Below are 72,089 nucleotides of genomic sequence, written 5' to 3'. Positions count from 1 at the left end.
CGTAGCAGACTTAACAAAAGGATAATGCTTTCTGGCATTTGAATAAATAAATCACTAACTCGCATTACATTTAGTGATTGTTAGTTCTTGCCAACTACAGAGACATAGCAAAAACAGATTTAGCAGAAGGTTTTTTTTTTTTTTTTTTTAAAGTTATTGCCCAACAATGGGAGTCATTTCTTCTAGCAAAGATCTAGTGCTTGAATCCCACAAACTTAAGTACTCAGTTTCAAAACCTGATAGCCTCTTCTGAATTCACAAAAAAATGGAAGGGAAAGACAATGCTTAATTTTATGTGTGTATGGGTGTATGAGTGTGTGTTCATTTACAAAATTCACTACTTTACCTTTCCTCAAAATTAAGGTGACTTAGACGAGTAACTGGGAACTGGGGGTTAGGGTATATCTGAGTAAAATGCTAATTTCACACAGATGTTCATTTGAAATCTCCTGATCTCAGTTTTTTTCTATCGTAGCCATAATATTCACTACTGTCTGAGAGATGCCTGAGTTTTTCAGTTCTATGTCTTTGCATTCTTTATCTTCCTCATTAAATGCCTTCATTTCCATATTCCCGGTTCCTACAAATCCATTCAATTTTCCTAACCGTGAGAGTTGGACTATTCATTTTCCAGCTAAGATAAAAGTCCTATAGCCCTTATGTTCTTTTGCCAGAGCAAGTCCCGTTTGGCACATTTGATCTCCAGGAAGTCAGATTCAGGAGCCATGAAAAGGCTATAATACTGCATGGAGAAATATTTGTCCACCTAGCTTATTCCCCTTCCTATTGTGGATTTCAGTCTTGTAATGGCTGTTTCATAGGTAGACATATGAGTGCATCTTACATACTTACCAATCTCCCTGGTCTTATGCAGCATGAAGTCTCCATGGCCCATAATCCTGCATGCCACACTCCTGTTATCCCATCAGGGTTCAACAGTGTCATAAACTTGAACACTTCAATCCTGCCAGGACAGGCTTGATTGCATTGGTCACTCACTGTTATCATGACATGGGTCATTGAGGGTAAATGCAAGGCTTGTTCCCTGTACACCACATTGCTATGTTCCTTGACATTATGTTTTATACGTGGTGGTATGACACTTCATCACACACTGCAGACAATTTAGAATCTTAATAACAAGCTATTATATTGCAGATTGCATTCATAAAGAATAATTTTGTTAGGAACTTTACTCTAAAGAGAATGGAAGCATAGAAAAAGACATCATTAGAAATTGCACATCAATGTTAAGAATGTTTAACCTAGAGTGTTTTATAGACACACCACAATACATGTTTTAGTCAATTGCACAACAAGCAACAATACCGTATTAAGATTAGTTAATGTTTTCTTTTTTTTCCTTAAACTTTTTTTAATGTAGGGCATAAGTAATTGAACCCATCTGTACTTGAAAGGTACAGACTACAGTATAATTGGAAAATGTAGCTGTTTATCCACATTATTAAGCCTGTCATGCCATATATTTTTTCATTTTATTTATTTGTTAACTGGTTAGCCCCACAAGACAAGCCCCCAGATTTACTTATCTTCTGTGCAGGACTAGCTTAGTCCTGCACGGCAGCGACCGTTTAGGAGCAGGATGGCAGCACACCATGCATATAAATGAGGTGCACTGCCTGAGCTCCTAGGCTTACATGGAGTGTGTAAGAGTGCAGGGACTGCATCTGAGAGTAGAGCTCTCAGAATACACACACCTCCACAATGTAGAACAGCAGAAAGGGGTATGCAGTGAGCGAGACTGCTCACAGGTGACCGCATATCCCCACCAACAGTCCCCCTTGTGTAAAATAGCAACAGCATATATAAATAAAATGAAGAAACCCTTTTATTTATTTTTAAAAATCTGATTAAAGCTAACCATAGGTGAGCAGGTGTACCCATCGCTTAGCCATGAGGCCAGAATGTCCAGTATATGTGCCCATATCTGCTACCTGTTCCTCTGGTAAGTCTGTGGGATGATCCCAGATGTGTAGCAAACAAACATGGAATGCAAGTGATTGCCCAAAATCATGAGAACACACCTGTCACTGTAGCAACCCCCAAAACTTTTAGGAGAGTAATATTTCAAGTATGTCCTATCCACACTCCCATGTTCTCAAGCTGTGGCCAGAGTGTGTACAGTAACAGAGTGAGATGTATGTGCATAATACTAATGTGTAATCCAGAACTTTGTGTGGCAACAGTCAGGTTGTGCTAACAAACATTGCTCCCACAGGTACATTGGATATGAACACTGTGCTGAGAAATACAGACCATTATAACCTGCAGTGGGACTGTTCACTCTGGTATTGTAGGGAATTGTGAGTGTTGCAGTTTCTCTGAATAATAAAGTATCACTGGTCACTGTCACCCACACTGTGCTACATAATATAACTGTGTAGGAAAGCATGTATATGTGTGTGTCAGGTCACTAAAGGTGGAAGAAGGCAATATTCTAGATATGTCCCGGTACAGCTGCATGTGGTCAACACAACACCAGAGTCTCTGCAGAAAGACTTGGATATAGCTATGTGCAAAACAACAACCTGGAATCCGAGAGTATGTGTAGAAACAGTTAGTGTTAACAAAAATTCCTTCCACAGGTATACTAGGTAAGTGGTGTATACTGCAGGTAAATCTGGTTCATGTGTAATGATGATGACAACCATAAAAATGACCAAACTAAGGCTGTAGGGTAGTGTAGTAAGACATGTAAGGTACAGATAACAGCACTGACTAGGAAAGGATTGTGGACTACAGGAATATACTAGTTGTTAATTGACATCTTTCTTTACCCCCCACCATATCTCCAACAATAATTAACATACCCACCCCAACTGTTATGTAATGGCTCTGATAATGACCATTTGTTTGATAAATATTTTCATGGCTCCCATGCATGTGCTATATTGAATAATTCCAACATTGATGGCATGGTGTCATCAATGTACCTGCATGCTGTTCTTATTACCACTGTGGTCCCATATATGCATGTGTTCCGTTTGCTATGCAAATGTTCCGTATCTGGTGTCTGAGTTAATGGGACTATCTATGCATGCTGTTATACCTAACCCTGGAATGTGCTGACTATTACTAACCCACAAATGATGATGTAATCTAAACACTATAGCATGCTTGGGAAGGCTGGTCCCAGCAGACCCACCTGTCCCACCTTAGCTGGTCATGGCACCGGGCACCAGCATGTCTGGGGCCAAAGTTGGGACCTCCCTGTCCGTTGGCCTTGCACCACCTTCTGATGGAACTGCATCAGGGGATGACGCTCGTCACCCCCTGGGAGTGGGCACGGACAGGCACCTGTCACCAGGTCAGGGTCGTGGTGTGTAGAGTGATCAATGAGCAGTTTGGTGATGTTCTAGGCAAGCTTGAAGGCCACTTGTCACAATTAGAGAGTCAGCCTGGCTCTGAGACTCAGCCCCCAGCACAGCCACCTTTGGTAACTGCCGATGGTTGGGGACCTTAGTCCCATTGTTGCCACTAGGGTGCTTGTGAGCTTCCGATATCCCAACACCCCTCTGCATCAAGGTCTTTACCCCCATGTGTCATATACTTCTCCTGTATGCGCCTTGTTTGCCTTGTCTGTTAACCTACCCAAAATACCTCCCCAAATATACCTACTACCCCTCCCCAACATCCCACTCTCACCTGAAAAAAAAAAAGGGCAATCTGTTCCCACAAAAAAATCTTGCCCCATACCTAGCTGTCCATTGCACACACGTGTCCACTAGATACACGTAATCTGGTCTAACTGGCATCACAACTTATTATTGTTCTCCAGATCTACCTCCAAATGCAGTGTATATGCACAGCTGTTGCTGTAGAAGAAATCGGCAGTTATGGACCTTTCCTACACCCTTCCTGTACATCCCTGGCTATTTTCCCTACTGTCTTTCCTTCTTTGTGCCCCTTTTTCACCTCTTTCCTATCAACCCCTTTGTCTTTTCTTTTAAAGAAATTAGCATGGGGGTAAGCAGCAGTAAGCACTTTTAGGCAGCAGTAAGCGGGTTTAAGCCTGTTTGCATGGGTGTAAGCAATGCCTACACAGGTTAAGCAATTTAGAAGTTAACTGACTATAAGACACTGTAACTGGAAGTTATCAGTGCTTACCTCTGTGCAAACCCACACAAACCCACTTACAACTGTTTTAAAGTGCCTTAATCACTCTGTATCCAACGACCCATGTTCTGCCCATCAACAAAATAAACAGCCTCTGTAAGGCATGAACCCAGGACACTGCACACCATAGATAACATGATTTACCACTAAGCCATGCCAGATATACAAAAATCTGAAGTTATCAGAAGCATATCATCCAGTCCAGTCATGCGGCAGTGCAGAGAATGCATTCCAACATTTAGATCTATGTGTGTGTGTAAATATATTAATATCTAAACAAATACAACATATCTATATATGTATGTATATATATATATATATATATATATATATATATATATATATATATATATATATTTAGAAATATATACATGTATATATAAATATATATGAACATATATACATGCAAATGCCTACATTGACACACACACACACACACACACACACACACACACATATATATATATATATATATATATCTACAACTATATGTCTACATATACACAGCAAGTTACATATATGCACGCAGATATATATCTATGTAGGTATGGATGGACATAGTTTTATATATATTTTATGTATATATACTGTTACATACACTGGCCTCTGGAGTGCATAAGGGCACACATGTATTGTGTAGGTGAAGCCCACACATATATGGCACCAGCCCCACCATATGTGTGGTGGATACAACAGCAGTGGCCTGATGGCAGCAATGGTAGTGTGATATACTCACAGCCCACTACAGAACAACCCCTGACAACATCTCAAATGTGCAACACATGGTATGTAGGTAGAGGACAGAGGCTGGAACACAGGCACATATGTGGAAAACTGTTGCCATACACTAAACAAGTTGCTGGTGTTGCAAGATAATCTGCAACACACCCTTAATCAGGGAATTGAGGTTAGAAACATACATGGATGCTGCCACGTACTGATAGCACTCAACACATACACTGTCAGTGAAATATCTGACAGAGGACCTGTGTGGTGGACAGACAAAACATGATAGGCACACCTCTGGCCAGCAAGCAGATAGGCCAATAGTTGAGAGCTATGCAGGCATACTGTATTCCAAGGTAAACTAGTATGTATACACACACCTTGTAACACCAGTACTATGCAAAGCATAACTTAACTTTACTCACACTCTGCCTGTAGTTCTGGAACCTCCTATAAATATGTAGCTGGCCTAAGTGTGCCGGTTCTTCTGTAAGAGGTATTGCATGGGTTGAGAGTGTTCTCTGGCTAATACTAGAGTTGCTAACTTTGTTTGCCTGGCCTTGTTGTCACGTGTATGGATATGGATCTGCACCCCAGCCTCTCGGCTATTTCCCAGCTGTTATCCCTGTACAGTGGACATTGTGATATATATTAGGGCCACCATATAAGAAATTTGCAAAACCAGCTTCACATTAGGCCCAGTTATTACACACTCACAACCACCTCTACACAGGATATGAGTTACACACACACACACACACACACACACACACACACACACACACACACACACACACACACACACACACACACACACACACATACACATACATCATATATGGGATTACAACTCCTACCTAACTCTTTTACTACACTACAGCAGTATGCAGTTAGAGTACAGGCCACAGAGATTACTGGGGTACTCCTTCCCCAAAGGTGTATTTCACATTGGATGACATCAGCAGGATGGACAAAGTAGGGCATTCAAATTGTAGTGAGTGTGGCTAGGCTAAAATGCGCTGCTCCCTACACAGACATTGAAACACACATATAACATCCAGAACTGCCATGGGTAGGAATAGAACCCCACCAGAGTTCTATATCACACTACAGCAGTACACAGTTAGGGCATGTGCTATGGAGATTACTGGGTTACATCCTTCCCAGAGGTGTATTTCTTGGTGGATGACATCAGCAGCCTTACCAAAGTATAGCATTCAAATTGTATGTAGGATGACTACCCTAAAAAGCTTTGCTCTATACACAGCCAGAGTCAGACAGACACACACACACACACACACACACACACACACACACACACACACACACACACACACACACAAGGACAAGCACACACATGCACACACACTCACACACACACACACACACACACACACACACACACACACACACACACACACACACACACTTGCTATGTCTGGGATCACAACTCCTACCTAACTAATTTATCATACTATAGCAGTAGACAGTTATAGGATGTACTACGGAGATTACTGGGCTACAATCTCCCCAGAGGTGTATTTCTAGGTGGATGACATCAGCAGCCTTGCCAATGTAGAGCATATGAATTGTATGGAGTGTGACTACCCTAAAAACATTGCTTTCTACAAAGAGTCAGACAGACACACACAAAAACACTGGGATTAGAACTCCTATCTAATTAATGCATCACACTACAGCAGTACACAGTTATGGCATGGGCTACCAAGATTACTGGGCTACATCCTTCCCAGAGGTGTATTTCTAGGTAGATGGCATCATCAACCTTATCAAAGTATAGCATTCAAATTGTATGTAGTGTGACTACCCTAAAAAGCATTGCTCTCTACACAGACAGAGTCAGACAGGCACATACACACTTACCAAGTCTGGGATTAGAACTTCTACCTAACTAATGTATCACACTACAGCAGCACACAGTTATGGTATGCAGTATGGAGATTACTGGACTATGATCTTTCCCAGTGATGTATTTCTAGGTGGATGACATCAGCAGCCTTACCACAGTAGAGCATTTCAATTGTAGGGAGTGTGACTATCCTAAAAAGCATTCCTTTCTGACACACACACATACAAAGACACACACACACACACACACACACACACACACACACACACACACACACACACACACACACACATACACATACACACACACACACACACACACACACACACACATACACACACACACACAGTTGTCAAGGCTGGGATTAGAACTCCTACCTAACTATTTTATCATACTACAGCAGTACACAGTTATGACACGTGCTACAGAGATTACTGAGCTACAAGTCTCCCAAAGGTGTACTTCACAGTGGATGACCTCATCAGGCTTGTCATAGTAGGGCTATGGGGAGGGCAGTGTGTATGCATGAGCCATAACCTATTCATCTAGAGGTTGACACATCACATGCGGGCACACACAGTGTCATATTTCACAGGTATGTGTATACAGCTGCTAGATGACTACTTCTTTGTACAGTCATGTTGCACAGCTAGCACATGCACCACATAGTCTTTAATGCTGACAGATACTGGTGGCTAGTATCTGCAGTGAGTGAAATCTGAACCTCATGTGGTTGGGGCCCTTTGGCTGTTTGCTTGGTGGGACAGGCCTGGATGGCTAGTTGTCACTGCCACCCTCTTCCACACATCTATGTATGTCTACCTTTGGCTTATTATAGTGTGTTGTCCTTAGATATATGTCTGTATTCCTATCCACTGTGTGTGCAAGGCATGAGTGGTGCATAGTGACGAGTGTCTGCACTAACAACTGCGACTGCCAGATATGTTTGGTCCACTGGTGTTTGCAAACATGGCTTTCATGTGTTTAAGTGTATGAGCATGCCCAGTATGACCTTTCAGTATGTTGTTGACTGACATTGCCGTCATTTCTCTAAGTGTGTGAGCATGCCAAGTATGCCCATCTGTATTTAATGTGTGGATCGAGTCCAGGTAGTGTGTACTGCAGTGCTGACCTTTGTGTTGCACACCGGACAGTAGCATGCTGTTTCTGCAGGGTATCCATCGAGAATTTGGCATTGACTGTTACTACATTTCTGCATAGCATGGGGGGGTTCACCTGACTATTTCTACATTTCTACACAGGACCAGGGGGCACACCTGACTGTTATTATGTTACTACGTAGGGTGGGAGACCCTGTCTATTTCTACATTTCAACACAGGATTGGGGGACACACCTCTCTGTTATTACATTACTACGTAGGATGGGGGGGCACACCTATCTATTTCTACATTTCTACACAGAATTGGGGGACACACCTGACTGTTATTACATTACTACAAAGGATGGGGGGGGGCACACCTGACACTTGTACACATTTGCTATGACTGTACTGGTATGTCAGGTATTCCATTTCATTATGTATTCTTACCTATCATGCTGACTAGAGGCATACCAGTGTACTACATATCATAGCTTTGGTTGCCCTACATCTTAGTGTCTGACTTCCCACCCTTTAGAACTAATGTCCCACTGCCTGACCTGCTGTAGTGTGTCTGTGTAGGCCTGGGAGGGGTAACCATAGCCATCATACAGGGGACATAGCACAGGCTCTGTTTGGGTTTGTCTACACCTGTCCTGCTGGCTGAGACTGTTGTTGGGTATGTGAACCATCCTGACTGGCCTGTGTAAGTCATATGGACACACATGTAGCCCAGTATATTTCCTGCAGTGGGTTTTTTCACCCTGTGTAGTACTGGCTACTGTGGTGACTTCAGTATGTGTTATGGATGTCATGGTGCCACTATGGGTGCCTACTTTCTGCTGCCATAACATTCAGCCACCCAATTCCCTTGCATGCTCACATCCATACCATAGATACAGGTAATGACACATTCTACTCCATCTGGCAATTGGTTGGTTGATTGACTTACCTTGAGGGTGTGCCAGAATTATGGATGGTGCTGGAGGGCTGCCTATGTCAGATGCACATAGTACACTCCTTATACATGGTTGGGCACAGGTAGTGTCATGTTTGGCATCCCTTTTACTGCATATGCGAGTCAGAGAGAGGTGCCATTCCCTGGGTCTCTACTGTGTCAGTGTATGTGCTATGCATTGTCTCTTTGCTGCAGCCTCAGCATACTGGGCACGCCTCCATCTGCCTACTGTGGCAGGCTCAGGTAGTTCCTCCTCCTCTGAGTCACTCTGTACCTGTGTAGGCCTTGGCAGTGGTGGGGGGCTGTGTGGCCTTGCCCCATGCTGTTCCTGTTGCAGCTGTTTCCGCAGGATCATATTGTGTAGCATGGCACATGCCATAACAATTTGGGTAGATGTAGCTGGTGAGTACTGCAAGGCTCCACCGGATGTGTCCAGACACTGGAACTGTGAACTGGGCATCCCAAACACATGCTCTATTATAAGTCTGGTCTGTGTGTGTGCCTCATTATGGCATTCTTGTTCAGGTGTGTGTGCATTTCTGATGGGTGTCATCAGCCACGGCTCCAGTGTGTAACCAGCATCCCCTACTAGGTGACCATAGAGGATGTCCCCATTGGCAAATCTCTGGTACAGCTGCGTCAGATGCCATATATGGGAATCCTGATAGCTTCCAAGGCAGCCAGCACACACATTCATTATAATGCACTGGGCATCACAGACAACCTGGCAGTTGATGGAGGCGATGCCTGATCACCGGGTGGTGCTTTGATGCATATGTGCATGCAGTCTATAGCACCCACTACCTCAGTGTATTCTGCTATTTGGTGGAAGAGACACATATTGCTGGCCAACACCTCACAGGTGTTGGGGACATAAACATGCTCACTGGCATGTGCTGACATGGCATCCAGGAACTGGTGGAATACTTTGTTTACTGATCCCCATGATATCCCTAATTGAGCTTTGGGAGGTACCTGTGGCTAGTATTCCTAGGCCTACACATACCTTGATATCCACTGGGATGGGTTCCCCTCAGTCAGCTTGGTGTGTCAGGTGTGGCCGGCACAGCTCAACAATTTGCTGTAGGAGGTCTCTGTTCACCCTATAGCACTCCACTATCTCCAGCTCATGTAGCCCCTGGTAGGATAACCTGGGTCTGTACACTCTTCTTCATCTCCTCACTGTAGGTTGATTGGAAACATTCACATCATCACCACCCTCAGCCTCTTGCAGATGTTGTTCTATGTTGCCTGCTGCAGCCCTTCTCATTTTGTAGGTTTGTTTGTTAAAATTTCCCTGCTTGTATACACCGGTGGTGTAGAGTGTAGGAAAAACCAGAGGGGAAGATCTTTGCATAGTTTATAGTAGTGTTCTGGGCTGGGCTAGTCTGCTGCCTGTGTAATTGGCTGATTCTGATACATTTCACCTGCCAGCTATGCTAGTTCTCCTTGATTACCTTCCTACTGCTGTTTTCCCTTTCCATTGCCTTCCTGTTTAAGCCCGGGGGCACGACATGCAAACGGAGTGCTCAAATGCGCACACTTTCTTTCTTTAAAACTCTGTGTACAGCACGCATACCCACTTAGGGAATGTAAAGAGCACTAGGCAGATTCAGACACACCCCCCCTAGCTTAGCTGTGCTAAGCTAGGAGCAAACCCAAGCCACAGGGCTCCAGTCCACTTACAGTTTGCCTGACACCCCCCATGATGTCACCTAACCCCTAGGCTTGCACTGAGATATTACTACTCTTACACTGTTGGGACCTGACTCACATACTGGGGAAAACTGGGATTCACTATCATTCCCCTCATTTGTATAGGATTGCCTGCTAATGCATAGTAACATGTCTCACACTGAGCCTCCCCCCTTAGCAACTGCTACTCACTGGCCATGTTGTCTTCTTCCTGCCATTGACTTGCATGGCAGAATACTGATTTTAGTTACAATGCTTAATTTAGGTTTGTTTTGTTATTTCCCCGATCCCGTTTGCATGCTGCTGCCCTACGCTTAAACAGCCGAGATCGGTTAAAAAAAATAAAAATTGATTTTTGTATTTTTTTCACTGTTTACAATGCCAATGGCCTTATACTTGGCCAATGGCATGCTTAATGCATGATATGCAGCCTTTATTTGGAGCTGTCACAGCTTCGTTTTGGATTTTGCAGAAATGTACTCGGTTACTAACTGAGTACATTTCTGAAGATTGCACTAGTCCTGCACAGCCAGTTGCAAGCTTCCTGGATTGCAAAATCACCTCATTTGCATAGATTTCTCCTGCAAATGGGTTGATTTGCATACAGGGGCTTAGTCCATGCAGGATTAGTGCAGGAGCACTCGTGCACGCCCCTGCAGGCTGTTCCTGGATTGCACGGCAGATATATTGCATGCTAGAGTTCCTGCACCAATCTTGCACACTGTGCAAGGTATAGAGAATCCAGGGGAAGATGTCTATTTTCAGTTGTGACTCAGAAGCACTAACGGAGTAAGTGATCAGAGACCCACTGTAGGCAAATAGCAGTAGAAGGATTAAATCATATATGCTTTCGACTACAAAAAGTAGCTCATTAAGGGCTCAGCGGCTTAATTCTCTATACTAACTAGCAGCCATATGTTAGTTACCATTTACCAAAATGGTATCCAAACATGCATATGGACAAAGTAAAACAATTATTCTTTACAACAGTGTATATTGCATTACCAGGCATGGCTATACCACTAGTTGCACTATTACTTTAAAGGTTATAGTAATCCTTAGTGTATATGAAGTGTCACCTGACACTGACAGTTATTCAGTATGCACTTAGTAAAGTTATTTGCAGGATATATTAATTCAGTGTCTGTCCTTCTTCATTTAAGATTTATCCTAATATTCACTCTTGATATACCTGTCCATGTATAACCCAGAAATATTCATTATGATCCCATCAACTGTCAAATGGATCATCATAAAAATCTTCTCCTTAGCTGATTTTCCAAATAAATTACATAAAACATTCTTAAATATCCTAAATAGCCTTGCACCACCTAAAAGGAATAGACTAAAAATAATGGAATTTGGCTATCAAAAAATTAGAATGGTAATGCAGAATAGAGAAAAGGAAGGGACAATGGCAAAAACATAAAACACCACAAGATCTCAAAACTTCAGAATGCTCCACAACTGTACTAGGAAGCAAATAAGTGAAGAGAAAAAATATATACTGTAACAACATTCAGAACAATTATAAACACACCCCTAAAATTCTTGTCAGCCATTAAAGAAATCTTACATCCTGGCCAAAAATTAAACCCAAACCACTCAACCTATAACTCCTCAGTCATAACTGCAATTGAATTTAACTCTAATTTCATAGATAGTATATCATCACTAAGGATTCCACACCGTCTAACTCCAAACCTGCCCAACAGCCACATGTCACCATATCCACTTTCACCTTCAAACCTATGCCCACATCCTATATAAAACCTCTCTTAAACAAACTCATTCCATACTCTATTAAAAGAGTATGGCCTTTCAAGTGAGTACCTTAAAATAGCAGCCACTAGTATTGCCTATCCTGTCTCAATCCTTTCATGTAGGTCACTCCAGGAATCTTACAGTCCCTGTCTCTGGAAAAAAAATCACACGTTATTCCTCTACACAAAGGAAGAAATTCAACAGATATCACTAACGTTAGACATATAGCAATCGTATCCCTCTCCAAAATACTTGAACAAAATCATTAAAAAAACAACTGCTGAACTATCTCCTGCAGGAAGAAATCTGATCGCCCAAACAACATGGCTTCTGTCCCTCATGTAGTAGTAACACTCCAATTCTAACCTTTATCGATACTGTCAATAAAGCTAGAGATAATGACAAACTAGTTTCTCTGTTATTTCTAGAATTGTCTAAAACCTTTGAGCAAATTTCTGCTTCAAATGTCCTCACTAGGTCTATATCTACCCACCTTTCTATGGTTCAAAAGCTACTTTTCCAATAGTTATCAGTCAGTGAAGTGACAGTCCACCCGTTATACCTTCCAGTCACCACTGGTGTAGCACAAGGCTCTATCCTTGGTCCTCTCCTCTTTAACATTCTCATGAATACCCTCCACACACCCACACAGCAGGCATCCCTAATACAATACACAGAGGACTCCACACTCATATGCACATCTGACAATCTGGCACGTCTCCAAAAAAGACTGAGGAAGCTTTAACAGCTACTGAAACATGGTTATGTGACTCACAACTAAAGCTCAACCCCTCTCAAAAACAAACTACTTTTTTTTCACCACATTGTTTTCTCATAAAAATAAAGTTTACAATCCCCTCTCTCAAAAATACAACCCTTAAAGTCACATGTCATAGCAAATTATTAGGGATGATAGTGGATGTTAATCTTAAATTCAAACTGCAGATCCAGAATTGCTTAACACTCACCAAACCTATGGATGATTTATAGACCCCAAAATTTTCTCACCAATATAACCAAAACTACACTTATCACTACTTACTGTTTCCCCTCCCAACTTTATGGTGGTCCCATCCTTATTAACCTCAAATCATAACAAACAGCAAAACTTGAACAATGTTATAATAAAGTGGCTATGTTTGCAGCAAATACCCCCTTTCAAATTCTGCCACTGTGTGTCTTTCAGCTTTTCCCGGTTAGGGGTCGCCACAGCGGAACTCCGGTCTGCTAATTATTGGCAGTTGATTTTTACGTACCGGCTTGTCAGGCCTGATGCACAACCTTCAACGAAGGTACGCCCATTCACGCATGTCTCCACACAGAAGATGCTCTAGCTGAGAATCGAACCGGACAGCGTCTTACTGTGAGGCGACAACGTGCCACTGTACAGCACTAAAATGCCTAAATTGGTTAGACTAACATATACACATTTTCTTACCACATATAAAATTATGCAGCATCTATCTGCTTCTCCAGCACTAAACATCATTCTACACAGGTTATGTTCCCACTCCTCTTTGACTACAAACCTATAAAATCTGCTGCTTGGTCTGTATTCATATCATAGTGCTAAAGCCTGGAACCACTTGTCTGTATCCATCAGGTCAATACCCTCCCTCCAGTCCTTTAAAATGATTCTGAAAAACTTTGCATGCCAAACTATAAACAAGTGCCTATTCATACCTAACACCTTCGTACTCACCCTTCTTTACTCATTTCCTTGCTTCAATCAATTTCTCTTCCAGACTATCTTTCTAAATATGCCATAACCCTGATTTTGCTCAAACAGCATATCACAATTGCTGTTTGTATTATACTAACTTAACTTTAATTTCTATGCAAAGTGGCTAAAATTTCTCTAAATTTGAAATTATTGTCATATAAGTTGTGTCTATTCCTATCCAATGTATTTACATTAGGTCTAATTTGGTATCATTATTTAAACTGTAGATATTTTTGCATTATTATTGACAGTTGTAAAATTGTCGTTCTTAAAATACTTCTGCAATACTTGGAGTTTTTCTCCATGGCCTCCACTGCAAATGGGCACCTACCCAGTCAGACTTTCCCAGTAATCAAATGTCAATAAATAAATAGATAAATCAATATAGTGCGAGATATCTTAAGCTATCAGAAGAAAAGACACTGAAAAAAATTCTTTCTGAGATACCTGCATCTTTCTGCCTGTTCAATATTCCTTCTTGACTTATGCTTAATGTTCTGAAGTGATTTATTGCATTTCCTGGCCTCTGATATAAAACATTTGTTAATGAAGATATTTTTGCACTTTTACTGTATAAACTTCCAAGTTTGAAGATAAGATACTTCAAGGAATTTAGAACAAGTTCTAAGTGTCATTAGACCCTCTCGACATTTTCTTGATGCATACATAATGCTATTTATCACAATGATTTTGTAATGGATATAACTGATATGCAGGATCTTTGTTTTCATCATTACTCAGTATACGGGAATAGAATGGTTTAAAAATATTATAGTTTTATCTAAACTTAGCCTGTTTTTTAATGGAAATGATTTTAACAAATAATATATTCCTATATGAAGGGGAACGTTTTAAACAAAATTTTGGGGTAGCAGTGGATGCCCTTTTTGCCCAAATTTTTTGCTAATTCAGTTATTTCATATCAGAAACAAACATTTTCATTTAAAAGCAAGTTTACGACTATTTTACATACAAATTTAAGATATTTGGACAATATACTTATCTTATGGTCAAGAGTTCAAGAATCATTTCAAGAATATTTTTTGTTATTTAGAATCAATAATTGATTTTTTGAAGTTTACATATGATTCTTAATTTGCAGAAACTTGTTGAGACATAACTATTATTCAAAACTCTGTGTTGAATCATCTGTTTATAGGAAACTCACATAAATAATGTATACATTCATAAGGTAACCATTTGAAATGCCAAGATGTGAAATTCTGGGTTCTAGCATGTGAAGACTTGTATATACTAAATCTGGCACTGATGTATCTCAGAATATTTTCCTTTTGTCTGACGTATAGTTATGAATAAGATTAGTACTCATTACTTTTCAGCTATGGTGCTGAATTTTTTTATTGGTACATTTTTGGAAGTAGGGTGCAGTTTGGTAACTTTTGTACATTTCTTTGTGTTACATGATTACTGGAAGTAAGGAGTTTAATTTTAGTTTAGTAGGAGTTGTATATTTAGTTAAGTGCTTATCATGTGGGACGTTTTATGTTGGTAAAACTATTAATTAATTGAAACAACAAATTGTCCCACATAATTATTCCATTAACAACATGATCTGGACAATACCCTAGTAAAATACAGCATGGTGTCCCGATTTTATTTTATTAATATTATTATTATTATTTTGGAATGAGTCCAACTTAATCCAGTGAGTGGGGACTGTAACAAGTTTTTTATGCCAGTAAATAGTTTGGCAGATAAAACTAGAAAATGATAAATCCCCAAATATGAATGCAAAAATAACAATTAATTCCAACATTTGTACTGATTTTTAAAGAATATTTATAAGTATATTTTAGCATGCATGATGCATTACATAATTAATCTATAAACTCACTTCTCCATCCAGGCTCAAAAACAAATCCCTGTCCCAACCCAAGTAAAACTGACCTTGAACTAGACTTTGAATTCAATTCTTTCTTCATCGAAACCATCTCTGCCCTCACAAAATCTTTTCCCAGCAATAACCTAGCTAACCCTCACCTTCCCCCTAAACCCACCAAACTACTTTCCAACTCTGTTCGGCCTTAAACCTGTCTCCACAACTCTCATAAAAAAACTCCTATTGAAACTCAAACCCTGCTCTAATGCACCCGGCAACATCCCCTCGTCCTATCTAAAACTTGCCGCAGATGGTATTGCTCTCCCAATCAGTATCATTATAAACAGATCAATAAAAGAGTCCTACGTCCCCAAACTCTGGCGCTCAGCCTTCATTCCCCCTCTCCATAAGGCAGAAAAAAATACCAGCATCGCAAACATCCACCCTATTGCCTTACTCTCCCCTATATCTAAAATCCTAGAAAAGTGCATCCACCTCCAACTTATGCCATTCCTGACACAAATTAACCTCCTCACACCAACTCAGCATGGTTTCCGCCCTGGCCACAGTACCATAACTGCCCTAATCTCTTTCTTAGATACTGTCAATCAAGTTTGAGATTCAGGGCAGCTAGTTTCCACTGTTCTTCTTGATCTGTCCAAGGCTTTTGACACTATCTCCCACAACCATCTTCTCTATCATCTCTCTAACCTTCTCATCTCACCTAATACTCTATTCTGGTTCTCCAGCTATCTATCAGACAGATCTCAGGCTGTCAAACGGAAGAACTCCACATCTTTCTTCTTACCAACCTCAAATGGTGCCCCACAGGGATCCATCCTCAGACCTATGCTATTCAACATCTTCATCAATAACTTTCACACTGCTATTCCTGACACCAAAATCATTCAATATGCGGATGACTCAACCCTAGTCTGCTCTGCCTCAAACCTCTCTGAATTCCTGTCTAAAACCCAAACTGCCTTCTCAAAAACTGAAAACTGGATGCACCAAAACCACCTCTCTCTTAATGCAAATAAATCCAAGATTCTTATATTCCCACCAACTAAGAAGCACTCCTTCAATAGAAACAACTTCAAAATCCTTAGCCAAACAAACACACCTATAGAAGTCATCCCCTCAGCTAAACTTCTCGGCATAATTGCTGATGAATACCTAAAGTTCAATATACATGTACAACAAAACATAAAAAACCCACCAAAAGCTAGATATGTTGTATAGGAACAATAACTTTCTCTCCAACACAACTAGGCATACCCTGGCCTCTACTTTTCTTCTTCCTTCCTTACTAGATGGTGCTCCTCTCCTAACCAACCTGTCTTCCTATACTACCTCAAATCCTTCCTTACTATATGGTGATCCTCTCCTAACCAACCGGTCTTCCTATACTACCTCAAATCCTTCCTTACTATATGGTGATCCTCTCCTAACCATCTTGACTTCCTCTACTACCTCAAATCCTTCCTTACTATATGGTGTCCATCTCCTAACCAACCTGCTTCTTCTACTACCTCAAATAATTCCTTACAATATGGTGCTCCTCTCCTAACCAATCTGTCTTCCTCTACTACCTCAAATCCTTCCCTACTATATGGTGCTCCTCTCCTAACCAACCTGTTTTCCCCACTATTTTAAATCCTTCCTTACTATATGGTGCTTCTCTCCTAACCAACCTGTCTTCCTCTACTACCTCAAATCCTTCCGTACTCTATGGTGTTCCTCTCCTAACCAACCTGTCCTCCTCTACTAACTCATATCCTTCCTTACTATATGATGCTCCTCTCCTAACCAACCTGTCTTCCTCTACTACCTCAAATCCTTCCTTACTATAAGGTGCTCTTTTCCTAATCAACCTGTCTTCCTCTACTACCTCAAATCCTTCCTTACTATATGGTGCTCCTCTCCTAACCAACATGCTTCCTCTACTACCTCAAATCCTTCCTTACTATATGGTGCTCCTCTCCTAAGCAACCTGTCTTCTTCTACTACCCAAAAACTAGAAAGCTGCTACAATAAAATCTCTAAATTTGCCTCCAAATCCAAAACTTCCACTCATGACTGCCTTACCCTACAAGCCCTGAACTGGCTAGAACTACCAAACTATCTAGATTACCTACAACTCTCTATAGCACACACACTCGTTTTTCAGCCTACAAAAGGCCCCGCTCTAACTAATATCTTTCCATGTTATATTCCCAATAGAGCCCTTAGATCTGAGCATCATAACTTAATTGCTATCCATAAACCTAAACATCCTGTTGGCCAACTATTCCTCTCCTATGCTCTTGGCAAAAAATGGAATTCCCTTCCTTCCTCACTAAGAACTACCCCAAACTCTGAAAATTTCAAGGTCCTTCTTTATAAACACCTTTCTAGCAAATGGAAATGCCCCTGCCTCCTCCCTACTTAATCCTTGATTACTTCAAGCATAAGAGTCTCCCCATACTGACACATAAGCCCTAAATTCCTCCTACACACATATTCGTACAGCTCTATCAAACTGCCATGCAATCTCCTGCAGCTTTATCCCGCTACGTAATTCTTCTACTCCTACAGCTATACTTGCTCAACAAAACTTGTAAATACTGTAAATATAGAGTACTCCTTTCTTCTCTAATACGTGCACATAAAGCACCTCCACTATATCTCAATTCCTGTAACTTCTCAATACATGTAAATATCTGTACAACCTTAACACTCAGTTTCAAAGAGTTACAAAGAATTACTGCTTACCTATGCAAATGTAAAAAGCTTAATCCTAATCAGTTCCATAAGAATTATAATCTGTACTGTCTTGTATTCCTTGTAATTGCATTTGTAAACTGTTTAATTCATTCTAAAACCTTGCTTGTGTTTCTTGTAAATCCTGTATGTAATCTGATTTATAGGTTCATAGGTTCATAGGTTTATACTAGGCTATCTGCCCTAAGGCATTTTACTGTACCCATTAGTTTGTTGTGCCTCTGTCCAGCAGTAACACAGAGATGATTCCTGGGTAAACCTCCCATCCACAGGTCAAGATTTCTCTTGAACAGAGCCAGCAAGGTGCTCTGCCTCACATGGACCGGATTTTATTCCACAGCATAGGTCTCTGAGGTGAAAATCTGTCCCTCCAGCATGTCCTATTTATATCCGTGCTAAGGTTTAATTCACTTGCTCTAGTGGTTTTGGTGGATTTGGATTTTTTGAGGTGGAGCATGTCCATTAATTTTCGGGTGGACATGGCCTTGTGTCAGGCATGTCACCACCTCTGAGCAGGCGGTATGCAACTGAATAGAGCTGGAGTTTCTTCAATCTGGCAGCATATGACGTGAGGAACTTTTCTTCCAATTGGGGTGTGATATACATCGGGGGTGGGGGTTGTGTACTATTGCATTGACATGATAATTGAAGAGGAAGAGTACAGGGGAACAATGACTCCTGGGATCTGTGAATGACTTGATGATCGGTGGGGCAATGTAGAAGGTCTTTCTAACCACTTTAGCAACATGAGTGTCAAAGAAAGGCCACTGTCAACCTGGGTCCCCCCTCCCTGATAACCTCTTCTGTGCTTAGTGGATTGCCACCTATATGGTAGCTTGGGGTTACCTTGTTTTTTGGCGTTTAACTTCAGGCCATGGCTCTGGCACCAGCTATCTGTTTCCGTGAGTCCTTGGATATCCGTGTCCGATGCACTTTCCACTATGGGTCCTCCCATGTTGGCCTGTACTTCTGAGAAGTAGATGCCGAACAATAGGGGCCAGGATCGAGCCCTGTGGGACACCACTTGTGACAGTCTGACATAGCGCCAGCAGCTCTAACCTTGTGGGTTCTGTCCTTAAGCCAGTTTGAAACCCATCTTGTGACATATGGGTTTACATTTAAGCTCTACAATACGGGGTATTGTGTGCAAGGTCAAGGTAGGCTGTATGCTTTCCCTCATCAATAGCCTTGGTGACTGTGAAGAAGTCGACCAAGTTCAAAAGGCATGATCTGCCTTAAACTGGGTCGGGTCCAATGTCTGCAAGTCCCTATATCTTTATGAACTCCATTATGATCCTCTCCATAGCTTTGCAGACTAGACTTAGGGTCACCACAGCACGATCCTGTGGTAAGGCTGAGATTAAACAGCTGCCTTATGTGCGGGTTTAATTCCTCATTTAGCGGGGACACCATCCGGTCCCATTGATGCTGTGTTTTAGCTTTAGAGAGCAGCTTTCACACGCGCATTTTGAGTTTCTGGGAGGCTACACTCCGCTGGGATAGTTATCTCCTTTAGTGAAGTTTGCACTGAACCTGTCTGCCAGTATGTTGGCAATGTCTGTGGATTCAGTGATTTTTGTATCATTTTGGACTAATTCTGAGCATATCTGGGAGATTCCACCCAGGTTCCTAACATAGCTGAAAAAGGCCTTATGATTGTCCTTTGAATCCATGGCAATTTTCTCTCAAAATTGGCCTTAGTTGATTTTATGAGTGCTCGTATTTTTTTTTTACTAATAATGATCAGGGGTGACTTCTTTTATGGATTTTGTTCTATCATGTAATAGCTTTCTCCTCTTATTGTAAAGTTTGTTAATGGCTGGGGTCCACCAGACTGGACGTTTGCCCTTTGTGGAAAGAGTCTTGGTTTTATTTGGGATTGCCTGATCCACGCAGTCCTGGAGGTGTTCATAGAAGGCATTTGTAAGGGCTTCTGCAGCTTGGGTTGTGGTTTCCACTGGCTCAGGGGCCTTGAAGGATACCACACCAGTCTTGAGTAGTGTGAAGTTTGCTTTAGAAGTTCTTCACTGTGGTCTTTTTGTTTGGGGTGGGCGGGGATGGATTTCCAGTGAGATTAGTTTATGATCAGATCTCACCAATGAGGGATATACTTCGGTGTGGAGCATTTTGTCCCCATGTTTGTGATAATGAGATCTAGTATATTTTCTCCTCTCGTGGGAACAGTGACTAGCTGTTCCATGGCATTTGAATTTATGAACTCCAGGAACCGTGGTTCCAGAAAGTTAGGACTTGAGTAATGTTCCCAGTCTATATTCGGGTAGTTGAAGTCACCCAATATGATGGTGTTTGGAGATACATTTATACCCTCCAGTGTCTTCAGGAAGGCTGTGTGGGGTTCCTGAGTTTGAGAGGGTGGCCTGTAGCATGCTACAATTTGTAGAGCAGTTTTGCCTATGGTTAGTTGCACCTGGATGGTTTCACCAACCTGGAGGTGTGGGTATCCTTTATGAATATGGATACACCCCCTCCTTTTGTAGTGTGGTCCAGGTTTTGGGGCCAGAACGCATGATATGAGGTAAAACCTAATAGTGCCGGGGTGCTCTCAGGAGCCTTGAACCAGCCAGACATCGATGTTCTCCATACTGAGAAGGGCCTCGCATTTTGAGATTTAGACTTCTGGCATTGAGCAGCATTACCCTCAGTTTCTTCCCATTTTTGTTTTCTAGGGTGGTAGGTTTAGAATTTGAGCCTTGCCTAAAAAGGCACTATGGGGGTGGCAAGAGCCTTAGCCAATATCCGAATCCCAGGGTGACAGGTGCAAGCCATCGCAGCGTGGCTTGTCTAGCATGTCATCCCAGGCAGACAGACACTGGATCCCCTTTGAATGACACCAGACATTAAGCCAATTGTTAAAGCTGATCATCTTGTCTCTATATTGTGGCATCATTCTTGGTGAAGGAAGGATACTGCTCAGGGTCAGGGTCATACCTGCCTGGGCTACATAATCAGAGAATACAAAGAGATAGAATTTAATGCATTCTCTGAGCTTTTCTCCCCGGGCCTCCACTGAAAATGGGTCATGCTGACCCAATGGACTTCCCTGGTAATCAAACTGGAATAAATAAATAAATAATCACATCATGCTTATTTTAGTTAAATAAGTGGCATGTTTTTTACTTACTGAGTTTGAGGCTGATTATACACGCTAATGACAACATCTCTTAACCTTTTATTACTATTAAACTCCATGGGAAAGAAATCTGTCAGTTCTTTTTTTATATATGATCATATTGGGTTGAAATCATGTTAGCTTCATCTTTACTTTGGGAACTTGCCTGAATTATTTCATTTAATGGTCTCCTGGTATAAAATGAAAAAGGTATATAATATTTATTTTGGTCACTTTGTTTGAAAGTGTTCTACTCTGACCCTGGCTTTCAGATGAAATAATCATCATCTTTTGTTTATTTATCATCTTTTATTTATTTGTTTTGTTTTGTTTTCTATGTGTATGAGTGTGTGTGTGTGTGTGTGTGTGTGTGTGTGTGTGTGTGTGTGTGTGTGTATGTGTGTGTGTGTGCATTTGTTAAGTTTGATAACTGGAGTAGTAGTCTGATCCTAATTTTCACAGCCTGGGGACATTATATTAATCAAGGCTACCGACATACAATAAGATATGTGCAGCCAAGAAAAACATACAAAATACAAAATTGGGCAAAATATTAGACAAGGTAATAAAGGTTCAATACGGTCATCATAATCAAGAAATCACTGAAATTTAAGAATAACATTAAATGGTGCAAATCAAAATAACGTTATGGAACTGAAGCAAGCATACTGTACACATAAAATGTAATATCTGCCATAATATTTACCGCATTGTAAAGTCTGAAAACATAGTGTTAAATAAGGTAGGAGCAGTGTTGCATATATAACATTGTGAGACAGTGTTTTGGAAGACTAAATGATGAAGAGGTCACCATGCACTGCAAAAACTCAGTTAGCTTAGTTCTAATATATGTAAAGAAGTAGCATACTCTAATGATATGTGGTACAGAATCATACAGTTTAGAGTCTAGAATGGAGTATAGGGGATCTTTAGGTGAAAGGTATTTTTTGATTTTTATAGGACTATAGCATTTTGTGCATCTGAGCACAGAGGACTTTACTAACAAGTCGGATGTCAGTTGGGGTAAAAAGTCTTTGTAGAGTACCTTGTAAAGCAACGTTAAGAAGAGGGTGTTTGCTTGTACAGAAAGCCAGTGTGCATACTTAAAACTTATATAATGATGCTGTTAAGAGTTAGAGAGTGGAATGAAATGACAGATTTTGATGGAAATGATTTACAATTCAGTGAGATCTTTCGAAGCATAAACAAAAAAGGACAAATCTTATTTTTGTTTAAGGAGAAGAAGGGATTTACCTATCACTGTTATACTTTCAGGAATTAGAAAATTGGTGTGTTTTTATAGATAAAAAGAGTTTGCTTAGCCTTTACTTTGATATTGTTAATAGGAATAGTCATATTTACCAAAGAATTAAGTTTCAGTCCAAGGCAAATGAAAATGTTCATGCATTCAATTGCATTTAAGAATAAGATTATTGCAGCCTCTTTCTACAAGGTAGGAAAGGGGCAATGTATTAGGGAAATGTTAAAAGATAAGTTACCAGTGGCATAGTCATGCTATGGCATACTTTAATGTACTATTGGAAGAAGCCATCACAACCTGCAGATCCATGATTTGGTAAGGAGCTGTCTTAGTTAATTAGAGTTAGAGTATAAGGTGGACAACATGACTGAGTGGCGACCTACATCAATACCGGAGCTAAGCCTCAGGTAATAAAACAACTACTGAACTTGTAATTTCTTGGTTTTTAAAACATAGATTGACTCTCCCTTATATCAAAATCCTTTAAACAGTAAAGTTGATATCAGATTTAGTGCATATATATATATATATATATATATATATATATATATATATATATATATATATATATACATACATACATTTTCCTACTTCCAGCAGTAGCATTCTAAAATGTGCATGCATTAACTTTCTTGTGTAGGTGCCATAGTATTCAAGAAAAAATACTGGATATTTGAACGGCAGAACCATTGAATATTTAGGGTCAAAGTACATAGTGTGCAAGACACTGGTGAGAGTTACATCACAGCTGCATATGACAACAGAATGTAGATCTGTCTTGCGTTACCTGTGCATTGTTCCTCAGCAGGTTGCTGACTGTAGCATCTCACTGCTTGTTCACTATCAGACTGTGCAGTGAGTGTACACTCCATTTCCACTGTATGAGTTTTGTTGCCTGCATGGCCAGAATTCTATTCCTTAAAGTTACATTATGCATAAAGTGCATAGTCCCTTCCGACTATACCATGTCTGTCGGTTACCTTCCTGCATCCAAGCTTGTCACTTGTCACTTTAACTCTTGCATGCCCATTGTTGTGTCCCTTTTTTTGTTAGCAATACGTGATTTGCAGTGTGTACCACTGTTTCTAAATCCAGCTTCTAAAATAATTATTATTGCCTTTTTTTGGCCATTAACACAGACTTCAGGCCATCCTGGTCCAAATAGCCAAGATAGTCACTACTTCCATCACTGTCAGTTCCATGGAATGTCCTGTTACAGGAGGGTCTGCTCACCAAAGGAGTACCTGCAGATGGAGACCTCTCTAAGCATGAACAGGCCAAATGGGGTTAGAGATCTGTTGGGACCTTTCCTCTCAAATTCCTAGTGTAAGAAATGCAGACAAAGCCTAAATTAATGGGGGAACAAAGGACAAAAAGATTGGGGAAGATTTTAAATATTACTCTTACAAACTTAGAAAGTAGGTAGAATAACAGGATTTGTACTAGTATGTATTTCTAAAAGATATGAAGTCTGGCTGTAATGTACATCATCGTTTAGTGATGTCAATCCTTACTGATTTGCCAGAAAACCACAATTTTTATGAGAAGCAGACAAAAAATGTGAAGCAAAATTTGGACAGTCTGTGAAAATCTGAATAGTTGAGAGGTATGGAAGGGCTGGAAGGAACTGTCCTACTAAGGCCTGCTATGTTTTTGCTTTTCACATCCTAAGACCCTTTCCTATATGCTTTTCAGGCAAGAGGGTCAATGAAGAGTACCTAGAACCTGGCCCCTGCCCCCTGGCTCTATAGGGGCAGCCACAATGTCTCTGTCCTTCCAATCACTCAATGCAGCTTCATCTTACCAAGTTCCAACCTCCACCAGTAGTCTAAAAGAGTGTGCTCCTCCTTCACTATAAAAGGCACACTCATCCTTGCCAGCAATGTGAAAACCAAAGCAACTAGCTCAGGTTGCATAGGTCATATTCAGAGTTTTAGCTCCTTATTCCAGTGGGCTGGCAACTGCTAAAATTAAATATCCTTGGACATAAAATGTGGGAAGAATAACATATTTTACTGGAATGTGCAGAGAAAATTTTCAGAACCCTGACTTCTTCATTCTTGATAATTTCCTGATTTTGAACAGAAAGTTTCTCTGTCACTGTCTCTATTATAATGTATTATTAGATCTTAGCATTTGAACCCAAATGATGCAGTAGTTAATCAAGTGTGGCTGTTTAAAACTCAGTGTACATTTTTCAAACTTAACTGCAATATTGATAGCTGTTCTGTAAACCACTATTCCATCTGTCTCTTTTAAGCAACCATCTTGTACATACACATACATATGTATAATGTGTGTGTGTGTGTGTGTGTGTGTGTGTGTGTGTGTGTGTGTGTGTGTGTGTGTGTGTGTGTGTGTGTGTGTGTGTGTGTGTGTGTGTGTGCATTTATATATATATATATATATATATATATATATATATATATATATATATATATATGATATATTGAATGGCATGATTTATTGAGAAATGCCTTGAATTCCCTTTACATGTTTGTCTCTGCTTTTATTATTTCACAGGACTACCAGTGAAATATTTACAATTAACACTCAGAAGAGAAGTTCTGTAAATATGCTATAATCATAATATTGGTATTCATGCATTTATTTAAACCACCAATCTAAACTTACAATACATTTTTGCCATCACTGCAGATATTTTAGATGCCGTTGAAATCTGTGGCATGGACTAGTATAAACCAGATCTGAGTGACTGAGCTAAAGAAAGAGTCCAGTTATGAGCAGACTTGGTCCATGTTCCTGCTGTATAGTCTTAGCTGCTATCATCTTTTTTTTCTAGAAGCACAGTAATAATTGAATGTGTTGTTTTGCAAGGTAATAATGAGGATCCTGCATGAGTATGATGGATACTGTTACACTACATTTTGTCACTAAAACTATAATCTGTCAGGAAGCATTGAGCTCGCCTGAGTTGCATTGCTTCCAGGACCATACCTCTCAACTACTTAGTGCAAGATATCTGGATGAAGCCTGACATAATGGGGGACAAAGGCCCTGAAATAGGAGCAGGTTTTAAATATTGCTCTTATAAACTCACAAAATTGAATGAATAACAGGACTTGTCTTAGCATTTATTATTCTGAAGGATATGAAGTCTGAAACTCAAATGTATGTCTCTATTTAGTGACTTCAATCCTCAGATCATCCCAATGATTCGTAAGAAACCACAGCTTTTATGAGGAACAGACCAAAAATATGAAACGAAAATCTGGACATTCTGTCAGTGTTGTGAGGCATTGACTTTGTGGCACTGGTGTATCACTATGTGTTTTGGTTTCAACAAAGCTCTATTAATCCCTTTTTGGAAATTAGAAGGAAGACATATCACAGAGCAGAAGATTACTAAAATATTTAGCAGCTTAGGCTGTGATGACTTCATAGCTTCAAATGCTATCTGTTTTCATGTGAGAATAGAAAATGACAACTGAGATGATATGAGAGTATGGAGGGAATAAACAAAGGAGACAGGTTTGATTGCTTTAATCTACAGATCTTTTTCTGCCACAGCAATTTATTTTTTCTGCTTTCTGACAGACATGGATGTTATTATTGTAAGAAAAGTATAAGCATAACTGTGTCTAGTTATCTACCAATCACAAATGACAAATATTAAAGTAAATTGCCTGAAATTGCTGATTCTTTCAAATGACTGCTAAGGTACAATGAAAAATATACTGACTGTTTTGTGTATGCTGAGCAGACTAAGGATGATGAATGTACACAGCTTGGGAGAATTGCAAACAGAGGCTCAGGCAGCCTGTTTTATTTTGTTTCAAGTCTTCTGTTACAAGTATAAAGTGAAGACTCCCAGATGACTATGCACTAGCCTTAATGACAAAACATTCTTTGCTAAGACTAGGACTAGTACTTGTTGTACCAGAAATTTCTACCACAGTGCTGATTTCAGTTGTTTTCCTGTAACAGATGAGTTGTGTTGTTTTATTCTACTGATGTTGCTTTCAAAATAACTGGAGTTTTCCACATTAAGGCAACTACTAATGTAAACTAGGTCACATGCTTTTATAAGTAACAGACTTTCATCTCTCTATTTTATAATGAATTTAGATAAAATTCCTAACTTATGCAGCAATGCAATAGTTGGAAAGAAATAGTCACTATAAGTAAGATAGGATGAAAGCCTTCATTTGTCAATGTTTTACTCTGGCTTAATTAAAGAGAACATAAACCTGAACAATGAATAAAGATTATTAAAGCAGTCCTGCTGCTAAGGACCTCATAAAAAGAAGTTATGAATTAGAGAGCTCTATTATCTGACTGGCAAAAAAAAAAAAAAAAAAAAAAAACAGAACACAATTATGTGGTACATAAGGCTTTGTACATTTTCACTGGTATTATAGGAATGAAAGCCATTGTTTTCTGAATTCTCATGGACAGAGGACTTTCTATGAACAAATACAGGGTAGCTGTAATCCACTTACTGGGAGACAGATACAGGGTGCTGCATTCACAAAGAGTGCAACATGAAATATATACATTTGTTATTCATTTTTATTGCCTGTGAATATGGACTATTAAAAGAGTACTGTCAATGTGTTATTGCATAGAATAACTTGGAATGGTTGTCACACACTGATACACACAAATACAAAAAAAAAATAATATATATATATATATATATATATATATATATATATATATATATATATATATATATATATATATATATATATATATATATATATATATATATATATATATATGTATAGATAGATATAGATATGGATAGATATATAGATATGTATATGTGATTATAAAATGGATGAATGCTGAGGAGTTTGTTCAAAGCATAAAAGATCAAACAAACACATTGGTGTTTACAATTAAGTGCTATTAAACTTATCAAAATCATCATATATACTTGATTTCTCAAGCTGTTGTAAGTTGCAAAGAAACAGGGCTACTGCCCTGTTGTGATATTTGAAAAAGATAAGTGTTGATTTTCAATTGTCTTCTGCACTTGTGTTTTAATACATATCTCTGTTATCTGTACAACTGTTTTTAATCTCCTTTTCATTGTGTGATAGAGTTGAGTATCTTTTACTGTTGAGCCCCTTTCAGTTTTCAGTGAAATCTTGTCTAGAGAGGGCTAGCTATTTTGTTTGTGAGAGAAAGGAATCAGACTGGTTTAATCTAGCTAAACACATTCCTGCAAAACAGTTTTTTTGATTTTATAATTGGCCTGGTTTCTGTCTCTCTCCCTTTAATAGCCAGTGTTTTAAATCAGATATACTTGTTTTCTCAAGCTGTTGTAAGCTGCAGAGAGACTGGCCTACTGCCCTGCTGTGATATTTGAAAAGATAAGTGTTTATTTTCAATTGTCTTCTGCACTTCTGTTTTAATACGTATCTCTGTAATCTGTACAACTGTTTTAATCTCCTTTTTCTTGTGTGATAGAGCTGAGTATCTTTTACTGTTTTGCCCCTTTCAGCCTGCAGTTAAATCTTGTTTAAAGAGGGCTAGCTGTTTTCCTTGTGAGAGAAAGTAATCAGACTGGTTTAATCTAGTTAAGGACATTCCTGCAAAACTGTTTTTTGATTGGATAATTGGGCTGGTTTCTATCTCTCTGCCTTTAATAGTTGGTGTTTTAAATTCATTATACTTGTTTGCTAAAGCTGTTGTAAGCTACAGATAGTCTGACCTACTGCCCTGCTGTGATCTTTGAAAATGATAAGGGTTTATTTTCAATTGTCTTCTGCACTTCTGTTTTAATACGTATCTCTGTAATCTGTGTAACTGTTTTTAATCTCCTCTTTGCTGTGTGATAGAGCTGAGTATCTTTTACTGCTGTGCCCCTTTCAGCTTGCAGTGAAATCTTGTCTAGGGAGGGCTAGCTGTTTTATTTGTGAGAGAAAGTAATCAAACTGGTCTAATCTAGCTAAAGACATTCCTGCAAAACCTTTTTTTTTTTGATTGGATAATTGGGCTGGATTCTGTTTCACTGCCTTTAATAGCCAGTGTTTTAAATCAAATATACTTGTTTTCTCAAGCTGTTGTAAGCTGCAGAGAGACTGGCCTACTGCCCTGCTGTGATATTTGAAAAAGATAAGTGTTTATTTTTAATTGTCTTTTGCATTTGTGTTTTAACACATATCTCTGTAATCTGTACAACTGTTTTTTCCTACCCACCCTCTCATTCATTGTCGTGGTTTTATACCTTTGTGGTTTTGAGTTGCCCGCCTCTGGTATAAGGTTGATACTGGACACCCCCAGTGACATTATATCAGCTCATTCTACTGTTTATAGTGAGAACTTAGCAAAGGCACACCCCTTTAGCTTTTGAACCTTAAATTATCTAATTTCTTCTGTCTCTTTACTTTCAGAAAAAACTGTTCCTCGTTCCACTTCATTTTGCTGTTTGCTATATTTATTACTGCTTGCTGGTAGCCTCACTAAATTGATGCCAGTATTCTACTGAATTGCTGCTTTATTAGTGCTATCTGTTACTGTTGTGATTTGTGAGTTATTGTTTCATAGCAATCTACTGATTAACTATATTTCATTGCTATCTACTGCATTTCATTTTGTTTGTTTGTGTCTTTCAGCTTTTTTCCGGTTAGGGGTCGCCACAGCGGAACTCCAGTCCGCTAATGATTGGCAGAAGATTTTTACGTACCGAGTTGCCAGCTCTGACGCACAACCTTCAATGAAAGAATGCCCATTCATGCATTTCTCCACACAGAAGACGCTCTAGCTGAGAATCGAACTGAACAGCGTCTTACTGTGAGGCGACAAAGCTACCGCAGCACCACCATTGCAGTTATGCTATCTACTGCATTTCATTACTGCTGTTTAACTGTATTTTTTTCATACTACTGCAAGTGCTAGTCTTTTAAGTTAACTGTTTTTCTGAAAAAAAATCCTGGGCTTGTTTTCTGTCTTTCCTGTTGCTAGAGTAGTACAGATACATTTTTGCTGTGTCCAGGACTGTTTTGTAAGATTCTGAGTTCCCCAGATCTTTCTGTGTTAGAGTGAAACCTTCAAGCTTATCAGTGGGAGTGATTAGCACAAGGTAGCTTATCTACATCAAGACTGGTGGTTTCTGGCTTTGAAATTGTAGTTTTATTGGCTGTTTGGGCAGTTTTTTCTATCTCCTTCAATTTTCTCATCTCTCTTGCACTTTAATTATCTTATTTACCAGCACTTTTACAGGTGTTTTGTAGCAATTATTGCAGCACACAAGTGCTATGAGCACTAGACATCCTATAAGGAAACAGTTCCAGTGCTTAGTAATGATGACCATCCCTACTGGCATGTCTAAAGGTTAGTTTCTTCTGCTTTCTCCTATTAACCTGGTGAACGTGGGCATTCTGAGTCAGTGTAGCAACCGCCTCATGTATACAGACAACCCTCTCCTCTTACCTCCCAACACTCAGACTTGTGAGAGATGCGACTATATCTCCAAATTGGAAGCCTGCACTCTCCAGCCAAGACCGGAATAGCTGGTAAAGAGGAGAAGGTCAACACCTGCACCACACCACATGGAACACATAGCCCTCCAGAGCACCCACCATCACAGCCCTCACATAAAAACGCAAACCACACACCCACCTTTGCAGAAGCTCTCAACAGAAATCTACCCAAACAGCGGAGACCTCTAAGCCAGAAATGCACTCGACCACCAGAACACAGCACAAACCACAAGACATATAACTCACCTACACAGTGTGTCCCACATCCTAAGCCCCTAAGGCAAAACAGCTTTCCCAATACAGTAATCGTAGGTGCCTTAATAGTGAGGCACACTGATGTCCCACTCACTAGGTTGAATAAGGAAAACTAACACTCAGCTATCAGGTGCCAGAATCCAACACATAACACACACACACTCAGGTCACCCCACAACAATTACAAGTATGACTCTATCATTGTCCATGTGGGTGTGAATGACCTGAGATGCACCTCCCTGGACTACATGAAAAGAGACATGGTAGAGCTCTCAGATTATGTGGCCCAGGCAGGTATGACCCTAGCTCTGAGCAGCATTTTACCATCGTCCAGAATGATACCACAGTACAAACAAAAAAATATTGATTTCAACAATTGGCTAAGTTTCTGGTGTCATTCTAAGGGGATCCAGTGTCTGTCTGCTTGGGATAACATGATTAATAGACCTCAATACTTTGCCAGAAATGGCCTGCATCTGTCACCCCTGGGATTCTGGGTACTGGCTAAGGCTCTTGCCATCCCTATAGTGCCTTTTTAGGTGGTGTTCCAAAGACCAAATTACCACCATAACAGCTATAAATAAATGCAATCTGAGGATCATGCTGCTCAATGCTAGAAGTCTAACTCTCAAGATGCACTTGCTCAAAGCACTCCTCAAAATGGAGAACATTGACATTTGTGCTGTAACCAAGACCTGGTTTAAAGCAACAGAAAGCACCCCTGTGCTACCAGGCTATAACTCATTCCACACCTTTCAGCCCCAGAACATGGACTGAAGCTCCAAAGGTAATGGTGTCTCCATATTCATAAAGGATATGCACACCTCCAGAGTAGTAGTCCAGCATAATGCATTTGAGATACTCCAGGTACAACTAACATTGGGTAAGACAGCGATTCAGATCATAGCCTACTATAGGTCCCCAACCATGTTCCAAGACTCTGACTCCACATTCCTAAGCACCGTGTAAACTATTAAAACCCAACCCAACACTCTTATCCTAGGCAATTTCAACTACCCCTCCATCAGCTGGGAAAACTACTTGGACTGGCCCAGTGCTTCCTGGAATTCATCAATTCCACTGCCCTGGACCAGCTCATTCTTACACCCACTAGAGGAAGCAACATCCTTGACCTGACTATTACTAACACGGGCAACTATTGCTCTACACCAGTAGTCAATTCCTCCCTGGTTAGATTCAACCACAAACTGATCACCATGAAAATCCACATCTCACCCACACCCCCCACAAACATATCCACCATGAAAAACTTCTCCAAAGCTGACTTTGGACTCCTAAAACAGAGATGGCTAACCTCATGGCACCCATGTCAATGGCAAATAGATGCATGACTGCCGAATCATACACCAATGAACTGGACGAACACGTACATAAATGCATAGAACTAGCCATACTCAACAGAACCAAGATGCTCTCCTCCAAAAAATGGAAGCCAGTCTGGTGGTCACCTGCCATTAATAAACTCTGCAACAGAAGGAAGAAACTGCTGCAGAAAAAGGTGAAGTCCCATGACTGGAAAAATGCATTTATTAGCCTCAACAAAAAGTTGAGATCTCTTATCAAAACCTCTAAAGCCAGCTATGAAGGAAGAATTGCAACAGACACTAAAAACAACCACAAAGCCTTCTATACTTATATCAAGGATCTCCATGGCAATCCTCAAATTTGCTCTGAGTTACTGCACAATGGGATCTCCTATACTGAGCCAACAGATATTGCCAACATACTGGCCGACTGTTTCAGTACTAACCTTACCTCTTTTTCCCCCATAAAAGACCAATCTCAATACCAGAAGAATGCCAGGAACCCAACATGACTGCAGCACAGGTTAAAGCTGCATTGTCTAAGGCCAAGAATACAGCTTCCATGGGACCCAACAATATCCCTGACTGTGTTCTACATGAATTAAAAAGTGAACTGGCACCACATCTGTCTGCTCTGTTCACTCACAGCCTCACCACAGGCTTTGTCCCTACCAAATGGTGCACTGCTACACTCATCCCTCTCCATAAAGGAGGAGAGACTACAGACCCTGAAAATTATCACCCCATTAGCCTGATGAGTCTGATATGTAAGGCTATGGAGCGCATCATCATGGACATAATTAACAAGGATATAGGGGATTTCCAAACTCTAGATCCCACACAATTTGGTTTTGTGAAAGGTAGTCATGCCTGCTCAACCTGGTTGACATCTTTGAGTCAGTCACCAGAGCAGTGGATGAAGGTAAGGCAGTTCATACAGCCTACCTTGTTCTGGTCAAAGCTTCTGATACCATTCCTCACTCAGGAATTATTGATAAACTCAGCAAACTAGGCATCAATCCCAATAACAATAGGCGGGTTGTAAATTGGCTCACAGATAGAACCCACAGTGTGAAAGTAGTGGACTCCAAGTCAGACTCCTGACCAGTCATGAGTAGAGTCCCACACGGATTGGTCCTGTGTCCTCTCCTATTTTTATCTACTTCTCAGAAGTCCAGGCCAACATGGAGGGACTCTGGCTGACCAAATTTGCAGACGACTGCAAGCTGCGAGCCACTATTAGGTCCCCAAGTGATGCAGGCATCCTACAGAAAGGCCTCACTGAGACCAGTGACTGGTGTCGAAACCATGGCCTTAAGCTTAGTGCCAAAACTGCGTAGTCATCCTCTTTGGGAAAAACTCAGTTCCCACTAATTACCATATCAATGGTAGCCCGGAGAACACTGAAGACATTATTAGAGATCTTGGGACACAGGTTGACAGCAACCTCTTGTTCGGCCACCACATTGCCACTGTGGTCAGAAAGTCCTTCTGTGTGGCACATCTCATTACCAAGGGTTTTGCATCCAGGAAGAAAGAGGTCATCATTTCTCTCTACTCTTCCCTCATTAGACCAATCATAGAATATAATGCCCCATTTGGCATGTACCTCACTAGACACCTGCAACAATTGGAGAGGCCACAAAAGTACCTCATGAAGAGGATCCTAAGCCTTAAACACATGTCCTACATGGACAGACTCAAAAACCTCCAGCTATTCTCTGTCTCATATCGTCTACTAAGAAGTGATTTCTGCTTGGCTTACAATGCCATGTTTGACCCAGCTGTGTTTGAAATGCTACATCTAAAGAAATCCCAAACCCTCCACACCACATGCTTTAGAGACTTCAACCTCATTACTACAATTAGCAGAACATGCTGGAGGGACAGGTTCATAACCAAGAGACTACCCATGCTCTGGATTAGACTTCCCATACATGTCAAGCAGAACACCTCACTAGCCCTCTTCAAGTGAAATCTTGATGAGTGAATGGGTAACAGAAAGTTCACCCCGGGGATCACTTCAATGGCTGTACTTGATAGAAGTACTGGGAACTAACGACGGGCGGCACAATGCCAGGGCACTTCTATGGGTTAGGCTTGTAAAGACCCCAGGGCTACTAGCCTAGTACACACCTATGAACCTATGAAAAGTAATAGCAAATGTAAACCAATAGGTTACATCTGAAATTATCAAAAGAAAAATAATAACTTTTATATGGGGGGGGGCTTTACCCCCCAACATGAAAGATTTGCCCCTACATCCTCAGAAATGAAACAAATAAACTTCAGATTTGCACAACCGTAATCAAAAGGAAAACCTCGTGAATTATGTAATAGTTGATCTACTGAAGTTCAACTGTACCATAATTCGACTGATGTTAACCATAGCATAAATGGATAAACTATACCAGTGACAAACATAACCACAATTTCAGCACCAGGCAAATGTATGCCCTAAAAAAAAAAGTACAGTTTTGTACCTACCATAAATGTAGATGTTCGAGGATCCACATTGCTGCAGTCATAACCTGTGGGTAGTCCGCTGTCCTCGGTCGGCCCAAATACCAAAGAATTAGGCTGGCGTCGGTCATGGCGCTCGGAGCTGACGTCAGAGCGTAGTAGTACTTAAGCGCATGACCGACGTCATATCCTCAGTCTTTCTTGCCCCAGATGTCAGAATACCTTAAAAAAGAAAATGCCCCAACAACCACAAAGGGGCAAATAACAATAAACCCCAAAGACACAAAAAACAACAATACCACCACAACAACAAAAACCCCAACAATAGAGGGGAAGGAGGGAGGGAAAATAGGACTGCAGCAATGTGGATCCTCGAACATCTACATTTATGGTAGGTACAAAACTGTACTATGTTCTTCGTCTCACATTGCTGCAGTCATAACCTGTGGGTAGAATCCCAAAGCAAAGGAAAAGGGGAGGCTGGCATACTAAAAAGCATTAGGGGCTGCTAACATGCCCTGTAAGACTGCAGTGGCAAACCCAGCCCTAGACTTGGAATAAAGAGGGAGATGGTAATGCTTGGTGAAAGTGTGAACTGAACTCCAAGTAGCTGCTTCCAAAATATCTTTAGTAGCTACACCCCTCAAAAAAGCAGTAGATGTAGCAGTAGCCCTAGTGGAATGAGGCCTGATCCCAGCAGGTACATTCTTCCCATGATGAGAATAACAAAAAGCAATACAGTTACCAATCCACTTAGAAACAGTCTGCTTTGAAACAGCTCTCCCTTGAGAACTCAAAGCAAAAGAAACAAATAACTGTTGAGTCTGTCTGAACTCCTTAGTTCTGCTCAAATAGTAATGTAAGTGTCTGTGGATATCCAACGAATGCAAGACTTTTTCCCCCTTATTTTGGGGATCAGCATAAAAAGTAGGCAAATGGATAGACTGGTTCAAAGCCACATTAGAAATCACTTTTGGCATAAAGGTAGGATTAGTACGCAAAGAAACTCTATCCTTATGGAATATCAGAAAAGGTTCAACTGCCATGAGGGCCTGCAATTCAGATACCCTCCTAGCAGAAGTGATAGCCAACAAAAAAGCAGTCTTCCAAGACAAAAACTTTAATTCAGACGTAGCTGCAGGTTCAAAAGGAGGCAAAGTAAGCTTTTCCAACACAAAATTGAGATCCCAGGAAGGAGTAGGAGCTCTACGTGGGGGTCTTATATTTTTTGCCCCTCTAAGAAATTGCTTAAACAAAGGGTGAGAAAATAAAGGAGGGTCACAATCATAGTGAGCAGAAATGACTGCAGCATGAACCTTCACAGAGGAAAATGACAAACCCTTGTCCAGTAATTCAGTAAGGTATTGTAGTGAGAAACTCAAATTAGGCACCGAAACATCAAAGCCCTTTGTTGTGCTCCAAAGAAAAAATCTCCTCCATTTATCAGCATAAACTTTTCTGGTGCTAGGCCGCCTAGCTTCCAATAGGACATCTAAAACTTGTTGAGGAAGCTGAGATCCCCCAGGCTCTAAAACAGAATTCGCCAGGCCGTTAGATGTAGGGACTGCACTCTGACATTGAGCAAATGACTGCTTGACTGGGACAACAAGTGAGGAAGTTGTGGCAAAGGCCAAGGAGGTTCCTGAATTAAACTCCTCAGCAGAGGATACCAGTGCTGACGAGGCCAATCTGGTGCTATTAGAATCATGCAAGGCTTGTCCCGTCTGACTTTCAAGAGCACCTTGGGAAGGAGAGGTAGAGGAGGAAAGGCATAGACATGAAGGTTGTTCCAGCTGAAAGATAGAGCATCCACTTTCCAAGCTTTTGGGTGAAACATCTTTGTGCAAAATTTTGGTAACTGGAAATTTAGAGGAGAAGCAAACAGATCTATGTCTGGAGTTCCACAAGTCATTGTCAACTGCTGGAATACCTGAGGATCCAATTTCCACTCGTGGGGGTCCACAATATGTCTGCTCAATACATCTGCTAGGGAGTTCTGTGCCCCTGGTAGGAACCGAGCTTGAAGAGTGACGTGCAAACTCAGAGCAGTCTCCCACAAAATCATTGCTTGCCTGCAAAGAGGGTAAGAATGGGTTCCCCCCTGCTTGTTGATGTACCACATGACTGTAGTGTTGTCTGTTTGAATCAACACCTGTCCTGGTTGAAGTAGGCCCTTGAAAGCCAACAGGGCAAACTGGACTGCTAACATCTCCTTCATGTTGATATGCAAATGGTGTAGTCTTGGAGGCCATGTGTCTTGAATCCATTTTCCATTGAAGTGTGCTCCCCAAGCCAGTTCTGAGGCATCCGTCGTTAAGATCTGACTCGCCTCTGGTCGGATCACAGAGAGTCCCTTGTTTAGGTGACATTCCTGTGCCCACCACAAGAATTCCTTCTGGATGCAAGGTATTATCTGAATGACAGTGTCCAAATCGTGGCAGTGTTGAGTCCATACTGTTTTGAGATACCATTGAAGCTTCCTCATATGCAGTTTGGCATTGGGAAGTACTAGAATGCAAGATGCCATGAACCCCAAGGCTTGTAGGACTGTCCTTGCAGTCAGCCTGGACAGTACTGATAATTGCTGGAAATATAGGTGTAGAGTTCTTTGTTTGTCCGGGGTCAGAAAAGCCATCTGAGTGGCTGTATTCAGCCTTACACCCAGAAAGCACATGTCCTGAGAGGGTACTAAACTGGACTTTATTTCGTTCACAGAATACCCTAGGCACCTTAAAACTGCCATTACATACTGCAGATGTTGAAGTAACTTGTCTTTGTCTTGAGCCAGAATCAAGCAATCGTCCAGATAAGGATAAATTTGAATTCCCCTCAGTCTGAAGAATGCTATTACAGGGGCCAGAACCTTTGTGAACACCCTGGGCGCAGTAGATAAGCCAAAGGGCAATGCAGAGAACTGATAATGAGAAGTACCAGCCCGGAATCGTAGAAATCTCCTGCAGCTGGGTCTGATAGGAATGTGAAGATAGGCCTCTTTGAGATCCAGAGTTACCATCCAGTGATCTTTGCCTAGTATAGGCAGAAGTTGCTGTAAAGTTAACATCTTGAACTTTGGAATGTCTAGATATGTATTGAGAATGGACAAATCCAGAATTGGCCTCCAAGTGTTTCCTTTCTTTGGTACTAGAAAAAGACGAGAATAAAACCCTAGGCCTACTTCTGACGGAGGTACCACCTGAATAGCTCCCATCTGTAAAAGCAAAGAGATTTGTTCCTGCGCCTCCAGCCTTTGCCGAGGAGGTACATCTGGCATGCCTTTGAAAGGAGGAAAAGTATGGAAATAAAACTTGTAGCCTCAATCTATTATGTCCAACACCCATTTGTCCTGGGTGACCAAATGCCAATTTTGTTTGAAAAGTGCCAACTTTCCCCCGAGAGGAGCTGCCAGACAAAAAGTGTCTGGCAGCTGAAAGTACAGGTCATTGGGTCTGTTTACGAAAAGGCTGACCCCTGCCCTCACCAGAAGACTGCACAGGAGAACTCCAAGTCCTAGGCCTGAAGGAACCCTGAGCTTGAGGCCTACCCCTACTACGTCTAGACCTGCCCCTAGACTGAAAATCTGAAGAAGGGTAGGACCATCCTCTTGCAGGCCAATTCCTGCTAAATTTAGGAGGCTGTACTTGCAAAAAATCCTTAACCGTCTGCATGGACTTAGCTTTTTCTTCCAATTTTTTCAAAAGTGACTCCACAGGAGAACCAAAAAGAACTTCAGATTGAAGAGGAGCATCCAAAATCCGAGCTTTCACATGCTCTGACAAACTTTGATCCTTAAGCCAGGCATGTCTACGAATAACTGATCCAGTAGCAGCCACCCTGGAAGAAGCCTGAAGAGCATCAAAGCCACACTGCAAGGAATGTTTACCAACTTGATCTGAAGCATGAACCAAGTCCTGCAATTCCTTACACTCTATACCCTCAGATAAAGCATCTACCTTAGATTTCAATTGACCTAACAGAAAGTTCTGATACTTCAGCATATGAAATTGGCAATTTAAAGCCCTCATAGCTAACATAGAAGAGGTGTACACTTTCTTTCCCCACCTATCCAAAGCTCTAGAATCTTTATCCAAAGGAACTGGATTCTTAACCACAGAAGCCTTGACACCCTTCGGCCCTTGAATAATAGTTTCCGGGTCAGCCCTAGGACTCTTATACAAATATTTATGTGCCTCTGGGACTCTGTAATACCTGTCTGGCTTGACAGGGGCAGGGGGTAAAGAATCAGGATTAAGTGAAGCTTCAGAAAAAACATCCTGAACAACATCTAAAACAGGGGGAATAGCCAAAGGTCTATGTTGTGGCAAAAACAAAAATTCCCTCAGCCTTTTATGAGAATCAGGAAAATCCTGACCTTCCCACTTGAAATGCTCCCTCATGGAATGCAAGGTTTCAGAGAAGGAAAAATCCACTGGAGGTGAAGCAGAAGGACAGGAATCCTCTGCATCCGAATCTGAAAAGGAAGGAGAATCCTGAATCTACTCAGCTGATGACTCAGAGTAATCTGAAGAATGCTCCATTCCCTCTAAATCTGTCTCCCCCCTAAGCCTCTTTTCAGGAGGGGGCATAGAACCCCTAATCAAAGTAATCAAATCTTCTGCCATTTTCAACATATGTTTTTTAGGAACAGAACCAGAAGAACTAGGGCTATGGCCCGTACCAACAGAACCAGGTTTAGCCTTAGCAGGGCCTTTGGTCACTGAGGTAGAAGACCTAGTAACCTTTGGTAAGGATGGAACTACAGATACTTGAGAAGCACCCTCGGCCTGGCCTACTTCCTGAGAGGCCAACTCCTGCAACAGTAATGGTTCCCCCTGGGATTCAGCCGAGACCTCGGCTGGATCCACAGATTCAACCGTGGATTCCATAGAACCGGCATCCGCAACGGACGACTCATCCGGTTTAGACCTTAAAGATTTATCTTTTCGCTTTCTAGTTGGCGCCGGAGGATCCGACGGCATGTTGTAGTTACACCACTTACCGAAAACAAGCCTAGCACAGTCTAATCTGCGTTTAATGGTGCATTTATTAAATCTAGCGCAAAAGCGACACCCGACTACGTCGTGCTCAGGCCCCAAGCAAGGAATACAAAGGGAATGGTAGTCCTTATGAGGTATCTGTTTCCCACAAGAAATACAATTATTAACTTTTTCTGACATCCGGATTAACTGAAGCAAGAAAAGACAAATATTTTTCCCCAACGGGGTACTCAGCCCAACTTGGTCTTCGGTCTGAAACTCGAAATTGAAAATTTCAGAATGCCGAACGGCACTTGCAAATGCTGCTTCTGCTTTGGACCACGCAGCAAGAAAGACTGAGGATATGACGTCGGTCATGCGCTTAAGTACTGCTACGCTCTGACGTCAGCTCCGAGCGCCATGACCGACGCCAGCCTAATTCTTTGGTATTCGGGCCGACCGAGGACAGCGGACTACCCACAGGTTATGACTGCAGCAATGTGAGACGAAGAACATCCTACATGTGTATATATATATATATATATATATATATATATATATATATATATATATATATATGTGTGTGTGTGTGTGTGTGTGTGTGTGTGTGTATGTATATCGTTTACTGTCAAAAGGTTAAATGAAAGATCATTTCCATTCAACACACTGAATATAAAAAATGAAAGTCAAACTGTAGAACAAGTCACAATGTTGAATCAGCTGAACGAATTCAGAAGATTCGACATTGTTGCCAAAACATTACATGACGTCCGTATAGGAGCTCAGGTAAAGGAAACTCCCATACCTAACATCATGTTTTTGCAGGAGGGCAAGCATCCCTGCACCCCCCACACTCCCTGATAAATAAATATTCCAACTCCGAGATCGCACTACAATGAGGAAAGGGATGAATTTCCCAAACTGCACTGTACTGCGATCTCTGTACAGTCCTTTGAGTTTATATTAGCAAATGCACAGTGCATTCGCTGATATAAACCTTTGAACACTGAGATGTTCAGCCAGATGGAAATTCAAACATCTGTGTTTTGAGTTTTCCATCTGCGGGCATCTCAACTCGAGATTCAGATTTTAAACCCATATATATATATATATATATATATATATATATATATATATATATATATATATAATTGTAATGTAGTCTGTCAAATACAGAGCTTATTACTTTAAATCAAAAGTCACTTTTGTCAGCTTTCACTAATTTCAAATTTTTATCTTTTACTGTGCTATGTTGGCAATGCTTGCATTGGGATTTCATTTAATGTGTAAGCTTTCAGAAATACCAAAACTTTAGCATTTTAATAGGAGTGTGTGTCTGCACGTGTTTGATGGTTATGGTGAGATTTAAGGGTAGAGAAAGGAATAGATTTATTGCTGTGTATGTTTGGGGATGGAGTGTGTGTGTGTGTGTGTGTGTGTGTGTGTGTGTGTGTGTGTGTGTGTGTGTGTGTGTGTGTGTGCGTGTGTGTGTTTGTGTTTTCAGGTTAATATTAGATTAAGGACTAGTTAAGGTGATGGCGTGAATGTTTTGTGTGGGTGATAGTGTATGTGCTGTAAGTGTATGCATTTGTATAACTATTAAGGAAAGAGGAGGTTGGAAAGGTAATGTGATGTGTAGGGTTGGGGTTCGAGGCACAGATGAGTAAGGTGATACGGGGAACATATTAACAGGCTACACATGATTTACAAATATATAATTCATTATGAACTATTAATATCCCTATTATGACATGATGCATGTACCACCAGTCTTACCCACAATATTTAAACAACTTCTAGAGTTACTGACCTCAAGGATATAAAAAAATAACGTCACCATTCTCAGAAATCTCAGTATTCAATGCAGAGGCCCTTTGTCAAAACCTTAAAACACACCCTCTGCCTTAAAAACCTGCACACCTCTTCAAATTCAGATCCATCACATCAATCCTACAGCATCAAATGCCCTGCTCAACCTACTACTTGCAGGTGTCTACTGCTGTCCTTCTCAGTTCAGTATCTGATCACCTCTCTTTCATTCCTTACTGATTACTTAAGAAAACAGAATCTCACCTGCACTCTCTAACTGCTGACAATTACCTCTCAACAGACAGAAAAGGAGAAGGCAAGAGGAAATGAGGGTATCCATCAACAAGATGGATAGGTTATATGGTAGAAGACCTGCAACATTCAGGTAAGACTATCAATACAGATAGGAGGGTGGCACAGCATCAAGAGAGATGGTGACAGGCGACTCTACTCCCTGACCCCATCGTAGTCCATTCTCTTACCTTTTTCCATACAGCCTTCCTTCTTGTGCAGAAAAATCTCTATACTATGAGAAAATGCAGAATAAAATGTCTAATGTAGCTTGACTAAACTGTAGTACTTCAAAACTATAACTTGGAATGTGTAAACAACCTCAGTCATAAGTTTTACTTTGTCTTTGTTAATCTTCATATTAAACACAAATATTACAACAGCAAAATCTAACTATTGCAGATCACAAAATTTTGGGAACCCAAAACAATATCAGTCAGAAATAAAAAGACTTATTTGGCATCAAATTCGGTATATACGTGACAAAATTTTACTCTCCCAGGACAACTTGTTTGGATTAAAACATAGTTCTAAATGCTTGTAGGAATACTTCTGTCCAACATAAGTTTTGCATCCCACAAAATTAACCCAACAAAAAAACAAACAAGATAACTCTCATCTGCATAATAATGCAGTATAATCTAGCTCTCCCTCTCTATGTTCATAACACATTCTCGTCTAGTTGATCAACAGCTTCAACCTAGATATCTAGAAAAAACAGTCTGTTGTCTTCTCTCAGACCCTGACTTATGCTTTCATTCTCACTTACCCTGTCAGCTGAGGTGGTACCCTCTGAATGGAAATCTGACACTATTATTTCTACACTTAAGCCCATATCCTAGCAAAACAGAGACACTACCATCCCATAGCAATAACCGTGTCTTTTTCCATTGTACTTAAAATGCTACTAAACAACCGATTTCCTCAACAAATTTCCTTTAGTATTATTAAATCTTATCATCAAGACGACATAGCTTCTTTCCTGGTTTCAATGTCTTTACTGTATTATCGATAATCACAGATAACAATGTACTCCAAAATGGACAAAAGCATATTTTTGGCACCATCTTTACAGACCTCAAGAAAACATTTGAATTCATTAACCATTTCCTCATTCTCTTACAAATGTAGGTATTGGCCAGAAGAGGATATCAGCTTGTTCTCTAATTAAATAAAGAATGTGAAACTTAAGGTGGAGGCAACCATGCATTGATGTAGAAGTGCTCAATAATGAATGAACATCGTTAACATTAAAAACGAAACACTTTAATGGTGTACACAGGTGAGCGCTTTCACGTTTGCTTCATCAGACTAAAAAACACCACACTACTAGCCACTCCTTATATAGTCTATGACTAATTAAAACATGGGAACCATGTTAAAATATAAAGGCAATGTGTATGGCAAATACACCAGGCAAATGAATGTACATAAATCTGACAAATGAAAACACACACAAATGCATGAACTTAAACATTTACTGAAAATTCTTGATATAAAATATATATTCTTAATTATACTAAATATATTCAAACAAAAAGCCCTTATAAATTATTTCATAAAAGGCCTATATGAATGCGATGATTCTATCATAGATATTATACATGACTACTTTCTGTGACAAAATTTTTTGAATAAAATCATGTTTCTAACATTGTAACCTATATAGTACAAATGTGAATTTTATATAATATATGATAAGCCAATTCACAATTAAAAGTAACTTTGCTAAAAGGAGCAACTCACACAAACTTATGATAACTAAAAAGGCAGACCCAAATATCAGTGTATAACAAATATGCAGGTGCAATAAAACACACTAGTAATGTGGTATAGGAATGCTATGTCTATACAACCCCAGGCATTGACCTCTGGAACACAGCAAATAGTTGTAAAGCAATCATGTCTTCTAAATTGACATGCAGACATCAATAAAATATGACAAACGAAACTTTGAATATAATTGTTACCTACATCATAGAGGTCTAGCTACGTGATTTTAATATGGGCTTGAGAGAAGCCCTCTCATTTAGCCCCCTACCCCTGTCAGCTCTATGTTTTGGTATCCAAGTGACTTCCCTTCCCTCCGGCCATTCCTAATTCTTCTTCTCTAATTACTTTAACTGATCACTTTCCTATGCAAAATTTGTACACACCACGTTTTTATGAACTATTTTTACTTACAGTATCCTGTAATAAACCATCCTTGATCCTACTGCTTTCTCACCACTTATCAACTTATTTCCATCTAACATAAACTACGTAACTAGTATGCTGGTAACAGTCAGTTTGATATTCTATCACTTAAAATATCTACAGTCACTTTTGCAACATGATTTCCTTACGTAAAATGGAAGAAGTTGGCCAAAATGCAAACTCAGAATTTAGCTCTGGCAAAACAAAACGATGCAGATCAGAGCTTTTGAATGACTGACTGGTAAAGGTATATTAAATATATCCAACCACAACGACAACTCCATTTGACAGGAATATAGTACATCTTTAGGTACTGAGCTAGAGTGTCCAGTGTCTTTTAATAGTTGCACAGAATGGATCTAAAATAAAGCTCTCTGGTAACATAAACTGTTACCATATCAGATATTTTACGACAAAAACAGTTCTCGTCCAGAAACTAAAATATTCCTTCCACTAATAGCTCTTGGCCAGTCATCCAACACCAATCTCCATTTACCTCTTCACTAAACTCTCAGACAGTAGAATTCATCACTGCAATCTCCTCACATAGTTCAGTGCACTCATCATCATCATCATCATCATCAAAACGTCATTCTTCTTTTTCTTTTTCGGTTCCTCTTCACATATTGCTGTCTCACATCTTCTTCATATCCACTTAGACTACTGTTAAATACCTCCTGAACATTTTACTCATTTTTTGCAGCAGCAGCAGATATTCTACCGTTGCATTGCACTACCCCCATTTGTCTTTGTACTACAGAGAGAATTAGTGCCTGCTATATGGATCTCTCTTCCAAAGAAGACAAATAACAAGCCCCATTCTAATCACAATCAGGTCCTCTATGCAGTCCTTTTGCTTTGATACCATCCAGTTTAAAATGCTATAACCACCAACCACATGAACTCTCTCATTTGGCTAAACTGCAAAATACCTACTTTAATTCTCTATAAGACCCATATATAACCCGGAGCTGTTGGACATGCTACACTTAAAGAAATCCTAATCTCTCAGTCCCACACTCTTCAGGGACCTAAACCTTGTCACCACAATAAACAGAACATGCTGGAGGGATAGATTCATGTCCCAGAGACTTCCCATACTCTGGAACAAACTACCCATTCATGTCAATCAAAGCTCCTCATTGGCCCTCTTTAAGAAAAATCTTGATGACTGGATGGGAAATAAAAAATTCACCCTGGGGATCACTTCTGTGGCACTGCTCGACAGGGGCACAGGAAAATATTTTTGTTGGGTAGCAAAAGCCAGGGAACCTTTTTGGCTAGGCTTATAAAGGCCCCAGGGCTAATAGCCTAGTACCTACCTATGAACTTATGAACCAATAAGTGCTGCTCATACTATAGAGCAAACTTTAAGCATTTGCTTTAGTCCATGTAAGTACTGCATATACTATTACACTGGCTGTCTATTGTGCTTCACATCTTAGATATGTACATATGTTTCAAGCTTTTTGCCATACAGGCTGACATCAAGGCAGAAAAGTCAACAGATAAGCTCAACAATCAAGTTAACAAATGTAAAATAAGGAAGTAACTATATCATGAGTTACAGTTTTGTTTTTAGTTTCTTGACAGTTTGTACTTCTTTGAAAACTATTTTCTGCCATGATTGCTTGAACCAGGTAGAGTAATTTTAATTTTGGCAAGACGATCTGTAGTAAGATTACAGCATGCAGCTTTTCTTTCTAACTATGATGAAGACAAAAAATCCATAAGTCTTTTTTCCTCCTATCTATACTGTTAATTTGCCTAACTTGCATAATTATCATTTCTAAACATTGTTCATACCATTGAAAAATGTTTAAACATCTGCTCTAACAAAACATAAGTATATTTCATATAAATATTTTCTTTCCGCACTCTTCAATTTTTGTATCCATTCAAGCCTATTTCAACCTATTTGTCATATACATCCAGGTCATGGCTGAAAAGGATCAACAAACCAGCCAATCCACCAAGCTAACATTGTAAAACAAACAAATAAATATTCATAATTTATAGCTTTATATTTAACTACTTCAAAATTTGGGAGTCAAACAATGATGCAAAACATTACCTCTGGCAAGACAATCTATAGTAAGAATATGCCAAGCTGCTTTTCTTTCAAATTAGAATGAAGACCCTGAATCCATAGTGATTTTTCTTTGTTTGTATACACTTAAACTGTCTCTAGTATTATCCTGTCGATTCAATAAGCTTCATGTAGGCTTCATGCAAAGCCTACATGGAGTTTACGTGTTTGCGTGATGAGCAGCAGTGCTAATCATGTATGTATGCCACACATCGTGCTTACGTGAGAACAAGTGGCAACAGTGTTGCTGGCCAGGAAACCATGCAGAGCAGCACAGATGCAGAAAGAACATGCATACACATTTGCCAAACCTGCTCTATGAGACTGTGCAGACAGCCACGATGAAAACTAGGGGTGAAAATACTGCAACAACTGCAAAGGTAACACATTATAGAAAAGTGTACTCAATGCAATGTACACTACAAGTACTTGCAGACTGAAATAACAGATGGTGGGGTGAACAGCAAGGGCAAATACAATGAAACGTAAGTACACTTGGCAGGGAAAGTGTGCTGATTATAATGGCCACAGACATGAATGATAGGAATGAAGAAAGAGGAAGAGGGCATGATAAATATGGCAATGTACCCAAGATAGGATAGGCCAATGTATATACATGTCAAAGATAAGTCAGTAGCATAGCATTAAGCACATATGTAGATAGCACTGTAAGTAATGCTATTTACTCCTCTTGCATGAGTATTTTTATATCATCATACATGATAGTTTATATGTGACTGTCACACAAGGTTACATGTCAATGGAGATGAATGGCTGTGATATAAACATCACTCTCATGCTCACTGGAGAGGATATTTATCAAGGATAGTATATGCAATGAGGGGCTTGTGCATGTTGTGAAGATCTACAAAATGACTTGCTTGAATATGACTGAGATGTCACCATATCTTACAACCAATCATGGAGACATGACAACAGGCAAATGGACAACTGATGAAAGAAGCAAGCACAATTAAAAACAATTTTATTTATTTGTTTGTGTGTTTGTATATTTATATATTCAGCATTTGTTAACTGGGTTAGTTCAGCTGAGCCAAGTGGCCCATTTTCAGTTGAGACCCAAGGAGAAAGCTCCAGTTTGCAGGAAAAAATGAAATTAATTATTTACATGAAAGTAGATGAACAAAGAGTACAAATGTTAGCATGCAGGACTGAAATATAAAGTAGAGAGAGTACATGTACAAATTATATGAACAAGGAGTGCAAGTGTTGACATTCAGTGTTGATATAGCAAGTACATAGATTATACATCCTGTGTAGAACAACAAGAAATAAATATTTACAACTTTTTGGTAAATCAGTTGAATAATGTGAGGAAGCAGAGAGTAAAGGCATATCTTTTTACCTGGTAGTATGATGACACTATAGAGATTTTTGGCAGATTGAATGACATTTGTTATGCACAGAGGGTGGGTATTATAAGGTTTAGATAATACATTTTGTTAGTATTAGAAAGGAGAGAATATGATAAGGTATTCCGAAAAAGTACAAGAGAGGTAGAAGAGAGATGGAATGGGAATGAAAAAATGAAGAGGGATTATGGCAGGGAAAGGCTCTAGAGTTAAGGAGGTAATGTTTGAGTTCACTTTTGAAGAGATTGGTGCTGTTAATGCTATGGATGTCAGGATGAAGCTTTTTCCAACCTTGGGACACCGAGTGTTTGTAGAGGAGTTTGCCAGTATTTTTATTTGGTTTATACATGGCTAGAAGGTTCTGGTCAGAGCTACAAAGGGAGATAGCTGGGCTATAAGGGGATACTATGGATGAAAGAGAGGGACAGGCCTGGGATTCATTTAGTATGGAGTGTGTGAGTTGCAGTTGGGAAAAAAGCAGGAGCTGGGGGAATTTGAGCCATTGGAGTTTTTTCAGGACAAGGCAATGATGAGATTCATATGGTTGGTCACAGGCAAATTTGGCTATATTGTTATAGGTTTCCTCAAATTTGGTTAGTAGGGATGTCTGGAGATGGGTAAGAATTGGGGATGTATAAGAAGGCATGGAAGGATGAAGGCTTGAGCTAAAGTGGCCTTGGAGTTGGGAGCTAGGAAGTTTTTATTTCTATAGAGAAGGCCCAATTTCTGGTTGTTTTTTTTTAAATACAGTGTTGTATATGGATGTCAAATTTTAGCTGGTCATCTATTATAGTGCCAAGTAGTTTGGTGTGTGGTTCTGCTTTGATAAGAGTGTTATCAAGAGAGGAGATGGCAATGGTAAGTTTGTGGTGGAAAAGAGTTTTAGGAAGGAATAATAGGAGCTTGGTCTTTTTGGGGTTAAGCATGAGTTGATGTTAGCCATTTTTCCACAGATGAGAAAGTGTTTTGGATAATGGAAAGAAGAATAGACATGTTGTCAGAGACAGAAATAAGAGTAGAGTAATTGGCGTATTGTATGAGAGTAGAGGTAGAGCATGAGGAGTAAAGTTTATTAGTAAAAATGTTGAATAGGAGGGGACCAAGGACAGAGGCTTGGAGGACACCAGTCTGTATATGTAGGAAAGGGGAACAGGTAGATTGTCATTACACAGACTGGAGCTAGTTAGAGAGATAACTGGAGAACCACTGAATGGTAGAGGGGGAGAGGTTAAGTTCAGTTAGTTTAGAAATTAGCTTGGTATGGGAGACAGTATCAAAACATTTAGAGAGGTCAAGGAAGAGTGAAGATACAAGAAGATTTTTGTCTCTTGCTTTGGTAATGGTTTGGATAAAAAATAGGAGGGCAGTGGCAGTGTTGGGATTAGGCCTGAAGCCATGTTAAGAAGGGGTCAGAAGGATTTCATCAGTTAGGTATTTCAGGATTTGGTTATGGATACATTTTTCAAGGATTTTGGAAAGTGGACAGAAAATGGCTATTGGTCTGTAGTTTGATTGGTTTGTGGAGTTACCTGCTTTGTAAAGTGGCATGGTGTAGAACAATTTCCAGTTGTTGGAGATGGTGGCTTCCTGAATAGATATGTTAACTAGAATTGACACATGATAGGCTATAGAGTGAGCTGCAAGTTTAATAAAAAGGAGAGGGAGGTTGGCTGTGGAGGGAGAGCACGTTTTTAATTTTAGTAGACGGGACTTTATGTAGAGAGTGGAGACTGGGTTAAGAGAGAAAGGGAGGGTGTTGTTAGTGACATGTATGGTATGAAAAAGGTTTAGCTTTGGCAGGTTTGGGTTAGTTTTTGAATTAATTCAGTAAAGTGGTTATTAAGTAAGGCTGCAATTTCTTGTGGAAGATTGTTAGGATAGGGAATGAGAGTGGTAGGTTTACAAGGGTGCATTATTTTATTGATAGAGTGCCAGAATTATTTTGGGTTAGACGTATGGGTGAATTTGGTATTGTAATAGATTTTTTTTTTCTTGTCTTTTTTTACTTGCTTTCAAAAGGTTTTGAAGTTCTTTATATTTTTGGAAAATTTGCGCAGATTTAGTTTTTAGCCATTGTTTCCAATAATTGTCTCTCGTTTTTATGAGAGTAAGGGTGTCTTTAGAGAGCCAAGGAGAGTAAGTTGCTTTGATCCTAACTTTTCTTAGGGGAGCTATACTGTCCAGGATATCAGGAAAAGTGGTATTAAAATGTAGAACTTCATAACTGAGGGGAAGGTACTTCAGGTGGATCCAGTTAATAGCAGCGAGCCTGTCATTAAATGATTCAGTATTAAATGAAGAGAGGTTGTGACAGTCTCTAATATGGTGGGACTTAAGTAATTGAGGGGAGTATCTTTCAACTCAAATAGGGAGGTTGTCACTTAGTGAGTTGGGTAGGGAACTGGGGTTATTATACATGGCAAGGTCAGAGGTAAGAATCCAGTCTAAGGTGGAGCAGTTTCAGTTTATGTTATTGTATTGAGTAGGACTTGAGAGAAGTTGGTGGAAGCAGTGGAGGTTAATATGTAGGGTAGGAAAGGTAGCAGAAAAGTTTTGCCAGTCTACATTAACGTCTCCAAGTAGTGTGGTTTCATAGTAGATATGTATTGAGATCCAATTTAGGATAGATTCAAAGACAGTAATGCTGTTTCCAGGTGGTGTGTGTGTGTGTGTGTGTGTGTGTGTATATATATATATATATATATATATATATATATATATATATATATATATACATACATACATATGGCAAGTTTTTTTTGGGAATTCAGGTGACATTTAAGAAGTAGTAGCTTGGCAGAGTGAAAGGTAGGCTGTGATATTGGAAGGGGGGGATAGGCTAAGGTGCTTGGAGTACATAACTGCAACTCCACCACCTTTTTTTGCAGCTCTATTTAGATGATAAATATTGTAGTGGGGGGTGTACAATTTCAGTATCAGAGATGTGTGGTTGTAACCAAGTTTCAGATAGTGTTAAGATAAGAGGGGAGTACAGCGTGATACAAGAGTGAAGTTCAGTAACTTTATTAGGTAGACTCTGCATGTTAATGGCATATATAGAGAGATGTTTGGTTGGGTAGGTATTAGTAGTAGATGTGGAGGAGAGGCCAGGATTGGGGTAAATTTTGCCACCTAGTAGCAGGGTATTTAAGAGTGGCTTTGGCTTTATGGGGTAAAAATAGAGTATGGATTGTATTTAGGTTTGAGGGATGTAGTTGAGAGAGTGAAAATTTTAAGTTTGTGAAATGAGTACAGGAAGAGTTGAAAAGAGAAGGGTAGATTAGGATGGGTGGGGAGGGTTTCAAGAGGGGTAAAGAATAAAGGAGATGGATGACTGTGGTTAAGTATAGTTTGATAGGATGTAAGGAATGCAAAATATAGCAGTAGGGTAGCTGGGGTAAAGAGAAGGGGAGTATTGTGTGTGAGAGCCACGAGTAATAGGGAATTAGAGATATCTAGTGTAAGAGTCTGATTGAGAAGAGGTATGAAGATACGGTATTAGGTTAGTAAATGGTGAAAGTTTAAGTTATTTTTGGAATTTGCAGGTGGGAAGCAGTAGGTGAGGGGGAGGAAAGATATAAGAGATTGGTAAGTGGTGCGTGGGGACTGCTAGGATTGGATGATTTGGAGATATGGGAGGGGTTAGAGAAGGGTGTTCGGGCATACCATTGCTAGAATTTCCTAGTGTTCTGACTGAGAGTGCTTCTCAAACAATCTGGAAATATAAAGCTGAGCTGGCAAGTATATTTTTGGCACTTTAACTGTTCATAGTTCTGCACTGTCATATTTTTGCTTCACTGAATCATCTATATATTTGCTGGCATTGAATTCTGATCTCTGCTGAAACTTTCTTTCACACCCTTTTGCTGCTTTTTCTTAAAGTTGGTAAAACTGGTCTAACATCTTTTGTGTTATCTGCTTGTCTCGAGGCTTGCTGATATAAAAAAAAAAAAAATCCCCTTTTTGTAAACCCCTGAATACCATTGCTAGAATCTCCTAGTGTTCTGACCAACAGTGCTTCTCAATCAATCTGGAAATATAGAGCTGAGCTGATAAGTATATATTTTTTTCACTTTAACTGTTCATAGTTCTGCACTGTCTTATTTTTGTTTGACAGAATTATTTATATATTTGCTGGCATTGTATTCTGATCTCTGATGAAACCTTTTTTGTTTCACTCTCTCATCCTACTGTTGTTCTATTTTTAAAGTGGTGGCTCTTGCAGTTGCTCGCTCCTACTGTAAATTTGATCTGAGACACTTCTCCAAATCCCATCTCATTAGCTCATTCTACCTGGTACAAAGATCATTTGGGAAGGCCAACCCCTTAGTCCCTTAACCTTGAATTATATTCTGTTCCTGCTCTAAACCCTTTTTACTTAATAAAAAAAAAAAAAACAAACAAACAAAAAAAAACTTATTATTCAGCTGCTTATATTTTTCTAATTGTGTTTCTTCCTGCTACTCTGTTACTTCATCTTGCTTTGCTTCTTCCTGTGACTTGCTGCCTGTTCTCTAAAGTGTTCAACTGCATCTGTTCTGTTGCATTTTTTAGTGCTTGTTTATAGCCTGTCTAAATTAAGTGTTATTCTTAAGTCTTATTCTAAGCTGTTAGTTTTGTTTTAAGCACTTTGGCTTTAAGCCCATCCCTTAGCTCTGCCTGGTGTTTCTCCCTCAGATTCTAACAAATATGGATGGACAATTTTCTACAGTTTCTCCTGTCAGTCTGGTTGATAATGACATCCTGAGACAGTGTAGCAACTGCCTCATGTACATGGTCAATCATCTACTACTACCACGTAGAAGCACAATTTGTGAGAGATGCAATTACATTAGGAACCTAGAGTCCAAGCTCTCTCCCCCTCAAGCCAGTATTTCTGGCACTGAAAAGGATATCAACACAATCACTACACCTCAAACATCACTCACACCTATACAACATATACCTACATATGTGGAGATCCTCCACATAAACATACCCAAACAAAGGAGACCTCAGAGGCAAAATCACAAGCAACCTCCATAGCACTCCACACCACATACCATGCATAGTCCACACACCTTTGCCTCACAACCACTAAGGCTTCACCATAAACCCAAGATATTAGTCATAGGACACTCCATTGTGAGACACACAGATGTGTCTTTCACCAGGCTGGATAAGGAGAAAGTCACAGTTAGTTGTCTGTCAGGTGCCAGAATCCACCATATCACGCACACACTCAAGTCTCTTAATAACAGGTACTGTTATGACTCTGTCAGAGTCCATGTTGGTGTGAATGACTTGAGGTGTACCTCTCTGGACTATATGAAGAGAGACATGATTGAGCTCACTGATTATGTGTCCCAAGCAGGTATGTCCCTAGCCTTAAGCAGCATTCTGCCAACACCCAGAATGATGCCTCAATACAAACAGAAAATGATTGATTTTAACAATTGACTTAGTTTCTGGTGTCATTCCAGAGGCATCCAGTACCTGACAGCCTGGGAAGATATGATCGACAGACCACAATGCTTTGCCAGAGATGGCCTGCATCTGTCTCATCTGGGCTTCTGGCGAAGGCTCTTGCCTCCCCTATAGTGCCTTTTTTAGGAAAAGTGGTGAAGTTAAAACTACCAACATAAACATTTCAACAAAACACAAATTAAAGGTCATGCTGCTAAATGCTAGGAGTCCAAACATGAAACTGCACTCATTGCAAGCATTCTTAACTCTGGAAAATGCTGAAATCTGTGCAGTCACAGAAACCTGGTTCAAAGGTGTGGACAGCACCCCAGCCTTACCTGGTCACTCATCCTATCATACATTCAGACCCCAAACTGTGGGCAATAAAGCAAAAGGAGGTGGAGTTTCAATATACATTAAAGACATACACGCCTCCAGGCTGGTCTAACAGCATGACACACAGGAGGCACTCCAGGTGCAGTTAACCATTGACAAGACCCCTGTTCAAATCATAGCTAACTACCAGCCCCCAAATCTGACTCAATATGCCCAGTACAACTATTTGCATCTGTTCAAATCTATCAAGATTCAACCCTTCACCCTGATCTTAGGTGACTTTAACTTCCTAAACATAGGCTGGAAGAACGACTAATGCCAGAGCACAAATGCCCAGAGCTTCCTTGATTTTGTCAATACAGATGTCTTGGAACAGCTATTTGATACCCCCACAAGGGGTGTATCTTGGACTTGGTATTAACCAACATGAGTAACCACTGCAGCATCCATATAATATCATCCTCCCTGGTAAGATCTGACCATAAAGCAGTCACTTTCAAAGTTGCTATCTCCCCCAACCCGCCTCTAGCTAGGTTCAGACCTAAAATCTTCTCCAAAGCTGATTACAGCCTCCTGAGTGATGGTATAAACAGCTTCACAGCCCCCTCCCATTCTGTAGTAACTGGCACCAATATCCAAAACTACACTATTTATACAGCTGCATGGAATCAGGCATACCAGACAGGACTAAATCATCCTCTGCAAGGAAAAGTAAAACTGTCTGGTGGACATCTGCAATAAATAAATTCTATAACAAAAGGAAAAAAAAATTGCTGTCCAAGACCAAGAAGGAGCAGGTGCCCAGTTGGAAGCAAAGTCTTCTTAGCCTGAACAAGCAAATAAGAGCATTAGTTAAATCTTCCAAAGCCAACTTTGAATCCAAATTTGCCACATCGGCTAGAGATAATCATAAGGTCTTCTTCACCTATGTCCGCAACCTCAAAGGAAGTACCCAGATCTGTTCAGACACTACATATACAAATGCCATAGATATTGCAAACTTGCTGGCTGACAGATTCAGCAAAATCTTTACCCCTCTGCCACCCCATTAGTAAATCAGGACATTAACAGTACCTGTCCCATTCCCCTTATATCTACAAAACAGGTCATCACTGCTCTCTCAAAGGCAAAAAAAATACATCTTCCATGGGACCTGATAACATCCCAGGCTGCATCTTATGTGAACTCAGGTGGGAACCTGCAGCACCACTTGGCACACTACTCAACCAAAGCCAGAGTACTTGGCTTCATTCCAGATGAGTGAAGGACAGCCACTGAGATCCCTTTGCACAAGGTGGAGTGTCCACCAATCTGTGAAATTATAGACCCATCAGCCTAACTAGCCTGATCTGCAAGGCAATGGAACAGATTATCATGGACCTCATCAACAAGGGCATTGGCAGCCTCCGAACACTTGATCCCAAATAGTTTGTCTTCATCAAGGGGAGGTCATGTCTGCTAAATTTGGTCGACTTCTTTGAGACAGTTACCATAGACATGGTTGAAGGGAAGATGGTGCACACCATCTATGTGCATCTGGTCAAAGCCTTTGACACTATTCCTCGCTCAAGCATAATATAAATATTCTCTCAACTAGGCGTCAATCCATATGCTACCAGATGAGTAGCAAAATGGCTTATTGATAGAACCCACATAGTCAAAATAGGGGAAGCCACCTCAAGCAGTAGACCTGTAACAAGCTGCATACTCCAGGGTTCCTTGTTTGGGCCTCTGTTATCTGGGATATTCTTTTCTGAGGTGCAGGCCAATACCAGTAGGCTATGGCTGACCAAGTTTGCAGATGACTGCAAGCTGGAAGCTGGCATCAATTCCTCTAGTGATGCGACATCCTCCAAGAGGGTCTCACTCAGACAAATGCCTGGTGCCAGAAACTTGGCCTCAAGCTGAATACCAAAAAATGCATCATCATCCCCTTTGGAGAGAGTGACATCCCCACAAATGATCACGTTAATAACAATGTCCTAAGCACTCAGTCAGTTGTGAGGGATTTGGATACCTAGTTTGATAGCAACATGACGTTTGACCACCATGTTTCTTCTGTTGTACAGAAAGCCTTCTACATGGCCCACCTCATAAGTAAGGATATCTCATCTAGGGACAAGGAGGTCATAACATCCTTGTATTATTCCCTTATAAGGCCCATTATCGAGTACAACACCCATTTCAGCATATACCTCACAAAGCACATGCAGCAGCTGGAGAGACCACAGAGGTTCCCCATAAGGACATACCTCTCAACCTGGAAACATCAACAATCTGGACCACGCCCATGAAAAATAGGTACAAATCGGTATGCTGATTAACATATAATTTGCATATATAATTATGTAAACTCACCCACTCCAATGGAATCGTGGGATACCAATGTTCACAGCTAAACTGAAGAACAGACAACGAAAATATGGCACCAGAGTCCCCTGCAGCCATTCCAATGTTCCATTACCTGGCTATTTCACCCCATTTATCATAAAGACTAATGTGTGCATACTGCTTTACTTCTAGAATGATTATTTAGATTTTATTTTTTACATTTTACAGCACAGCAATACACAAACACTAAGAGACATCGGGTAAACAAAGCAATACTGTCTCACAATGAAAATAGACTTGGCATTAAAACTTACCTGCCCTTGAAACTCACATTCATTGAAACCCACACCATATGAAAAGGAAATGCATCTGGTCAGTGGTGGATAGAGATTACCTTTGGGCTATTTTCAAATCATTGGCCTCTTGCACACAGAACAAGAAACATACATGTGTTCTTTTCTTTGATGCACCTTTCTGACTTTATTAAATTATATTCCTTGTATAATACAACACACTTGTTAGACAGAGCACATTTTAAATTTATGGTTTAAACATTTTTCCAGTAGGCTGTACTGTAGGCAATGAAACAAAATGCATGAACCAGTAATGACAAAATTGCCCAATTCAGAACATTTCCATCATAAAAGTCTACTTTCACATCCACACTATAAATAGAATAACAGCAGTGTAAGTCATAGGCATCTTGCACAGCTTCTCACACTTATTTTCAATTTCTTTTATTTTGGGGGGGGGGCAAAAGGTCAAAAACCAGGGACACATTTTAAACATTGCTTGTATAATTTTGTAAAGTTGCTAGAATAAAACGGTGTGTTATCAACATGCATTTCACTAGCAAGTCTTGAGCTCTGGACTCTATGCACTACAGTCAGAGCAACATACTACTTAGCCAAATCAGCAGCTTTCTGAAAAATAGCAAGACTGAAAAATAACGGCTAGCATTTAGTGAATTATTTTCTCAGGGAGTTAGGAAACAATAAAAGCCAGAGGTACCATTATATGGGTTGCTCTGTTGTGCAAATTCTGACTACATATATCAAGCAAATAAAACTGAAAATAATGTATCCCTTATGCAATTTCAGATCTATACAACAAATAATTAAAATTATGATATATGCAAGCTTCTTGAAATGTCAAGCCTAGACAGTTTACCATTTCTGTAAAAATGATCATGGGAAGTTTTCCACTCAAAGATCTGTGTTTAACTGATTTGCCTGAAAATATTAATCAATCTGAAAGTTTACACATTTTAAATTTTGGATTACCACCATGTTATGCACCCACCAGGTATAGTAAAATGACAGACACACACACATTAACACAACCACAACCACATCCACATATATTGCAGTGAGACCAATCTGCATGACTTAAGAGGAGATGATTCATTTAGAAAAACACAAAAAAAAAATAGTAGCTTGCTCATACAATGATGGAACAGTTATCGCTGTTGCCTTGCACTGCTAAATTGTCTGGTTTTCTCCCTGGCTGAAGGGCTTTTTGTGTTAAGTTTGTATGCCCTCCTTTTGTCTATGTGGGTTTTTGCTAGTGACTAGTGTCTCAGGTTTCATCCCATATCACAAAAACACTTCAGTATGCAAACTGATGATCATCTTAAATTGTCTGTGTGTTTTGTTTTAGTTTATCTGTGCATTTTCCAATGGTTGTCATCTCATCAAGGTTTTATACTCAGTCTCTGTTACTCCCATTTGCTTGCTGAGCTAGTTTTATTCTCACTGATGACCCTAGCTAACAACAAGTTATTATCGGAACGTGAATGAATGAATGAATGAATGAATGAATGAATGAATGAATGCATCAGTAATGGTTAGGATGGGAAAGGAACAGGGATTCAAATATATAAAGACTAAATCAGATACAAATGTTGTAACAAGAGTTGTCATCTTATCCCACATCAGACTAGAAAAAACTTGGAGAATAATTTTTTATGTCACTTCAGGGCCAGACAACTAATGAATCAGGATTTTTCAACAGTTATAGGCTCCCCCATCATTTGACTGAGAAATGAAGTGCTGTACTTATGAATGGGTGAACATGTTCACCTGTAAAACAGGTTACCTGAGAGACACATTGCTCATTTAACAGTTTGTTCTAGAAGCTCCTGCTATGCCATCTGTATGTTTTAGCTGTTGAGGAGCTGACTCACTTGTCTCACACACACACACACATACACACACACACACACACACACACACACACACACACACACACACACCCCTTTACCTCTAAATACATCCAGTGAGCATCCGACTCCATCTAAATAAAATCTCCAGCCAGCGCGCCAACGTCTTCTAAATAAATAATCCAGCCAGAGTATTCAAACTCCTTTCCTCAAGCATCCAGCCAGCATCTTCAATGTTCAAACTCCTTTCCTCTTCTAAATAAGATCCAGCCAATCCTTTCTAGCTCTGGTAATTGCCGCTCGCAAATGCATTTGAACTAGAGCTGGAAAAACGTGGTATGTGCTACGTACGAATGCGAGCTGAAGTCCAACAGGCTGGTGGAGCTGACGTCATCGAGCACATGATGACATCAGTTCACGAAGTACGCAAATTTTAAAAAATTAAAAAAAAAAGCGCGAATAAATCGGAAATGAAGGGGTGCCACTTGGGAATCATAGGTAAAACCTAACGCAAATTGGCACAGAGGATCTATGAGCACAAGTATGAAATTAGACAGGCTAATGAGAAAAATGCTTTATATAGGTATATTAAAAAATACCCACAACACGCATTTAAATTTGTGGTTTTGGAACAGGTCAAATATAATAAACATTGAGGACCTTGTAAAGTTTATTTAGAGACCAGGGAGACCTGGTGGCAAACTTTTGCCAATGCAAGTAGCCTCCAGGATTAAATGAATTGGTATATATCTCCAATGCGCTAAAATTATAGGTCTATGATAGATGAGGATGTCAGCTAGAATATACATATTCTATGAATTTTAATGAAGGTATAGTTATTTAGCTAAGGTTGTACAAAGTGTTTTGTAAAAGATTTTAACATGTGCATAAGTGTATTTCTTTAACTTACAATAATGAAAAAGTGTTTCTTTAAAGGAAAAGGATGAATTGGATTTGGGTTTTAAATATTTGGTTTGAATCAGCTGCAGATATAACATTGTCATGGTAATGTATTCATATGTCTGAAGAAGTTTGGTGATGTGCACCAGACGAAAGCGCTTATGTTAATAAATATTTTCGTGTGCCTGATGCAGCCAGTGCTCAGTTCATTTTATTTTTTCTGAATTTTTGTGATTTTTGTGGTGTTACAAGTGTTAGGTGTTGGGAGCACTATGGCTGAAGGCAACAACCATGAAGAAGTCGGTGTTACACATGCTGAATTCAGATTACTATCTGATTTAGTGAAAAATCTTACTGCTTTGGTTCAACAGCTGCTTCTCAAGACTATCAGGGAAAATGGATCAGGCCGATTAGATGTGGATTATTGGTTGACCCCTGAGGTGTTAAGACACCTAGGGAATGAGCCTGGGACTGGTTTTCAAGAAGCCGCAGTTTCTACATCTAGTGAAGCCGGCCCTGGCATGGGTATTCCACTGAATGGAAGGAGACCGTTATTGTTGACATTGAATTCCTGGTTCTACAAGGATGTTTCAACTGCGATGGCGAATGAGGGTAATGTTTCTCCTACTATTTTAAAACTAAATGAATTTCAGGAGAAAATAACTCATTATAAAAAAGTGCAACAAGAAAATATATACTTTTCAGAATGTTTAAAACTGAAGCAGGTTCCAAAAGGGTTAAGAAATTAGAGGTACCCTACTGGACTGGTGGAGTAATCCTCCCTACATTTGGAGTTTCTCACTATGTTTGACCAGCACAGATGTGAGCTTATGGAACTTTTAATCAAGTACAATAAGATAGTGCTTGCTACTTTGCATGTAGAGATAAGGGAATTGGAAAATTTTATTCATAATTCTGGGTTCCTCGACAGTTGTAAAGCACAGTATGAAGCTGTCTTTAAAGAAGTGGATGGTATGGTAGCATCCATTTCTAACCGTAAATCTAAAAAACTAGACAGGTGCAGGTGAGCTTATCAGAATGGAACAGTGTATCACCCCACCCCCCACCATCAGGACAAGGGAACCGACTTTCAACAACAATGGGCCAGGTTCGGCAGTTACAAATGGACATGGTCTAAACAATGAAAAAGAAGACCCTTTAGATTCGCCAGTGGTGAGAAGGTCGGAGAGACTGAAAAAATGGAGACAGGTGAATTGGAGCCCATATGTTCCAGGCAAATGGAAGAGGGGCCCCATTAACATCAGGAACAAATTTCAGAGGTGACTGTTTTGCCTGTATTCAAATTAGTTTGGATACAGCAAATGATTTTAAAGTTTATAATTATACTAACGTTGAATTTTCTTGTGAACATGCTGACTTGTTGTGTAAGGGTGGTAATTTTGTACCTGCAAATAAAACTGATACTACCAATTTAATTTGCGATTTAAAAGTGTATGTGAGAAATTTAAATCTGAAGTATTTGCATAGAAATTATGCTAATGATAGTGGGAATAATGTCAAGAGTATTAGAATGCTTAGTACTTTTAACCCTGAAGGACATCCAGTACTACGGGGTTTTGAATTAGCTTGTGAAATGGATTTCCATCATTATTTATGTAACAATGAGAGTGGAAGTAATTTAACCCAGGAAGTGAATAATATTTTGATGGAGCTTAAAGAACATGAGGATTTAAGATACATGCAACCAGATAAAGGGGGATGTATAGTTATTATATCTAAGGATGATTATGTGCAGAAAATGTTTAATATGCTTTACAGTGACGCATGCTGTGAGGCTTCAGTAAATGAAATCAATATTTCCTATAGTAGAATAGATTGGGAATTGTTTGACATGGTGACACAGGGACAAATAGACATTGATGAATATAAATATATGGTCACTGAACATCCAAAAACTCCTTCGGTTTTTGAAGTTCCGAAAATTCACAAGGACTTAACTAATCCTCCCTATACCCGATAGTTGATTCTGAGTTGTCCAAGACAAGTTATATAGCAAAGTACTTGGACAGCAAACTTAAGCAGGGGTTGCTTGGGGTGTCACATATTGGTCGTGATTAATGGCATTTCTTGGAAAAGTGTAATAACTTATTTCCATTCAATGATGGAATCTTTTTAACAATAGATGTCACACATTTGTACAGTTGTATCCCACACAAGACTGGACTAGAAGGATTTTCAGAATTCTTGTTGGTGGAATTTGGATTGGATCAAGATCTCATTAATGTCTACACACAGTTAATGGAGATAGTGTTAAAAAATAATTATATATTTTTTAAGGCCATTATTTTAAACAAGTGGAGGGTGTGGCCATGGGGTCAGCGTGTGGCCCACTCTTCATTAATATAGTGATCGTCTGGTGGGAGAAAACAATATTACTCCCATCCCCCTTTTTTAAGTACATGTGCTTATACGTCCAGTATTTGGACAATTTATTTGTGGCATGGAATGGACTATGTGATTTGATCCCCCAATTTTTGGAGTACATTAATTTGAGTACAACGTTTCTGAAGTTTACTTATGAGTATGATTGTGATAAAATATCTTATGTGGATGTCATAATCTCTAAAAAACAGGAAGGGGGTATAAAGTCTACTATTTTCAGAAAACCTTCTGACTCTAATAGTATTTTACATTTTTCCAGTAATCATTCTGTACATGTAAAAAAGGGGATCATAAAAGGGCAATTAGTAAGAGTGGCCCGCATGGTCTTGGAATTTGTGGACTTCCTGGAAGAATGTGAAAAAATGTCTATAATGTTTATAGAGAGAGGTTATCCAATGGGTTTGATTAACAATATAAAGAGTGAAGTTATTTATAAAAAGCAAACTCCGGTTTATAAACATATTTTGGGTTTGAGTAGGAATAGTAATGGGTATGAAGAAATTCAAGGAATAGTGTCCTATGTAAATGAAGAAGGGGTATACAATCAAGATATGCCTGGTACAAGTAACAATAATAAGAATGATGGTAAGAATAATAGTAACAATAATAAAAACAATAATAATAATGATAATAATGTATCACAAGGACGAGGTGTACCCTTTTGCCCCCTAGTGACTGCTTATTCTAGAGACATGCTAATAATTCAGGACATTATCAGAAAAAATTGGAATTATATTTTACAAGAAAATTTGGGTAATGCCCTGGGGGATTGTCTGAATATAGTTTATAGGAGAGGACAGAATTTAAAAGGCATTCTGTTAAGATCAGGCAAGTGTAGGGTACAAGGAAAAGTGGCAGCCTGTGGTATGTGCTCACAATGTAGCCATATTTTGTCTACAACTTATGTGCAGATCTGTGATAAGAGAATATTCATCAGGGGAAAATATAATTGTAATTCTCAGGCAGTGGTCTATTTGGCATTATGTAAGGACTGCCCAGCATTTTACATAGGTAAAACCCAACGCAAATTGGCACAGAGGATCTATGAGCACACGTATGAAATTAGACAGGTTAATGAGAAAAATGCTTTATATAGGCATATTAAAAAATATCAACAACACGCCTTTAAATTTGTGGTTTTGGAACAAGTCAAATTTAATAACCGGGGAGGACCTTGGAAAGTATATTTAGAGACCAGGGATACCTGGTGGCAAATTTTTGCCAATGCAAGTAGCCCCCCAGGATTAAATGAATTGGTATCTGTCACCAGTGCGCCAAAATTAAAGGTCTATGATAGATGAGATGTTAGCTAGCATATACATATTCTATGAATTTTAATGAAGGTATATTTATTTAGCTAAGTTTGTACAAAGTGTTTTGTAAAAGATTTTAACATGCATAAGTGTGTTTGTTTTTAACTTACAATAATGAAAAAGTGTTTCTTTAAAGGAAAAGGATGAATTGGATTTGGGTTTTAATTGGTTGGTTTGAATCAGCTACAGATATAAAACTGTCATGGTAATGTATTCATATGTTTGAAGAAGTCTGGTGACATGCACCAGACGAAAGCACTTATCTTAATAAATATTTTAGTGTGCCTCGTGCAGCCAGTGCTCAGTTCGTTTTATTTGTTTCTGATTTCTTGAATAATTCACTGTTGCCCTTACTTAGAAATAGTGTTTTTCATCCTCCACAGAAATCTGTTTTGCTTCAAGTGTTTTGTGTTTGGACATACAAAGGTTCTGACCAGCTAATAGTTGAACCTACATTTCTTTCCTGTGCCTGCTGATACTGGTGCCAATTTTTAATGTTGTCTGACTGCTGCCTCTTCCCCAGTCTGACATACAGCCCCCTCAGTTCTTCAGTGTGTTAAAAATGGTCAGACAATGAATTTTCAGCATGTCACTGAATAGTCTGCATGGCTTGTCATTCAGCCATGTTTTCCATGCAACAACAAGTGCCCTGTCAATCATGTAGGCAACGCCCATTCCTGTGCGAAAATCATGGTGAGGTAATGTTCTAATATACAGCCGGGAAATGGTGCCATTTATAAAGAGCCTGATAAACTCGGTGACTGTAGGCTTTTTAAAACTAAGATCATTGTAGCCTATACTGAGTTCCCTAGCGGCATGCTCCCAGTAGCAGAGGGAAAAACTTAGTAGGCAGTATTTAAAAATAAAAGTACAGGTTGATTAAGATCACTGTAAAGCCGCAGGGCTGATTAACATACTTAGATGAAATAATTTGGTGCACTTTCTTCCCAGTGGGTTAGTAGGGACACCCAATTTCAGTCAGGACACAGTAGAATAGCATATGTTGCTGCTAGTCAGGATGTGTGGATTGGGGGGTAACTGAAAGAAAATAAAAAGTAAATGTAAGTTTGAGATTCAAGGGAATAGGAAGAAATAAAGCTTGAGATAAAATAGAGTGGAGAAGGACACAGAGAGTAGCAAGCAGGAGAGGAAACAGACAAATAAAATATTAAATGTAAGTATGTAATACAAGTGATGATGAAGAACCAAGCCAGTGAGAGTTTAGAGTAGAAAGGAGAAACAGAAGCAGTAAATATCCACCAACTGTATTGCAACAATAACATCAAGCTACTATAATGTTAGACTAATAAATGCTAAGTCTGCACAAGGGTTAAAAATAATTGCTTAACATTAAGTATATTAGTATGCTTACTAACAGCCTGAAAATAAACAGCACTCAACAAAAAACAGTGAACTCTAGTAGTCAGGCTACTATAATGATAAACGAAAAAAGAAGCAAATTCTGCACAGGGGTTAAACAGAATGACTTAATAGAATGTATAGCAAGATGCTTACTAACACACTGAAAATATGCAGCACAGAGCAAAGAGCACTAAACTGTACCAGTCAGGACCTTGAGGTCTATTTTAACTATAAGTGTTTTTTTGGTTCAACTAGGATTTATAACATATGAAACATTACATTTAGAACCATATCTTAAAATAGATTTTATTTATTGTTTATTTATTTATTTAACATTTGTTTGCCAGGATAGTCCGACTGGACAACAAGTGTCCATTTTTAGCGGAGTACAGGGGAGAAAAACTCCATAAGTTTACAGAGAGAAGAAAATTTGGTTGGTGAAGAGGTATGTTTTAAGTAGACTTCTGAAGGAGGGTGTGGAGTTTTTTAGTCTGCGGTCAAGGGGAAGGTTTTTCCATATTTTTGTATTCAATGGGCAAACAGTGATTCCCCGGAGTTGTTTTTGCATGTGATGGTTTCAATTAAGTCTTTGTTAGAGGACTGAATTTGTCTATTTGAATTGTAGAAGTTCAGCATGCCAGTCAGGTCAGGATTTTTCTCTGGATAGTACAGCATTAGATGAGCTAGGCTGAGTTGATAGTACCTTAATAGGTTCAGAATTTCAAGCCAGTTCAAATCTTGTAGGGAAAAGTAGTGGTGGTATCGTGATTTGGCATTGGTAGCAAATTTAGTGATTTTGTTGTAACAGATGGAAAGTTTATTAAAGTCAGGTTTGTAAAGATTAGTTAGAGTTGGGGATGCATAAAGTAGAGTAGAGTAGATAGGAAGTGGGTCCTGTCTATTGCAATTTGAGATTTGGGAGTTAGATAACTTTAACAGCAATAGAGAGAACCTAGATTTCTGTGGACTTTAGTGATGGTTGTTGATATGTGCTTTGTGAATTTGAGTTGCTGGTCAATGGTAACTCCTAGGAGTTTAGCCTCAGTGACAGGGGTGATTTGGGTTTTGTTGGCCGAGAGTATAGAGACAGTACGGTTGCTCATTTTAGTAGAGTGGAATAGCATTAGTTGTGTTTTCTTGGGATTTGAGTTGTGAGTTGTTAATCCAGTTCTCTTTTTCAGAGAAGCCTTTATGGACTTTTTATTAGAGAAGCTGGATGTTGGGTGCAGAGCATATGAGAACTGTGTCATCAGCGTATTGAACTATGCTGGCTTTAGAGGTAGCTAACTGGAGTTGGTTTGTGAAGATATTAAAATAAGGGTCCCTAGGATTGATCCTTGCAGCACACCTAAGGAGGTTGGGAGTGCGGGGAGATATAGAGTTATGCCATTTGACAGAGTGTTGGTGATTATCTAAATAGCTTTTAAACCAGAGTAGGGTGGGGTTGTTAAGGCTGAGGTCAGAAAGACAAGACAGTAGTTTATTATATGAGACTGTCAAATGCCTTGGATAAATCAAGGAAGGTAGCTGAGTCTAATTTATCTAGATTCTTGTAGGAGTTGATAATACTGGTGATTTTGAGTAGGGCAGTGGTGATGCTATGGGATGGCTAAAATCCATGTTGGGTTGAGGAGAGAAGATTGTTGGTGAGGAGATAGGAGAGGAACCGGTGATGAATACATCATTCTAGTATCTGAGAGAGAGGTGAGAATTGCAGTTGGTTGATGGTTGGATAGGTTTAAGGAGAGACCACCTTTGTGGAGTGTTATGATATATAAGGTTTTCCACAGGGATGGAATGGTGTGTTCAGTGATGGAGTTATTTATTAGAAGTGAAATGGGATAGGCTAGAGCTGTGGATGCAATTAGGAGGTTTTCGACAGGAAGGTTATCGGTTGCAAGGGTGGTTGGTTTGAGTTTGGTTAGGAGTTTTTGGATAGTAGAGGAAGAAACAGACTTAAGTGTGAAAGGTATGGTATTGATTTGGGCTTGAAGTGGTTGTGAGGTGTTGGAGGAAGGGATGTTGTTTAAGAGTTTGAGTACTGAGGAGGTGAAATAGTTATTAAAGTTGGAGGCTAGGTCCACGTCTGTACCTGTTATATTGGGAGTGGGAGTGGTGCTTCTTCCAGACTGTAAGATGTTATTTACTGTTGCCTGGAATTTTTGCGGTTTAGTACTGTTTTTGTTTTATTGAGTGATATAATCATTTTGTTTATTGAGTCTAACCTGCTTTTTTGCTTTGTTCCAGAGCTCGTGAAAGGTTTGCTAGCTGCAGGTGATCTTGTGTTGTACCAGGTTTTCCAGGCTTTAAACCTGTCTCTGAGTAGGACTTTTGTGATTTTCTGGAGCCCAAGGGGTGGGGTTGCTAAGTATCCTGATTTTTAAGGGGGCTAGTTGGTTGAGGATATTTAGGAATGTGGAGTTGAAGTAATCAACTGCTTTGTCTAAAGAAAGCGTTTGATGGTAAGCCTGTTGCAATGTGCTTATGAAGTTGTCTTTAGGAAAATTTTTGTTAGACTGGGTTTGTAGAAGGGAGGGAGAGTTAATTATTTTAAATTTGTGCATGAGGATAAAACTGGGGCTGTGGTTGCTCAGAGAGTTTGGTAGGGTGCCACATTGATGGGCAGTATTTGGTTGGTTTGTGAGGATCCAATCAATTATAGATTTTCTTTTTCTGGCCTTATCAATGCATGTGGGAGTATCTATAAGTTGGGTGAAGTTATACAGGTTAATGTGGTGGGTGAGGGTGGGAGAGTGGATGGAGTTCCAGTCAATGTTTATGACACCTAGCACAACAGCCTCTTGAGGGAAGGAGTATGAGGCCCAGTGAAGTATGGATTCTAGGGTGGATAAGTTGTCACCTGGGGGTATAAAGATATCCTGTAGGTTGAGGTGCTTATGTTGGTTAAGGGAGAGTTTTGCAAACAGAGTCTCTGCATTGTTGAAGTTGGGGGAATCCTTTTGAAGGAGTGGAGTTGTAGGTTAGTTCTGTGAAGTAGAGCTAAGCCTCTGCCTCTTTTATGTAGCTGGTCTGCCCTGAAAATGTTATACCCAGGTGGGGTGATGGAATTAACTTTAATATGTGGTTTAAGCTACGTCTCTGTGATGAGAATAATATCAGGGCTATATAAGGAAATGGCAGCATGAAGGTCTTTTAATTTATTCATAATACTGTGGGTATTCATATTTAGTATCAGTAAGTCGGTGGGTTTGTGCTTCATTGGATAGTGATGGGTGCATGGCTTTTTAGCAGGGGTTGCTGGCCCAGGGTTAGAGAGCATGTCTGCTCCTAGTAGTAACTGGGTAGTTATATAGATAATAGTTTTTAGGTATTGGATGATTAGGTAGTGAAATTGTAGACTTGTTTGCTTTTTAGATCTATAGAAGTGGTACATGGTAGGGGCATGGAATATGGGAGGTTGGGTGTATATGGTGGGGTATATGCTTGTTGTGAGTTGGGGTGATAGTAATGTTGTGGGTTAGGGTGGGGGATTTGGGGTGGATACAGTGAGTGCTTGTGAGGTGATAAGAGGTGCTAATGGTGGCTATGGAGAGACAAGTGAATAGGGAGGTTAATCCCAGGAGGCTATAGTGGAGATGAGACTGGGGGTAATGAGACAAAGTGGGAGTGAGGTTGTGGGATTAGAGGAGGTATTTATATCTGGTAATGATGTGAGTTGGGTAAGTAGGAGATATGGGCATGGATATTGAACTGGTTGGTGAGCTGGAGTGATGGGAAGTGGAAGGGCATGTGTAGATTGTGCTGATGGATATAATTATTGGATAATGACAGGATGAAGAGAGGGTCTTAGTAAAATAAGTTACCTATAAATTCAGATTATACAGGGGTGGGTGGAAATTGGGGGCAGGGTAGGGGACCAGAGTGAGCCCGTAGGGTGAATGGAGCGGGATGTGCCAATCAAGGTATGTGCAATTCAAAAATAAACCACCAGTTGCTCTGAAGTCACATATATAATGTTAATTCTTCTTTTGTTACTAATACTTTTTTCCTTAAAAATGAGTGAGAGCCCTTTTTAATTTTACTAGTTGGATGCCCTAAGAAATTACCTTGTCTGAGGGCTGTGAGGGCTGTGAAATAGATAGAGGTAAACATCATACAAAAATGGCTAGCCCAGGAAACAACCATTCACCTTCACAGACAATTATCTTATTGATTAATTACAAATACAATTAGGGATAACATGTGCAAGGTAGCTGCAAATAAAACAGTTCTTCAATTGTAATGTGCAAAAAGTGTAGACCAGATACTTACTTGGGAGCATACGAGCTGCTGGATAATTGGCTAGCGGCTCATCCTACTGTCTTTTAAAAATGGCTCCCAAAACATCAGTGCACTAAGTATATGCAATCCAAAAGTTATGGGGCATGAGGGAGAGGGGCCACTTCCCAGTGTTCAGGAATTGCTAAGTAATATGGAGAATTTAGGAGAGCAGGCCGAGCCTACCTACTGGATGAATGTAGACTCAAAGTAAACCTACCTGTTGTTGCGGTCTAGAGCAGCAGTAAGCTGCAGGGTGCAAAAAGAAAAAAAGAAGAATAAAACTGCATGCAAGAGAGGTATCATACAGTTTTCTTCCCTTTACAGTGTTGATTTAGTTTCAGAGAGTCACTGACAAAGGGCAATTAGCATGCACACTAAAATTGTGAAAAGCCAACCCCAGAGATATGGAAGTAAAGCCTATGGTCCGAGAAGCAAAGTAAGCACAAGCTTATGTACAGATAGAAGGAAATGGAGCCATTTATAAACAGCCTGAAAACTGGGTGACTATAGGCATTTATAAACTAAGATCATTGTAGCCTATACTGAGTTCCCTAGTGGCATGCTCCCAGTAGCAGAGGGAAAAACTTAGTAGGCAGTATTTAAAAAAAAAGTACAGCTTGATTAAGATCACTGTAAAGCCGCAGGGCTGATTAACATACTTAGATGAACCAATTTTGCACACTTTCTACCCAGTGGGTTGAAAGGGACATTCAGTTTCAGTCAGGATACAGTAGAAGAGTACACATCTCTGCTAGTCAGGATTTGTGGATTGGAGGTAATTAGATGAAATTATTTGGCACAATTTCTTCTCAGTGGGTTAATAGGGACACCTGATTTCAGTCAGGATGCAGTAGAATAGCACACTTTGCTGCTAGTCAAGATGTGTGTAATGGGCGGGGGGGGATTCAATGAAATTATTTGGTACTCTTTCTTCCCAGTGGGTTAATAAGGACACCAGATTTCAATAAGGATGCAGTATAATAGCCCACATTGCTGCTAGTCAGGATGTGTGGAATGGGTGGTAATTAGATGAAATAATTTGGCATACTTTCTTCCCAGTGTGTTAAGATGAACAAAAGATCAAGATCTCGAATGGCTTAAAAGTCAGAAATGCCATTCTTCAAGATCGCTATTGTGAGATCACGGTACAGTGAAGATCGGAAAATTTGGGGTTGGGAGGGTGGCCTAATGGTTAAGGTGTTTGCCTTACAAACACAAGGTGCAGGGTTTGAGTCTCACAAGGGATAATTGGCTAGGCTTAAAATGCCTCGCAAGGGCAGTTAGCCTAATACTAATCTATGAACCTATGAACCTATTTGCCCTTTCCTCAATGTACTGCAATCTTGGCGTTGGTATATATAATTAGCAGGGGGTGTGGGGGGCTGTGCCCCCCACAATAACAATTTTGAAGAATGAAATTTTTCAATTTTCAGACGTTCGAGATCTTGATTTTTCGTTCATATAATAGGGACCCGTGGGTTAATAGGGACACCCAATTTCAGTCAGGAATGCAGTAGAATAGCGTACATTGCTGCTAGTCAGGATGTGTGAATTGGGGGGATAAGTAGATGACATTAGATAAAATATTTTTTAATTATTAACAATGTTAATCCGTGACATTGCCAGAATATGTGAGTTGAAGAGTACAGCTATAATGATTGACAGTATTCTATAAAGGGAATTCACCACCCCAAAAATAAACTATCTTTGGAGGGGTTAGTTGGGGCAGTGTTAAACCTTGTGTTAAATTCAGGGGCAATCCTAGCCATTTGAGAGGTTTACATGACAGGCCACAAGCCACACTTTCAAGAATCAAACTCATACTATCAATGCTGTTAATGATCTCTGTAATTACTGGGTGCAACACAGAAAGACATATCACACATGCATCTTGTACAACACCTCAAAGTGAAGTCTGCACTGTCAGTTCCTAACAGGTATGTATACCAAAGAATAGTTCTGTATGGGTGACAAGATGTATGCAAGCTCACTGTGCCAGATGTAATATTCTTGACTAAAGCATCCCTGGCTGACATAGGATAGACCATAACGATAACATTTACAAGCAACACACTATTATGAGTGGATTCCCTACACACAACTGTGTATTGCATGCATCTGCCACATGTAATATCAAAGAATACTATCTGAAGCATCTGCAATAGATGTGTGAATTAAGAACTGATGTGTTATAATGAATGGCACAGCAGTATGTGAGACTGATGGCAATGCGTCTACTATGGCCATGTTCATATTGCAAAGTCTAGTGTCAATGAGTAAGGAAATTGTCACTGTGATATTGGTCACATACCAAACAATGCATAGAGCACACTCTATAAGCACATGCCACACTTCAAGACATGTGCCATACAATCACTGTCCCTCAAACATTGCTAGTGAAAAATATATACTGGCATGAAATCCTTACATTCATGCATATGTGGTCATGCAAACTATCACGTAGTAATACTGATGTGATGTACTGTTATGCCTGTGATGCTGCACACTCACTATAGCTGTACCTAGGATAACAATTGGGCTTCATAGGTTCATAGGAGTACTAGGCTAATATTCCACAATGACATAAAAGCCTAGCCATATTTAACATGAGTTTCATAATTTTAAATAGCTATGTGAACAAAGTTGACACAGGTATGAGCCTGTACTATATTAACTAAGAGCAACTGCCTCTATCCATGAGGGACATAAGTGCAATCAAATTAAACATGGTTTGAATATTAAGTCTGGCTGTGTTGTTGTCCTTTGGACTCGGCTTTTGCTTTTGTTTTTATATCCAGCTTTTATTTCATGGTTTTTTTGCCTCAAGTGCAATGCCAGGAGTGCAATTAACTTTAACTATCCATTGATGTAGTTTGCACTTGAATAGGGTCAGGAAAAGCCTTTGCTTTACATGAATGGGAAGGTTGTATCTGAGAGAGGTTTCTATCTCTCCAACATGATTTATTATGTCAGAAGCTAGGTGAACATTCTTGGAATGATTGACCCTCATGAAGTTTGCTTTGCGAATCTGCAACATTTCTATCAGATCCAGATTGTAGACTGCCCTGTAGGCAGACACAAATTAGCCCTTAGTAATCTGTAGGGAAAACATTGATATGGTTTTCAATCTTTCCACGCAGGACTTGTCTTTTACATCATGTATCTTCATTGTGCAAACTCTCTGGTGTTGGTCCATCTGTTGCAGATGTGTATTGAGTAACATACAAAAATGTGCATTGTTCTCAACTATTGTGATAATGGCTGAGTATGATGGAATTATAACATCCTTTAATCTAAATGACATGCCCTTACTTATGAGTTGTGCCACACAAAAGGGATTTGTTACCACTGTGGACATATGGTGGTCGAACTCCTGATTACTATCTACCTGAGTACCTAGATCACATACCACTAGGTCTACCCATTAGAGTGTGCTCTCTATATTGTAATTAGCTTTGGTATTTGCTTTACTGAAGGGAATAATTATGCCTTTTTGGACATTTAGTACCAATCATTTGTATGCAATAATACTTTCTGCAGTATATCATTACGATTATTGGATTCAAGGACTGTCCACCATTGCAGTCTTCTGCAAAGTTTGTTGGAAAAAGCCTGTCTACGTTTGCCTTGACTTTTGTTAATTAAATACAAAACAGGAATGGCCCTAATACTGAACTATTTGGTACAATACTGGTCACTGGTCTCTTTGCAGAGGTAAATTCAAACATCTTCAGAGTATGTGTCCTATTGTTGAACAATTAGGCTACCCACTTGGCAACATAGTAGTTTATGGCCAGTTGAGACAATTTCTGTTTAATACCCGAGTGTGAAATTATGTGAAATACCTTGACCAGGTCAAGTTAGGCAGGATGCACTTTCTTTCTCCCATCCTTGGCCTTGGTGACCTTCTCAAAGAAGTCAACAAGATTTATCAGACCTGATTTAGCCTTAACAAACCAAAAAATAGGTTGTTTACATAGTCAGGTAATTAACTAGGTTCTTGTTGATAAGGTCCATAATGATTCTTTACATTGGCTTTCATATGAGGCTAGTCAGTCTTATGGGTCTATAATTCCCTGTGCTGGGTGATGGACCTCCCTTGTTTAGACAGATGACTGTTGCTGTACAACATTCTGCCAAAAAATAGTCTGTCTGGAGGATGTGGGTAAGTAGGAATCCAACTGTATCTGCCACTTCATGTTTTAATTTATTGATAAGGAAATCTGGGATTTTGTTACGGTTTATTGATGCAGTATTTTTTGCTTTAGGAAGCACACTGATTAGCTACTCTATTGAAAAAATATGTTGAGTAATGATACTTTGTGTGAAGACCAGTCGGGATAGGTTGGGGGTGAAGTTGGA

Source organism: Protopterus annectens, chromosome 11.part0 (genome assembly GCF_019279795.1).
Source record: "Protopterus annectens isolate FY-2018-M chromosome 11.part0, PAN1.0, whole genome shotgun sequence".
Lineage (NCBI taxonomy): Eukaryota > Metazoa > Chordata > Ceratodontiformes > Protopteridae > Protopterus > Protopterus annectens.
Note: the sequence above shows the minus strand (reverse complement) of the source record.